The sequence below is a fragment of the Balaenoptera borealis genome (genome assembly GCF_965194805.1).
Source record: "Balaenoptera borealis genome assembly, chromosome: 5".
Classification (NCBI taxonomy): Eukaryota; Metazoa; Chordata; class Mammalia; order Artiodactyla; family Balaenopteridae; genus Balaenoptera; species Balaenoptera borealis.
The window spans coordinates 81,584,159-81,645,106 of NC_138862.1; the positions used below are offsets into that span (position 1 = coordinate 81,584,159).

The window sequence follows — 60,948 nt, forward strand, 5'->3', positions numbered from 1 at the left end:
AGGGTATCTCCCCAAAGATACTTACTAATTACAATGGAAAAAGTAGTAACTTTATACTGGAAAAACCTGTTAACACCACCAAGTGATGAACATTAATATCACTGATAATAGGACAAATGAACATCCTGTGCCTCTTGGTATGATGCACTGAAAAAACACAGCATCATTTTTGTGGTATTCCTCCCAAAGAAGTATAACCTTATTCAAATCATAAGGAAACGTCAGACAAACTTAAATTGAGGGATTTTCTACAAAAACAACCAGAACAAAAACAAACAAACAAACAAAAACCCCTGGCCACTACAGTTTTTAAACTGTCAGTGTCATGAAACACAAAGAAAAAACTGAGGAACTGTTTGATTTAAACAAACAAACAAAAAAAAAAAACAAAAAAACTTCTAAAGAAGCATGACAGATGAATGCAAAGCATGATCCAGAATTTTCCTTTGCTATAAAGGACATTATTGGGACAGTGGGTAAATCTGAATAAGGTCTGCAGATTAAATAATATGTTAATATTAATTTTCTTATTTTGATAATTGTACTTATGTTTATAGAAAATTAAGTATTTAGGGGTAAAGGAGCATCCTATGTGCAATAGTTCAAGAAAATATATATAAGAATAAATCCATGTGTTAGAAAACACATTGGAAAAAGAGTGGAAATAAGAAGAAATCAAAGACATAATGAAAGAAAGGGAAAAATAAAATATATATAAATATAAACATGTTTATGCGTTTATATTAAATTAGAGAGAGGAAGCAAATATAAAATGCAAACATTTGGGAAATCTGGGTGAAGAGTATGTGGGAATTCTTTGTACTATTTTTGTAATTCTTAAACAGCTTTGATTGTGATGAGGAAAGAGAGAGAAGTTGGTCAAAGGTTGGGGTTTTTTGGGGGGGGTTTTTTTTTTTTTTTTGGTTTTATGAACGACAGAAACTTGAGCATAGTTAAATACCAATGGGAAGATGTCGGTGGAGGGGACAGCATAAGAATAGGGGAGAGAGAACAAGAGGGTGAGAAAGAGCAAAAATGAAACAGAATAGAAAGAATGAGTAAATGACTATGACTGTGAAAATAATACACATTCCATACATGTAGAATACATGTAGAATGCAGAACGGTTTATATAAATACAAACACAAATCACTCATGCTGTTAAGACCTAACCACCAAGGCTCAGTGATGGAGGTATTTCAGGTGCAGGCAGGCTAAAGGGAGGCCGGGAGCACAGAGGCATGCAGGAGACTCCAGAGGGCCTCTAGGCCTACTCCCTCATTTCTTAGATGAGGAAACTAAGGCTTGGAGACTTAAAGTTCTTTAGATTACAGAGCTAGTTAATGGCAAACATCATTTTCTAACCCCCAATTCAGTGTTTTATAGGAGCTATCACTGAAGTTGTCGACCAGGGGAGGTACTGTCCCCTCAAAGCCATAGCAGATGTGTAGGAGCCTTTTTGTTTGTCTTAAGACAAGGGGATGCTACTGCCATTTAATGGATGGGGAACAGATGTTAAACTTGCTACAGTGGCCAGGAAGACCTGAACAATGAAAAGAGCACCGTCCAAAACACCAAATGCCCTTCTGTCAGGAAAACTTCCAGGAGCTGTGCCTAGAAATCTGACTCCTGGGATCAAGGTCCAGCCCACCATTATTGAGCTATGTGACTGGGCAAGTCACCAATCCTTCTCATTCATCTTGAAAATGAGCATTTTATACCAGATGGAAATTCACATCCTTCAGTCTTTGACTTGCCCAGATTCTGTCATCACATGTGCTTGGCCCCTCAGAGAAAGCCAACAGTGGCCATGAGCTGATTCTGCCAATGACACACAGGTATAGGCAGAGTAAATCCCCAAACTCTCCACTTTGTAAACTCCTTGGGCTGGGCTGGTTCACAGATTCACTAAGCTAGGCATCTAGCATCTTAGATGGTAACTGTGCTCTTGTTTGTAAAACTCTTTTTAGGTACAAAGCATTTTCACCTGCATGATTTCATTCAATCCTCCCATTAACCTTGTGACATCATTATTTCTACAACTCCACTTTTATAAATGAGAGAAACTAGATTCAGAGTACAAATGACTTGCCCGAGATAACTAGGTCAGTAGTTGAAAGATGGAGCTGGGACAAAGCCTTGTCTCCTGAGGCCAAATTCAGAGCTCTTTTCAGGTCCCCTCCCCACTGCCCCCCATTGCCTTGTGGACAAGTGCCAGTCTTGGACCCACTCCCTTTGGTCAGGCTGGGCAACAACCTCTCTTCCCCATCCTCCTTCTCTCAGACCAGATCAGAAATCAACTAAAGAACAAACAAGAGGACCACAGGCTTGCTCTCAGCTTCCTTACAAAACAGCTTTCTGACACCAGCGATGGGATGGACAACTGATTTGAAAGGTAGTCAGCTCTGTCACTAGGGGTGTTTAAGGAGACATTGGAGGACTCTCCAGCAAAGATGTGGTAGAGGAAATTCCTGATTTGCAAACTAAAAAGTCTCTGAGGTCCCTCCAAATTTGAAGCAGAGGCCTCTGTGCTTAGGAAGACAGCATGGTTTGGAAGCTGGCTGGGCAGAGACCCAGGCTGTGGAATAGAGACAAGTCTGGAGAAGGAGAGAAAGAAAAAAATCTGAGAGAGACTGTGAAGACGAAAGCAGACTCTTATCTTCCAAGAAAGAGACTGGAGCCCCAACAGGGATGGGGAGACAAACTGGGTTGATGCCTAAGGAGAAAGCTAGGGGAAATGTCAGTATTTCTCAAATAGTCTTGCCCAGAAAATGTGTCCACAAACACCCAGCCAGACTTCACTGCCTACAACTCAGGCAACACAGACCAGAAACAGAGGAGCAGTCTCTTGAGAGAAAAGCACTTGAATTGAGTTAAAAATATATTAAATTCACAATCAATCAAAAATGCTAACAGCTCAGGGAATATCTTTGGATTAGACTTCTTCCATTTCCCTGAGAATAAGTGGTAAGGGATTTTTTTTAAAGCATTACCTGAATCAACATGCAGCGGTGGAGGGTGGGGAGGACTGGCCTTCAGTGGGAAATCTGCATTTCATCTTTCAGCTGGAGCCATGTTTTGAATGTAATTCTAGGAGGAGTTCTGGGGACTACTACTTTTCTTACAGTGGAAACCAGGTCCAGAATGTATCTTGGCAGACTAAAGTAATAAACAGTGTCAGGTGAAAAAAGAATTCACATTTACAGTATACTACAGAATGCCCTTTTCCCAAAATCCTTTAGAAATCTCGTTCAAGTCCTCTTTTCAACCAAGGGTACAAAGACTTTAATAAGTTTAGAAGAAATGGTTTTAAAATAACTCCTTTTCTTACACATGTAAAACACTGAGAAAATACAGATGTACCAAGAGAAGGAAATAAACATTACATGTTTCTCCACCACCCAAAAATATGCATTTTGGTATGTTTACTAGATTTTTTAAATTTTAGGTTTTTGAATAGTTCAAAATCAAAGTGGTATTAAAAAGATATTCCTGGGCTTCCCTGGTGGCGCAGTGGTTGAGAGTCCGCCTGCTAATGCAGGGGACACGGGTTCGAGCCCTGGTCTGGGAAGGTCCCACATGCCGCGGAGCAACTGGGCCCATGAGCCACAACTACTGAGCCTGCGTGTCTGGAGCCTGTGCTCTGCAACAAGAGAGGCCACGATAGTGAGAGGCCCGCGCACTGCGATGAAGAGTGGCCCCCGCTTGCCACAACTAGAGAAAGCGCTCGCACAGAAACGAAGACCCAACACAGCCATAAATAAATAAATTAATTAATTAAAAGATATTCCTTAAGAAGTGTTGTCTCCACCCCTCCCCCCTCTATCATGTTTCTCTCCCACCCCCACCCTCGTAGGTGAACACTTTTGGTCGTTTGTGTATCCTTCTATTGTTCCTTAATGAAGATACAAATACAAACATAAATTCTTATTTTACACCTCTCTTACTGTAAAAGGCAGCATATTACATGTACTGCATCTAGCATTTTGCACTTGACAATATATCCTAGTTCAAGTTTTTTCATGTGTTTATGCAAACATTTTAGTTTTTTACTAAAATGGGATCATACTTCTGTAATTTGCTTTTTTCACTTAAGAATTTTTATGGAAATGTTTGCATGTCATCAAATATTCTACAGCATGATTTTTAAGGGCTATGACGTCAGGAAAAAGCCCTGGTTTACTAATATGGCTATTTTTTGCCTCTCCCAGGATAATCTCTAGAATAATAAAGAAAAATGCTCTGGCCCCTGGAGTCAAGAGGCTTATGGATGTGTTCCAGCTCAATCAGTTACCAGCTGTCTGCACACAGGTAAGACTGAGGCTGTGAGCATTGGTTACCAACACTTACTCCTTCTCACCCACAATAATGCCATCCTGGCCTCTAACCCAGGCATGTAGTGAAAATTAAATGAGACGATGCGTAGGAAAAGACCATTCAATGTGAGTCAACAAGGTGTTAAAATATTGATATAGCTACACCGTATACACATGCATACACCCGTACCTGCACAATTATCAGCATTTTAATAGGGAACTCTTTCAGTTACTATTTTATGTTTTTTCAATAAACATTTTTTGCCAAAATGTGAGTCTTCGAAAAACATTTTTCTTTTTATATATTTAATGTATATGCATTATAGAGAAATTAGGGGGGAAAAGGAGAAAATTGAAATAATCTGTAATTTATTTATAAAAATCCTTCCAAATTTTTCATATATAGACATTCATGAATGTGTGTGTACACACACACAGACACACACACACACATAATTTACAAAACTGGGCTCATATTGTTTATTTTGTTTTGTAATCTCCTCTTCCCACTCAATAATATACTATAACTACTGTTTCATATTACCAAATATAACTTTATTGTTATTATTAGCTACTTTGAATTCTATTGTATTAATAAATATACCACACTTTGTCTAACCAATCCACTTTGCCTGGAAATTTAGATTCTTTTGAGATTTTTATTATTACGTATGATGCTATACTGGACATCTTTATAGCCAAATATTCACATTCATTGAAGAAGTCAATTTAGAACAAGTGTTGCATGTTTTCTTTTATTCACTGAACAACTGTTCTTGAGCACCTACTATTCACTGTAAACTGTCAAGGTGCTAGAGTTATAAAGATGAATCTGGCACAGGAACTGTTAATCTAGGAAAAGATACTGAAGAATCACAATTACATTTTTGGCCTCGTTGAATCCCCTAGGTGTCCTGATGTCCGTGGCAGACCCTTTCACAACCCTGTCTTACTAATACAGCCACCCTACTCCCTTACCAGAAATGACCCTTTCTCTGCCTGGCATACTTCTACTCATATGTCAAGACCCAATCCAAATATCCCTTTCTCTATGAAGCCTTCTCTGACCCCTCAAGAAAGAATAAGTCTCCCCTGAAGAATTTTATGGCCCCAGAGCTCCTGTCGCATTCCATTGGTAATCATCTATATACCTCCCTATCTTATCACACTCTCTGCAGTGTAGGTTCCTTGGAGTTGAAGATTTTGTCTTACTTATTATTTCCAGCTATGCCCAGCAAGATGCCTAACACATAGGCAGTGTTGTCACTGAATGTTTATTGAATGAATCACTAGTACCATGTGCTTAGTAAAATAACAAATACAACAACTGAAGTTACATTATTGGCAAAGCAGGGATCTTATCTTAACAAAGGCCCATGGTCAGCAACCTGTTTAAGGGAAGGCTCAGCTGTCCTGGCCCATGGGATGGCCAGCTTTTCCCATGTCCATATTTCGTCATTCTTTTTCTTGACCCTGACTGTTGAAGACCTAGACTTAATTCCTAAGTGTCTTGGCTCACTTATGCAGCCAAGGGGCACCATGGGCTCACCAGGGTCTAAAACTTTTATAATTAGAGGAATGTTTAAAAAGAAAAATATGCAAAATTATGAATATTAAATTAGGTATAAAAATTATATTTATTTCAACCATGGAAAGAAATCACAAGTTAGGAATTTTAAAAGCTGACCAACATCACAAAATCTGTAACTGTCTGACACACCTCTGTAATACTTTTTTTTAATCTTTGAATTTTATTTTATTTATTTTTTATACAGCAGGTTCTTATTATTTATCTATTTTATACATATTAGTGTATATATGTCAATCCCAATCTCCCAATTCCTCCCACCACCACCCCCACCGCTTTCCCCCCTTGGTGTCCATACGTTTGTTCTCTACATCTGTGTCTCTATTTCTGTCCTGCAAACCAGTTCATATGTACCATTTTTCTAGGTTCCACATATATGCATTAATATACGATATTTGTTTTTCTCTTTCTGCCTTACTTCACTCTGTATGACAGTCTCTAGATCCATCCATATCTCAACAATGACCCAATTTCATTCCTTTTTATGGCTGAGCAATATTCCATTGTATATATATACCACATGTTCTTTATCCATTCTGTTGATGGGCATTTAGGTTGCTTCCATGACCTGGCTGTTGTAAATAGTGCTGCAATGAACATTGGGGTGCATGTGTCTTTTTGAATTATGGTTTTCTCTGGGTATATGCCCAGTAGTGGGATTGCTGGGTCATATGGTAATTTTATTTTCAGTTTTTTAAGGAACCTCCATACTGTTCTCCATAGTGACTGTATCAATTTACATTCCCACCAACAGTGCAAGAGGGTTCCCTTTTCTCCACATCCTCTCCAGCATTTGTTGTTTGTAGATTTTCTGATGATGCCCATTCTAACTGGTGTGAGGTGATACCTCATTGTAGTTTTGATTTGCATTTCTCTAATAATTAGTGATGTTGAGCAGCTTTTCATGTGCCTCTTGGCCATCTGTATGTCTTCTTTGGAGAGATGTCTATTTAGGTCTTCTGCCCATTTTTGGATTGGGTTGTTTGTTTTTTTGATATTGAGCTGCATGAGCTGTTTATATATTTTGGAGATTAATCCTTTGTCCATTGATTCGTTTGCAAATATTTTCTCCCATTCTGAGGGTTGTCTTTTCGGCTTGTTTGTAGTTTCCTTTGCTATGCAAAAGCTTTTAAGTTTCATTAGGTCCCATTTGTTTGTTTTTGTTTTTATTTCCATTACTCTAGGAGGTGGATCAAAAAAGATCTTGCTGTGATTTATGTCAAAGAGTGTTCTTCCTATGTTTTACTCTAAGAGTTTTACAGTGTCCGGTCTTACATTTAGGTCTTTAATCCATTTTGAGTTTATTTCTGTGTATGGTGTTAGGGAGTGTTCTAATTTCATTCTTTTACATGTAGCTGTCCAGTTTTCCTAGCACCACTTATTGAAGAGACTGCCTTTTCTCCATTGTATATCCTTGCCTCCTTTGTCATAGATTCGTTGACCATAGGTGCATGGATTTATCTCTGGGCTTTCTATCCTGTTCCATTGATCTATATTTCTGTTTTTGTGCCAGTACCATATTGTCTTGATTACTGTAGCTTTGTTGTATAGTCTGAAGTCAGGGAGGCTGATTCCTCCAGCTCCGTTTTTTTCCCTCAAGACTGTTTTGGCTATTTGGGGTCTTTTGTGTCTCCATACAAATTTTATGCTTTTTTGTTCTAGTTCTGTAAAAAATGCCACTGGTAATTTGATAGGGATTGCATTGAATCTGTAGATTGCTTTGGGTAATATAGTCATTTTCACAATATTGATTCTTCCAATCCAAGAACATGGTATATCTCTCCATCTGTTTGTGTCATCTTTGATTTCTTTCATCAGTGTCTTATAGTTTTCTGAGTACAGGTCTTTTACCTCCTTAGGTAGTTTTATTCCTAGGTATTTTATTCTTTCTGTTGCAATGGTAAATGGGATTGTTTCATTAATTTCTCTTTCTGATCTTTCATTGTTAGTGTATAAGAATGCAAGAGATTTCTGTGCATTAATTTTGTATCCTGCAACTTTACCAGATTCATTGATTAGCTCTAGTAGTTTTCTGGTGGCATCTTTAGGATTATCTATGTGTAGTATCATGTCATCTGCAAACAGTCACAGTTTTACTTCTTCTTTTCCTATTTGTATTCCTTTTATTTCTTTTTCTTCTCTGATTGCCGTGGCTAGGACTTCCAAAACTGTGTTGAATAATAGTGGTGAGACTGGACATCCTTATCTTGTTCCTGATCTTAGAGGAAATGCTTTCAGTTTTTCACCATTGAGAATGATGTTTGCTGTGGGTTTGTCATATATGGCCTTTATTATGTTGATGTAGGTTCACTATATGCCCACTTTCTGGAGAGTTTTTACCATAAATGGGCATTGAATTTTGTCAAAAGCTTTTTCTGCATCTATTAAGATGATCATATGGTTTTTATTCTTCAATTTGTTACTCTGGTGTATCACATTGATTGATTTGTGTATATTGAACAATCATTGCATCACTGGGATAAATCCCATTTGATCATGGTGTATGATCCTTTTAATGTGTTGCTGGATTCTGTTTGCTAGTATTGTGTTAGGGATTTTTGCATCTATATTCATCAATGATATTGGTCTGTAGTTTTCTTTTTTTGTAGTACTTTTGTCTGGTTTTGGTATCAGGGTGATGGTGGCCTCATAGAATGAGTTTGGGAGTGCTCCTTCCTCTGAGATTTTTTGGAAGAGTTTGAGAAGGATGGGTGTTAGCTCTTCTCTAAATGTTTGATAGAATTCACCTGTGAAGCCATCTGGTCCTGGACTTGTGTTAGTTGGAAGATTTTTAACCACAGTTTCAATTTCATTACTTGTGATTGGTCTGTTCATATTTTCTATTTCCTCCTGGTTCAGTCTTGGAAGGTTATACCTTTCTAAGAATTTGTCCATTTCTTCCAGGTTGTCCATTTTATTGGCATAGAGTTGCTTGTAGTAGTCTCTTAGGATGCTTTGTATTTCTGCGGTGTCCGCTGTAACTTCTCCTTTTTCATTTCTAATTTTATTGATTTGAGTCCTCTCCCTCTTTTTCTTGATGAGTCTGGCTAAAGGTTTATCAATTTTGTTTACCTTCTCAGAGAACCAGCTTTTAGTTTTATTTCTCTTTGCTATTGTTTTCTTTGTTTCTATTTCATTTATTTCTGCTCTGATTTTATGATTTCTTTCCTTCTACTAACTTGGGATTTTGTTTGTTCTTCTTTCTCTAGTTCCTTTAGGTGTAAGGATAGATTGTTTATTTGAGATTTTTCTTGTTTCTTGAGGTAGGATTGTACTGCTATAAACTTCCCTCTTAGAACTGCTTTTGCTGCCTCCCATAGATTTTGGGTCATCGTGTTTTCATTGTCATTTGTCTCTAGGTATTTTTTGATTTCCTCTTTGATTTCTTCAGTGATCTCTTGGTTATTTAGTAACGTATTGTTCAGCCTCCATATGTTTGTGTTTTTTACGTTTTTTTCCCTGTAATTCATTTCTAATCTCATAGCGTTGTGGTCAGAAAAGATGCTTGATATGATTTCAATTTTCTTAAATTTACTGAGGCTTGAATTGTGACCCAAGATGTGATCTATCCTGGAGAATGTTCCGTGAGCACTTGAGAAGAAAGTGTAATCTGCTGTTTTTGGATGGAATGTCCTATAAATATCAATTAAATCTATCTGGTCTATTGTGTCACTTAAAGTTTCTGTTGCCTTATTTATTTTCATTTTGGATGATCTGTCCATTGGTGTAAGTGAGGTGTTAAAGTCCCCCACCATTACTGTGTTACTGTCGAATTCCTCTTTTATAGCTGTTAGCAGTCACCTTATGTATTGAGGTGCTCCTATGTTGGGTGCATATATATTTATAATTGTTATATCTTCTTCTTGGATTGATCCCTTGATCATTATTTAGTGTCCTTCCTTGTCTCTTGTAACATTCTTTATTTTAAAGTCTATTTTATCTGATATGAGTATTGCTACTCCAGCTTTCTTTTGATTTCCATTTGCATGGAATATCTTTTTCCATCCCCTCACTTTCAATCTGTATGTGTCCCTAGGTCTGAAGTGGGTCTTGTAGACAGCATATATATGGGTCTTGTTTTTGTATCCATTCAGGGAGCCTGTGTCTTTTGGTTGGAGCATTTAATCCATTCATGTTTAAGGTAATTATCGATATGTCTGTTCCTATTACCATTTTCTTAATTTTTATGGTTTTGTTTTTGTAGGTCCTTTTCTTCTCTTGTGTCTCCCACTTAGAGAAGTTCCTTTAGCATTTGTTGTAGAGCTGGTTTGGTGGTGCTGAATTCTCTTAGCTTTTGCTTGTCTGTAAAGCTTTTGATTTCTCCATCGAATCTGAATGAGATCCTTGCTGGGTAGAGTCATCTTGGTTGTAGATTCTTCCCTTTCATCACTTTAAGTATATCATGGCACTCCCTTCTGGCTTGTAGAGTTTCTGCTGAGAAATCAGCTCTTAACCTTATGGGAGTTCCCTTGTATGTTATTTGTCGTTTTTCCCTTGCTGCTTTCAATAATTTTTCTTTGTCTTTACTTTTTGTCAATTTGATTACTATATGTCTTGGCATGTTTCTCCTTGGGTTCATCCTGCCTGGGACTCTCTGTGTTTCCTGGACTTGGGTGGCTATTTCCTTTCCCATGTTAGGGAAGTTTTCGGCTATAATCTCTTCAAATATTTTCTCGGGTCCTTTCTCTCTCTCTTTTCCTTCTGGGACCCCTATAATGCGAATGTTGTTGCGTTTAATGTTGTCCCAGAGGTCTCTTAGGCTGTCTTCATTTCTTTTCATTCTTTTTTCTTTAGTCTGTTCCACAGCAGTGAATTCCACCATTCTGTCTTCCAGGTCACTTATCCGTTCTTCTCCCTCAGTTATTCTGCTATTGATTCCTTCTAGTGTATTTTTCATTTCAGTTATTGTATTGTTCATCTCTGTTTGTTTGTTCTTTAATTCTTCTAGGTGTTTGTTCCTTAATTCTTATAGGCCTTTGTTAAATATTTCTTCCATCTTCTCCATCTTTGCCTCCATTCTTTTTCTGAGGTCCTGAATCATCTTCACTATTATTATTCTGAATTATTTTTCTGGAAGGTTGCCTATCTCCACTTCCTATATTTGTTTTTCTGGGGTTTTATCTTGTTCCTTCATCTGGTACAAAGTCCTCTGCCTTTTCATCTTGTCTATCTCTCTGTGAATGTGGTTTCTGTTCCACAGGCTGCAGAATTGTAGTTCTTCTTGCTTCTGCTGTCTGTCCTCTGGTGGATGAGGCTATCTAAGAGGCTTGTGCAAGCTTCCTGATGGGAGGGACTGGTGGTGGGTAGAGCTGGGTGTTGCTCTGGTGGGCAGAGCTCAGTAAAAGTTTAATCTGCTTGTCTTCTGAAGGATGGGGCTGGGTTCCCTCCCTGTTGGTTGTTTGGCCTGAGGCAACCCAGCACTGGAGCCTACCTGAGCTCTTTGGTGGGGCTAATGGCGGACTCTGGGAGGGTTCACGCCAAGGAGTACTTTTCAGAACTTCTGATGCCAGTGTCCTTGTCCCCATGGTGAGCCAAAGCCACCCCCCGCCTCTGCAGGAGATCCTCCAACACTAGCAGGTAGGTCTGGTTCAGTCTCCTATGGGGTCACTGCTCCTTCCGCCGGGTCCCGATGCACACACTACTTTGTGTGCGCCCTCCAAGAGTGGGGTCTCTGTTTCCCCCAGTCCTGTCAGAGTCCTGCAATCAAATCCCTCTAGCCTTCAAAGTCTGATTCTCTAAGAATTCTTCCTCCCACTGCCAGACCCCCAGGTTGGGAAGTCTGACATGGGGCTCAGAACCTTCATTCCAGTGGGTGGACTTCTGTGGTATAAGTTTTCTCCAGTTTGTGAGTCACCCACCCAGCAGTTATGAGATTTGATTTTATTGTGATTGTGCCCCTCCTACTGTCTCTTTGCAGCTTCTCCTTTGTCTTTGGATGTGGGGTATCTTTTTTGGTGAGTTCCAGTGTCTTCCTGTCAATGATTGTTCAGCACTTAGTCGTGATTCCAGTGCTCTTTCAAGAGGGAGTGAACACACATCCTTCTACTCCACCATCTCGAACCAATCTCCCTGTAATACTTTTTAAATTTTTAAATTATTCTGAGAAAAATATACATTAACCCGAAATTAAGGAGTACACAAGAACAATTCAAATACACTTTAAATGGCTACAATCTGGCAGGAAATATGCATGATGAGCCTGTAGCATGTTGTTATGCCAGAGAGTAAAGAAGTACTAAAAAAAAAGATGGTCATCTATCAGAGCCGACAGGAAAAGCTCCCAATGGCCAAAGCTGGAACAATTTGAGTAAAAAAAATAAATAAAGAAGTGTTGGATTATAAACTAAAGTATAAAATATATATCCAGAGTCCATATTGATATAAATAAATGATTGAATAAGTAGAAAGGAAGGAAGGGAGGGAGGGAGAGAGGGAGGAAGAAGGAAAGGGAGGAAGGGAGGAAGGAAAGAAAGAACAAAGAGAGAGAAATCTTCCAAGTAGAAGAATTCCAAATAATTTATGTGGATAATACTCCCTCAAGCAAGGTTACTTAACTACCCATCCCTTAAGGGTGGGCTGCACATAGCAATTCCTTTCCAAAGAATACAGTAGGAAAAGGGCAGGGATGGGAAGAGTAACCATACAGTGGAGGAACGTAACAAACACTACTTCAGCCAGATGATCACGGTCAACATCAACAGTGATAAGTCATGTTGATAGTACATACCCTTGATATGATGCGATGAGAATGGCACTTTACCTCTGTGGCTTTCCTCCCCCAAACTCATAACCCCAACCTAACTATAAGAAAAACAGACAAATTCCAATAGAGGGAATCCTATAAAAATCTGACCCGTACTTCTCAAAACTGGTCAAAGCCGTCAACAGAAGGAAAATTTGAGAAACTGTCACAACCATGAAGAGTGTTAAGGATACATGACAACTAATGTAATGTGTCCTGGATGGGATCCTGAAACAGAAAAAGGACATTAGGTAAAAACTAAGGAAATCTGAATAAAGTATGAACTTTAGTTAATGATAATGTATCAATACTGGTTCATTAATTATAATAAATATAGCTTACTCATGTAAAAAATTAATAGTAGGGGAAAACTGGGTACAGGGTATGTGGGAACTCTGTACTGTCTTAACAACTTTTCTGTAAATCTAAAACTGTTCTAAAAAATAAAGTCTAGTAGGAAAAATGGCTTTAGTGTTGTATTGAACTCCATAAATGTGTAATTAAATTATTCTTAAACTTAAATTATTCTTATTAATGAACATGTGTTGGGGTTTTATCATGAGAACGCTTGTTCTTAGGCCATCTTGCTGCATCAGGAGAAATTTTCTGGGTTTTTTTGTCTAAAACCACCAGACTTGATAGTAAATGACAAGTTTCCATATCCTACCTGGAAGTATATATTAAAAAATTAACAGATAAAAATGAGGGCGTGGAGCCCAGGAAATTGGCCTTCATCTCCCCAACCGGCCACGGCATCCAAGGGACTGCCCAGGGCTCTAAGGAGTAAGTTTGATCATTCGTTCAACAAATATTTGTGTTGCTAGGGGATACAGTGGTAAACAAGAGGGACAAGACATCTGCCTTCAGCAAGAGGTGGCCTGAAACCCTGGGCTGGTCCTTGATCCTGGCTGGACTTTAGAATCACCTGGGGAGTTTTTTTTTAGATACCAATGCCTTGGCCTCTCCCCAGCATCTCCGACGGTGGGACCCAGGAGTGTGTATGCTTTAAAAGCTCCACCAAGAGACTCCAAAGTATAACCAGGATTGAGAAACGTTGACTAAACGATCTAAGAACAACCTGCTCTAAAATGAGTGTTCTGTGATCTTAGTCATCATGGAAAAAGGAGGAGAAAAGGGCTGAAGTCCAGACCCTGGGAGTGTCCCCTCCCCCTGAGGGAGTCCAGGGGGAAAAGGAGCGGGGGTGGCAGAGGTTCCTCAGCTGAAAGCAAGACTGGCGCTGGCAGAAGTGGGGGCGGGGCGGTGCCGAGGAGCAGTGGTGCGTAGCAGCCCACGCACTTGCTCGTTTTAGAACAAATCAGCTCTTCTCAGACATATATACTGAAGAAGCCTCCTCCTGGAATTTTCCAGACAGAGCTGAGGACTACTCCCAGCATAAAAGCATCAAGCCTGGATTTGGCTTATCTTGGTAGGTACAAAGAATCTCAAGACTGGAAGGTCCTTAAGGGGGCGCCATTCTCCCTCTCCCACCCCTGCCCCCGACCCGACATGCACACATCTCAATACTGTTAGTGCCACAAGCTGTATGTCTCACAAAAGTTTTCCTGGTGCATCCTAACATACCATGTAGATATTTGATCTGCCTTTTGGCATTTTTGCCACCGCAACCAAGTACTCTGCTTAAGGAAAAGCCTAGAAAACATGTCGGATAAAGAACGGGAAGAACCAAGACCCGGTGGCCTAGAGTTAAACAACTTCGCATGCCCTTAATAAACTTATAGGGAAGGTATGACTCTCCCCACTTTACAGAGGAGGAAACTGTGCCTTAAAGAGTCAGATGTCTTCTCTGGGGTCGTTTAGCACCGGATAAGCTAGGATTTACTTCATCTGCACAACAACTCTATGAGGGAGGTATTATCATCCCTGTTTTCAGATGAGGAAACAGAGGTAGGAAGATGGTGGGCAGCTGCGTTAGACATTCACGTTGGTCTGCTACTCCAAGGTCAGTGCTCGGGGGTGTCAAGCTGCCTTTTGATCTGGGAGGCACTGTGCTCTCCCACCCACCGGGTCCACACCAGGAGGGGCTCTGGAGAGCTCGCTGTACTATCTTTGCAATTTTTCTGAAAATGTAAACATATTCCAAAACAAGTTAATTTTAAAGCAGCAAATATTCAGTCTTATTGCTCTCAAACTTTTTGCATGCAGGAAACAAGATAAAATTGTTTTCAAATATTAGTTTTTTTCATTTTTACCCGTTTTCAATATCTATTTCTATATATGCTTTATAATGTGCATAATATACCAATACAGTAGCACATATCCAAGTTGTATTCGTTTATTGGAGCTGCTATAACAAAGTACCACAAATTGCATAGCTTAAAACAACAGAAATTTATTGTCTCACAGTTCTGAATGCTGGAAGTGTGAAGTCAAGGCATGGGCAGGGCCATGCTGTCTTTAAAGGCTGGAGGGAAGAACCCGTTCCATGCCTCTTCTTTTTGCTTCTGGTGTCTCGTCTTTGGTGGTCTTTGGCTTCTAGACGCATACCTCCAATCTCTGCCTCCTTTGTCACATGGCCTTTTCCCTGTGTGTCTCTCTCTGTGTATCTTCTCTTCTTATAAGGACACCAGTCATATTGGATTATGGGCCCACCCTACTCCTACATGAGCTTAGCTTAACTTACATCTTTTTTTTTTTTTAATAAATGTATTTATTTATTTATTTGGCTGGGTTGGGTCTTTCGTTGCTGCACGCAGGCTTTCTCTAGTTGCAGCGAGCGGGGGCTACTCTTTGTTGTGGAGTGCGGGCTTCTCATTGCAGTGGCTTCTCTTTGTTGTGGAGTACGGACTCTAGGCTTCAGTAGTTGTGGCATGCAGGCTCTAGAGTGCAGGCTCAGTAGTTGTGGCGCACGGGCTTAGTTGCTCCACAGCATGTAGAATCTTCCTGGACCAGGGTTCAAACCTGTGTCCCCTGCATTGGCAGGAGGATTCTTAACCACTGCGCCACCAGGGAAGTCCCTTAACTTATATCTTAACTACATCTGCAACAACCCTATTTCCAAATAAGGTCAAATTCTGAGGTTCCAGGAAGGACATGCATTTCGGCGGACACTAGCCAATCCAATATAGTCTGCCCTCTGGCCTCCCCAAATTCACATCTGTCCCATGTACAAAATATATTCACCTGATCCCAACATCCCCAAAAGTTTTAAGTCATTCCAGCATCTAAGTCCAATATCTCATCTAAATATCATCAATTCAAAAAGTCAAAAATTTCATCATCTAAATCACTTATGGGTGAGACTTGGGATATGGTACCTCCTGGAGCAAAATTCCTCTCTATCTGTGGACCTGTGAAACCAGAAAACAAGTTATGTCCTTCCAAAATACAATGGTGGGTCAGGCATGGGATGGATATTCCCAGTCCAAAAGGAGAAAGAGGAAGGGAAAAAGGGGCTCACGGGTCCCAAGCAAGCCTGAAACCCAGTGCACAAGTCTAGGTGATGGCCTAGGTATACTAATCTAGTCTTGCTATTTTTATATTTGTTTAAAATTTTCCAAAATTAAAAAAGAAAAATAAAGGGAAAAGTAGCTCCTTTTTTCCTGCTATTAAAAAGTACAGGCTTATTGCAGCAAAAAAAAATACAAGCAAGCAAACAATAAATAAATCACTCCTAATTCCATGACCCAGAAGTAACCCACTGTTCACATTTGGTACGTTTCCACATATACATCGAATTTATTTTTCATATTTTATTACTTTTCTACATTGTATCTGTACTACACTTGTGAGAAAAGGAAAATGATATTTGTTACATATAGGATCTAACTACTTTGGCCAAGCAGTCTGTGACCCACGCCACGTATTTCCTAGCCATTGTTACAAATAGCCTTGTTGGAAGAGGTGGCTGCAATTTCAGGTGATATCCAGACACCAGACACCAGACACCGATCACCGCTAATGAGATCTGTTGGGATGGGGAAGATTTCTTGTAATGAAAAGTTACCTTTTTCAGATCAAAGTCCTGGGTTTTTTAAGCTTTCAGGACAGTGACTTGCATTCTTTCTTTTCTTCTCTGGCTATGATGGAGGCTCTAAAGAAATTAAACTCTGAAATATATCATCACAAAATATGGTGGAGGGAGAGGATCACAGAAATAATTCTTTGAGCTAAGGTATCCACAGCTGTCAGAATCTGTAGAGTTGTTTATTTTTGTTTTCAAGTATTGACTAAACTTTAGGACTGTGCATCAATTCTGGGAGGGATATTACTCTGACAAATCAATGTGAATTAAAAAGAAACATCCCAACCCTGACTAGACACAAACTAGGATTGGATTGAACTGGTTGATAATACAATGTGGAAAATTATTCAAGATACCTCATAAAATTCCATCTGCATATTCGTATCTCCAAACACTCAATAAATTCCCTGTTTTCAGTTAGGGTTTGGTAATAACGTTGAAGTTCAACTATTTAATAAAATGTTTTATTTTTCTTTAAAAATAAATAAAATCACAGTTAAATGTAACAATCCCAGCAACCTAGCATCAATCACCTCCCCTTCCGTCAGACCATGCACCCTTCACCCACAACTGTTTTCATTAACTGGGATACCGTCCACCTCTGGGTAACTTTATGAAACATGTTTTGGCTTGGAGCACAGAAAATCCATTTAGACATTAATAGTGTAGCTGCAAGTTATGTGATTCATTCACAAGAGTAACAACAGTGCACTGTGATTTTTTTTTTTCCAGCATTTTTCCCTTAATTTTATTGGCTAATAAAATCCAAACACTGGAACCTTTTGCCCAGAAAGTGGCGCCAAAGGAAATCATCTCCCCAACCAGACCCCCAGGGACTGTCCACATAGGACCTGAGTCTTGGGTGAGGCCCCAGGGGAGAGAGGGAGACCCGCGCTCCCACAGATAGGCCTCCCCAAGGGTCAGCCAGAGGTTTGCCTTCTGCCTTCCTGACTGAAGGAGGAAAACTCGGGACTCCCTCTGGTTCTAGAAATTCAAAAGGGCTATGGCGCATTCCCTCAATTCTTTCACTCAAACATTCTTTTTCTTCCAAACCTCAACAAGCAATTTTGAGCAAATATTATGTAACAGATTCTATCTAAGGTGTTGGGCATATAGAAAGGAGCTCGCGGTTTAACAGGAGAGAGAGACATTAAACCAATAATTGCAGCACAACCTGTTAGGTAGCAGAATGAGATAGAAAGAAAGTACACAGAAGCTCAGGGTGAATTTGGCACACACTCAGTTAAACTAAGATTTAAAAAGGAAAACACCTGGTCAGTATAACTGTTTGTAAAAGTGATTATCAAAGGGCTATTTTTTATACTATATAAAAGTGTGTAAAATATATATAAGAACATCACCTCAACCGCATTAGACAAATGGGAACAGACAAAAACAGGCAACTAACACAACAATAACAAAAGTAATGAACAAGCAGTTTGAAAAGATCCTCTATTTTATTAGTCTTCAGAGACAAAAACTAAAACAAAAATGTATAAAATCCAATTCTCAGAAGTCTACAGAAACATTGAAACTTCACTTAATCCAGTAGCAATGCAAATGTATACAAACCTCTTGGAAGACAGTTGGGCAATATGACACAAGTCAAAATAATAACTATATTTTTAAAACCAAGGCTCTCAATTCCACAGAATTTATCCTAAGGAAATAATTGTAATGAAGGAAAAAACTATATAAAGATGTTTGTCACTGTTACTTGTATTGTTATTACATATTATTGTCACTGTTATTTACCTTAGGGATAAACTGGTTATAACATACATACCTAATGTAAGGGGACTGTTTTAGTAGAGTACACAAAATAATTATAAAGGCTCTGTAGTAGCATGAGAAATGGTTTACTTCTTGATATAAAATTTAATAAAAGGAAAACACAACCCTGTATATAATAATAAATATAACTCCAGCCTCCAGATCCAGCTAGACTCCAGCATCAAAAACCCTCAGCTAAAACAGGTTTCAAAATGGTTTAGGAAACTTTCAGATAGATTACCCCATAGTCAGAGTTAATGACCCCTTCTCTTTTATGCTTCTCTATTCCTTAGCCACCTCCCACTCTTGTCATCCCCTGCTTGCTTTATTCCATTTTAAGATTCTTTTTTACCTCTCTGTCTCCCTCCCTTTGAGGGTAAAAACTATATCCTAGTCGTTTTTGAAACCACCTACCCCTTCACCAGCCACCAACAAATTCAATAAAGTCATGATTGTCTAATTTACTTAACAATGTACAAACGTGTATGAGAGAGAAGGCAGAGAAACGACAATCATTTTGTTAGGCTGGTGGAACTGAGCATTTAAAATTTTTTTCTTTTATGTTTTGTTTTACGAGTTTTTTTTTTAATGATACAACCCCAATTTCCTGGGTGGGGTTTCACTGTGCTATCTGAAATCAGGCTCTAGACATTTATGTCCCATATGAGCAAGCAAGCTTGTCTGGAAAAATAAGTTGATAAACAAGCCAAGACATTTCTGAAAAAAAGTAAGGAAGGGGCCTATTTCTGTAGAGATGATAACTTCTTTAAAGCTACAGTGATCATGTGACTGAGAAAGACGTCAGCGATCTGGGCACCTATCTGAGTGTGACTGTGGTTGTATCATCACTGGAATAGGCCTGACTTTAAGACACACACAGAGCACGTACATCTAAGTGTGCAGTAGTGCTGGAGGCTAACACACTTCACTGTGAGCCTTGATGAGGCTGAAGGGCCACGCTTGGCAGAGTACTGTAGGACAGACCTTGGACATGACTCAAGTTCATAGAGAGACATCATTTATTTCCTTTTTCCTCTTGTCAGTAATACTCCAAAATGCTCCAGTTTTATGATATGGCTTTTAAAGGAATTAAACTTGAATAGCACAAAATTGTATAATTATGTTAGAATTCAATTGCAATTACTAACAGATCCAAGTCTGCCACATCATTATTAGGTAATAATGATGATGTTGATAATAATGATAGCTAACATCTGTAGTCTGGTTACCATGTGCCAAATACAGTGCCAAACAATTGGGAAGATGATTAGGCCTACCAGACTGATAGTTCATGTGTGCCACTCTTTAGCGTAAAAAAAATTGTAGGAAATTCAGGTGGGCCACAGTTTGGAGGCAGATGAGTCACATTTGGGTCCCAGAGTACATATTGGATGCACAGGCCCTAGAGAGGTGCCCACATCCCCACAGGCAACAATGGGAAGGAGCTGAATTTCTGAGATTCCCTTCAGACAAGGCATGCACTTTCTAGTTCACCATAGTCCCCACAGCTCCCTATTGGGCTGACACCCAGCCTCCTTCTTTCATTTACATAACTTACCTGTCTCCTGTGCATTTCATTTTTCAATCACTCCATTTAGACATTATGACTGCAAGTCAGGCATCGGCCACAAAATGGTACAGTGCTTTTAGGTAGACATAAAGCTAAAAGGGACACTAACAATCGTATAGCCTGATTGTTTTTCCAAACTTTTTATAGCAGTGAAGTATTTCTTCTAACAAAGTCTTACACAAAGACCTGATCTCTAAAACAGGAGCTGTTCTGGCTGAGGGTGGGGAAAACCCCAAGAAGGAGCCAACCTGCTTGGCTACTTCTATTCCCTACCCTTCTCCCCTGTACCCTTGGGGGACCCCTTGACATTTTAGGGGTGCTGGCAACAGTCCAGTCTCCTCGTTACAAAGCAGAGGGCACAAATAAGTGAAGCCACCTGTCCTCAGTCACACAGCTAGTTAGTGGTAGAGAACCCAGGTCTCTGTTAAATGATTCATGGTTCGGCAGTTTCTTCCATTAAAAAGTTGTTGAATTTGTACAAAGTACAATGATGATTGAATAATGATTACCCATCTGCTTCTTTTTTCAAGCCTTCTTGTTACTCCATGTCACATACCAGCAGTTACCTTTATTAGCAAAGTTTTAAACTAAGTAGTCAAGCATAGAATTGTGAAAGCACATGGTCTTAGAGCTGAAAGAAATATTGGAAGTTTTTTTTCATCCCACCCCCTCATCTTACAGACCAGGAAAATGAGGAATTGCTTGAAACCAATTCCCCCTCTTGTGTTCCAAGTTACCATCCTGTTCAATATATCCAGAACTATTATATCTTGACTTGATGGTAGAAGCCAGACTTTCTATTTTAACCAGTTTCTCTATGAAAATAATGAAGTTAAGATATAAAGTTGTGATTTCTTTCTCTTTGTAATTTTCTTCAATCTTTGAAACACACTCTTCCCAGCTGGGCATTCAAATATCTCTTTACTTCAGAAAATGCATTTACAAACTCATGGGAAGATTGTTTCAGACTGAACTTTTCCAGGAGAATTCAAGTCACACTATCTGTGGTCAAAGGGCTTTTATTTTTAAATTTCCAATTCATCACATTGTAGACCAGTAATTTTAAAATACCATAAAATTCAATTAATAGACAAGAGAAATTTTTGACTCACAAAATACAAACTTTTTTATTATTAGATGCTAAACATAAAATTAGTCTATCAAACTTCTATAACAGTTTCTAAATGCCTACTTTCTATTCCTGAACTCACCCCATCATGAACCGGTAACAAATATTTCATGGACACGTCTTGGAGCTACTTTGAGGAGCTCCAGGGTAAATCACCATCCAAGTGTTGCCGGATACAGGGCATGTCAGTAAGGCTGCTCATGTGAATCAGGTATTGCTTCCCATCTTTTAATCCCAGACCCAGTCAGCCACTTTGAGAATGTGGTTATGGTCCTCAAAGGTCTGAGTCATGGTCTCTGTACACCTCAGGGGGAAAGACAGGTACACAACCTTCTGATTGCCCCACCTGGGAAAGAGTAGGGCAGGGTTCAGATCATGGCAGGCTTCCAAAATGGACTAAGGAATCTGGGGATTTCATCCCAAAAGTAATGGGAAGCTAACACACTTGAGTCATATTTGGGTATAAGAAAGATAGTTTTGCCTGCAATGTGGAGCATGGTTTAGAGGGAATTGAAACCAATTAGAAGTCTTCTGCAATTGTTTCGGGAAGAGATGATATGGCCTGAACTTAGGTAATAGCCGTAGGGTTTCAAGAGCAATTTAAGGGACTTGGTTACTGATTGAATGTAGGTGATGAAGGGCAGGTGTAACTGAGCAGGACCCTATAGGGCCTTCCCAGGGCAGACCCCTCCCCCATATCATCTTCTTTAGCTCTTCTCTGAAGTACCTAAATAATAGTATCTGATACACATTTCCTGAGTTGTTTTACAGCTACGAAAACTCCCACCAAAAGGAAGACGTAAACTACTTGATGACCATGAACACTTAGCTCCCAGGCCTATGGGAACCTGAGGATTGATAATGTTAACCCCTGTGACACCGCCCTGTTACCAATCAGAGAATTGTGCACAAGCTGATCACATACCCTGGGGCTCCCCTCCCTCATCTTGCCTTTAAAAATGCTTTGCTAAAACCCATCAGAGAGTTTGAGCGTTTTGAGCACTAGATGCCCTGGACTCCTTGCTTGGTGCCCTGCAATAAACGCTGCACTTTCCTTTACCACAACCCAGGGTCAGTAGATCGGCTTTACTGCACACAGGCGAGCAGACCCAAGTTTGGTTCCGTAACACAGAGAGAAGTCAAAAATGACACTCAGGCTTTGGCTTGAATGACCTGATGGCTGGTGGTGCTATTCACTAAGATGGGAAGCCCAGAAGGAGGAGGGTGTTGAAAACAATGAGTTCAGCTCCTGACAGCCTGTGTGGGAGATTTCCTGACCCTCTGCAATGGCTCCTGGTGGTCACTAAACTGAAATGCCCTACACTTATATTCAGTAATCAAATCTCAACCATAAAAAGGCTTTGTGACCATAAAAGAGCTTATTAAGAATGTTGAAGCAACATGGGAAACATTTATTAAGTAATGTTAGGTAAAGTTTTAAAAAAAGCAAATTAAAACAACATAAAGTTCTTCCCCTATTAAACAGGCAAAAAAAATTTTTTTAATTAAAATGCCCAAAGCTGCCAAGGATGTGGGAAAACTGGCACTCTTACACATCACTGGTGGCAGTATAAATTGGTACAAACCTTTTAAAAGAAATTTGGCGAAATGCATCAAGAACCATAAAAGAGTTTGTATCCTGTGATCCTGTAATTCCACTTCTGGAAATCTATTCCAAGGAAATAACTCAAAATGTGGGAGAAAGCGCTTCATACACAGAGATGTTTATCACAGCAGAAACTGGAAAGAACCAAAATGTCTAATAACAGGAGACTGGTTAAATAAGTTATGATAAATTTCTTTGTTGACCCCTTGTACATAATGAAACTGTTCAGTAATGAAGATGAATGCTTGTGCTATAATGTAAAGTATATATGTATAAAATATATCTGCTATTATCCCAATTATGTAAATAATTTCCATAGGAAAAAATACTAGAAGGAAATGATCATAATGATTGGGTTAGGGTGGTGAATCCATGGATAACTTCTAAAGTTTTTTTAAATGCATTTCCTCAAAGCTATTGTAAATGGTCAAATGTTTATATAATAGAAACCATAGTGTACTAGGAATAAAACTGTTAAGTGAGAGAAGCAAAATAGAAATTTTTTGTATTAGTACAAAAAGAAGAATATGTATGCTTTCTCATGAACCAAGAATGAAAAAGACCATAGGTAAAAGCAAACAGTTGATTTGTTTGGGATTTTTTTAATTCTTTATTGTAATTACAGTATTATTCGTGAACTTATATTCATTTCAACCAATCTAACCAATCTTCAAGATTCATCTCAAAGACCTCCTCTTTTCTTAAGGCTTTCCTCATCTTCTGATCAAACATCATTGTTTCTTCTTTGAACCACCGTGGCGTTTGGTTTTAGTCGTTGTGTGATTGTGACCCAGTAGTTCTCAAACTTGTATGTGCATCAGAACACCTGGTGGTCATTGCTGGGCCTCACCCCCAGAGTTTCTGATTCAGCAGATCTGTGTGAAGTCTAAGACTTTGCATTTCTGACAATTTCCCTGGGATGCGCATACTGCTAGTCTGGGGACCACACTCTGAGAAACCTTGTAGGAGTAGATGCAGATGTAATAGCATCCCCACCCCCAGGAGCAATGCCTATTCTATTCCTACCTCAACCCCTACCCCAGGCTGATTAATCCAAGACTAGAGACAATTCACACAAGCTGTGCCCTTCAGACTATATCATGCCCCTGGGAACAGAATTGGTCCAAAGGGCAGACCAGCTGCTCATGCCAGACTAATCAGAACCCTCCACCATGATTTTTCAAACATAGAACCATTAAGATGTATGTGTGGAGCCTTCCTACAATGGAGTATAGCCAGCATTGGAAAGAAACCTAGATGAAATACAGAGTCCCAAAGGTGTTTGTCTGAGCCTATACTAATTTGGACACTTTTAGCTGAAAGCAGTAGACATTGAACTCAAACCATGAACAAAATAAAAATCAAAATTAAAAAAATTAATTGTCTCATATAACCTAATATAAGGTGGGCTCTAGGACTGGTTGATCCAGCCACGGAACAATTTCACCAAAACCTGGGTTTTTTCCATCACTCTGCTCTTACTACTTGGATATTATGATTGGCATAGACTAATCATGGGGGTAGAAGGTTAACGAATGTAATGTAAAGAGTTAGACAGGCAAAAGCAGTGAGTCTAGCCAGCACAGCCTCAAGCTATGTCATGGAGTCATTCACAAAGATCTCCACAGAACCCAGGAGCTCTCCTTCTAGAAAATTTATTGTTCAACTCTTCCTTTGATCCTGTGACCCCTACCCCAGTACACTTCCACTTATTATTAGGTTTGTTTTTGGTTTTGTTTTTTGCTTTATTTGCCTTGGGTTGCTATTCATTCCAATCAGATCACTAACTATTATCTAAGTCTACCTTGGAGTATCTCATTTTTTGTCACCAGTTTCCATTCACCCTCTAGGTAACCATAACCCTATTACCCTCTCCAACTTGCAAGCCTATGGCTTCAGCTGGGGTCCTACCTTTGGCTCAAAGATGGAGCATGTAACCTAGACAGAAGCTCATCAGCATGCCATCTGTTCTCCCTGACCTTCAATGGGTAGAGAAATGGGCATGTTTCCTGTTTATAGCCAGTGATGCATTATGAGGCTTTTGCTAGGAATCCTGGTAAGGAAATTTTCCTCTATTTCCCATTAGACATGAGCCATATAGGTAGCCCCAGTAGCTGCTAGGAACCATCTTGCAACCATAAGGGTAAAAAGCCTGTCTGAGAAGGGAGTCAACCCAGAAAGAGAAAAACTGGACCCTGAGCCCCTCGCCCCTGTTGTGCCTACTCTTTCTCTTTGCTTAAGTCAGATGGAAGCAGCATTTTCATCACTTACAAACAAAAGTGTCCTAACTGATAAATCCTCTTCCCCACTCCTCCTGCTGCAATTAGATGGTGTGAGAGCAGAGACTGGATCTTATCTGCATTTGTGTTCCTGGCAGCCGTATTAGTGCGAGGCACACAGCAGGTACTGAAGGAGAGTTTCTTGGATGGGCTTGAGGCTGCCTTCACAAGACATTTCTAATAGAATCCCAGGGCTCAGAGTAACTAGAAGAGCCTTTTTCCCTTCCCTGGGAAGGTACTAATGCAAGGCTAGGACCCTTCCTGAGTCATCAGCAGAGATGCTCAGGTTTTAGTCACAAGGGAAGCTACAGTGTGGGTTATGACTGCATGGTCAACTTGGAGGCTCCAGTTGGAACAATAGAGGCCAGTTTCACCCATCTCATTGCTCCACTCCCACCCAAAGTAGACCCTGAAATGCAGAGCTTTATACAAGAGCTGTTTATTTTGCAGCTAAGCAAGAGGTGCTGCTTATGTATTTTGCATAAGGGCCGAATGTTAAACCTGAGCTCAAGGACCCCAGGACTGCCATGCACCTAAAAAAAAGGTAGTTTCTTCCATTTAAGCCAGACTCCTGTTGTTTCCCAGAACCTGTCAGGATTCCCACTTTCCAACAGACCTGCATTCTGGCAGAGCCTGGAGCTAAGAGCAGAGAGAATTATTGGAACAAGCTTGATCTCTCTTGGATGCCAATGAACAATCTCACAGCCCTCTCCTTTGGGCTCTGACCTAAGACTCTCCCAGCCTGTTTGCAAGAGGCTAAGGGCCTCTCAATTTCCAACATGTCCCTGACCCATCTGAAATGCGCAACACCTGGAGAACTTAACTTTCTAAAAACACACTAGCCTGGAAGGAAGAGCTCAGCCTCTTCTTTCGAGGAGGTGACTATTATTGAGAGAGCAGAACAGCAAGCTTTGTCCTCAGCATCTTAGCACTGTGGGGCCTTGGGTTGCTTTAATTCCTGCCTTTGCTGCTAGGAGATGGGTCAGCTTGATCATACCAATATGGTAATTGAGAAGATGAGAACAGAAGTGATGAAACTGCTGCAGTTTTGCTGGTTGGTATAAGAGCTGGTTGAACCCCAGGCCCCCTGTGTCCCACTTCTGCAGATCCCACTGTTAGCAGGAGATGATCAGAATATACAAGTCTCGCCATTTAGACCCTCTGTGACCTGGACCCTTTTCTCTCTTCAGCCCCATCTCTCCCTATGACCCCATGGTCCATACTCTAGTGATAATTTTCTTTTTTTCATTAAAGTATAATTGATTTACAGTATTGTGTTAGTTTCAGGTACACAGCAAAGTGATTTGTTTATACACATATATTCTTTTTTTCAATTCTTTTCTTATAATTAGTTTATTGTAAGATATTGAATATAGTTCCCTGTGCTGTAACAGTAAATCCTTGTTGTTTATTTTATATATGGTAGTGTGCATCTGTTAATCTCATTCTCCTAATTTATCCCTCCCCCTGCTTTGGTAACCATAAATTTGTTCTCTATGTCTGTGAGTCTGTTTCTGTTTTGTAAATCAGTTCATTTGTACTATTTTTTAGATTCCACATATAAGTGATATCATGTAATATTTGTCTTTCTCTGTCTGACTTACTTCACTTAGTATGATAATCTCTAGGTCCATCCATGTTGGCATTATTTCATTCCTTTTATGGCTGAGTAATATTCCATTGTATATATATATGTATGTATATATATATATATATATATATGTATGTATATATATATATATATACCACATCTTCTTTATCCACTCATCTGTCAATGGACACTTAGGTTGCTTCCATGTTTTGGCTATTGTAAATAGTGCTGCTATGAACATTGGGGTGCATGTATCTTTTCAAATTAGAGCTTTCATCTTTTCCAGTGATAACCTTCTTGGAGTTGACCACTTAAAGCAAGTTACATCACTGTTCCATGCCTTTCCTCATGCTGTTCCTCTGCCCAGATTGTCCTCCAACCTCTATCCTATTCAGATCTCTATGCATCCAAAACTCTCATCTTTCAAAGTCCAGCTCAAATGCCTTCATCTTCTCTGTCAATATCTCTCTCTTTCTTCATCTGACCCCTTTCCCCACCCTACCAGTAATCTGCAGTGCTGAATGCTCATGGTAGCTTGAGACTGTGTTATTTAGACTCACTGTCTTTGCCTAACTCCTATACATTCTTTAATGTTCAGTCCAGGTATCACCTCCTTTAAGAAGCCTACCCTGATGCTCCAAGGCTTGACTGAGCTCCCCATCAAGCTTCTGCCTGGTCTTGAAATTATGTGTGTGTCTCTCCCCCACTATCCGCGAGGAGCCCCATGGCAGGGACAGAGTCACAGTCATGTGCGTGTGCCCAGAATCCAACACAGGGTTTGCAACATAATGGGGATCACTTCCAGGAGCTTAACTGGGCTGGAGTACCTGCCAGCTGGGGCACTGTCTTGGAGACAGACACATTCTCAGTGAGCAGTAACCCAGGGTAAACGAGAAGGCATTGACCCAGTAAACGGCACTGCTCTGGAGATTAGGGCAGGCAGAATCCGTGAGCCTGACACGGCCCAAAACTCCGCCTACTGCTCTGGCTCCTCCCTGGCATCATGGGAGTTCGTCCCATCAGCTTTCAAAAATTCAAATAAAGTAGCACATGCTGAACAAGGCACTAGGTAGGGGTGCGGGAGACATAAACAAGGCTTAGTCCAGTCCCAAGGTCACCTAGTGGCACACACGAACAAGTGCAGTACGCAGGTCCACGGAGCAGAGGTGAGGTGGCGTCAGCTCTGCCTGGAGGAGCTGAGAAAGGCTTCGCAGGAGGAGGCGTCTTTGAACTGGGTCCTGGAGGCTGAGGGGGAATCCAGGCAAAAGTGGGAACTCGGGTAGAGCCATCCAGGCAGAGGGGCCAGCCCAGGCGAAGGCTGGAAGGCCGGAAGGCTGGAAAGCTGGAAGGGACGGTACTGGCAAGTCGGTGGGATAGCACATATCTACCTGGCTGGTGTCGGTAGAGGCTCCGTGGAAGACGAGGGATGAGATGAGGACAGGGGGTAGTTTGGGCCCTGCTTGGGGGAAGGAGGTGGGGGGCCTTGAGCACTCACCTAAAGGTGAGGCTTTTGTTTGATAAGCACTGGGAGGGGTTGACTGTTTTTAAACAGAGGAATAGAAACTGGCAGCCGTGTTTAGAGTGAACAAGAGGGACAAGGAGGCGTATTAGAAAGTATCGCTGTTGTTGGTAAGGATGATGAGGACGAGGACAGGGGCTGTGCTAGAGAAGGAGAGGAAGGGATGGTTTAAGAGATGTCATGGGGGTGGAATCACAAGGAGCCAAGCCCGTTCAGCATCCTGAATCCTTCCAAATCCTTTCTACGCACCTACCCCCTCAGCCCCCCACTCCAAGCTCTCCAGCATCCTTCTTCCCTCCTTGGCTGTTAGATTCTAAGGCAAGGAGATTCCAAATGCTGACTACCTCTTCCTTGGCCCATCTCAGCTTTTGGCAAATAAACTGGTGTCGTTCCCCAGAAAGCTTTTCTCGAACTTCGTAAAGTTAGCAAAGAGGAGAAGTGTTAACAGTATGATCTGTTGAGTCTCAAATTCTAAACCCAGCCCTAACACTAACCCAGCTTTTTCACTCCCTGAAGTTCTGCCAAAATCAAAAGAGAAGGTCTGTGCCAGGCACAAGTAATTTCAGCTGAACAAGCACTCGGAGGGTCACAGAGCGCTGCTGTGCTTGCAAAACGCTCTGCTGCTTCAGAACGGGCTTTGGGCAGCTGGTGGCGGTGCATGTGGGCGACATGGTCAAAAGGAGCATGAAAAGTATTTTTCTTTGGTAAATAAATATTCCACTGTTGATGCTGATTAAATCCGAAGCTCCAAGAAGACAGCTGCCTTTCATTTATTAAAAAGTAGAGGGAGAGAGAAGGCACGATTTTGGACGGCCTTCTTCTAGTGAGAGACAAAAACCATTTAGCCCCAGCAGCTGGAGAAAAGTCAAGGTTTGGGAGACAGGCAATGCACATTCTTGTGTGTCTAATCCTTTTAAAGCACTATTGCATTTAATCCCCACAGTCGTCCAATAAGGCTGATGGTATTATGCCCATTCACAGATGAGAGAGCTGAGGTTTAGAAAGATGAAGTCATGTGCCCAAGGGAATATAAAAGCAAATGTTGTTATAATGAAGTACAGGCTGTATAGAAATAGTCTTGCTTTGGGAAACACGAGGAAAAAATGATGTCAGTTCCCTTACATTTGCATAGGATACTAGAGTTTGCAAAGCACACTCACATACAGTATTCTCACATCATATTCAGAAAGGCCCTGGGAGGACAGTAATATTCCCATTGTAGAGACGAGGGAACCAAGTGTCAGGGAGAAGAAGGGGGTTCACAGCTGGGAGCTGGGACTTGAACATAGAACTGAGTAGAGACTCAGCTCTTTTTCCATAGAGGGAGGCTCTGTAAAAGATAAGGGGTTTGATAAGAAAGAGAAGGGCATTCCCAGGAGAGAGAGAACCAGGGGAAAAGCCCCAAGGGAGAATTTAGGGCGTGCACAGAGTTACACTGACACACAGTGGTGTTGTGGTCATGTGTCAGGCCTGGAGCCACACCACTGGGATTTGAACCCAGATTCTGCCATTTAGGCCACCCATGCCTCCGTTTCCTTATCTGGAAGTGGTGATAGTAATAGTGCCTCCCTCATGGAGAACGCTGTGAAAGTGGACATGGGAGAAGCACTCAGAAGAGGGCCTGAGGCATATATAATCATAATGAAGTTTTGCTATTGTGCTGTTGTTGTGATTGCTGCTACTACTACTTCTGCCATCAGAGAGTCCTGGGGATAAGGCTGGGCTGAAGAGGGAGGGCTTAGGATCTCAAGGTGCAGAGTTTGAACCTTGTTTTTTCAGGCTGCTACAACAAAGTACCATAGGCTGGATGGCTTATAAACAACAGAAATTTATTTCTCACAGTTCCGGAGGCTAGAAGTCTAAGATCAGGGTGCCAGCAGAGTCAGGCTTTGCTGAGAGCCCTCTTCTGGGTTGCAGACTGCTGTCTTCTCGTTGTGTCCTCACATAACAGAAATAGGGCAAGAGAGCTTTCTGGGGTCTCTTTTACAAAGGCAATAATCCCATTCCTGAGGGCTCCACCCTCATGACCTAATCACCTCCCGAAGGCCCCACCTCCTAATAATATCACATTGAGGGTTAGGGTTTCCACATATGAACTTTGGGGGGACATATTCAGCCCAATGCAAAATGCTCCTGAAGGAGCAAAAGTAATAGGAGGCCAATTGTAGTTAAAACAGGGTAAAAACTGTTGTTTTAGGAGGATGAGTCTGGCAGGAGTGCGCAGGCCTCCCTGACACCTTTCCCCATCTGGACTAGGAGCCCCTCTGAGGACTTCTCTAGCAGCCTGTGCCTCGTCCATCACCACACTCACCCCAAGGCACTGTAATTGCCTGACAATTACTTGCCTCCCCAAAGGGACCACATCTGTCTTACTCACTGGTACATCTTGTGTCCAATACATTGTCTGGCACTTGGTGGGTGCTCAATAAATACTCTTCTGATGAGTGACTAATAAATGAATGTGGGATGATAGTTTGAAGAGGAAAGAGTCTAGGGGAGACCAGCCAATGGCAGATGCCAATAGTCAGATGCAAGATGCTGTCTTAGGATGGAGGCAGAGGGAGTAAGAAATGCAAGAGGCAAGTGGGAAAAAGGACAGATAGGACTTTGTGAATGACAGACTATGGGAGTTTATGGGAAAGGAAGGGTCAATGTTGACCCCAATCCTGGACTCCTGGACACTGGCAATGGCCCTTTAGAAATGGGAAGAAAGAAAGGAGAAATTGGCTTGTAAGAGAAGATTTGGCAGTGACTTTGCCCTTGCTGAGCTTCATAAAAGTTGCTGGTGAGGACTTCCCTGGTGCTGCAGTGGTTAAGAATCCGCCTGCCAATGCAGGAGACGCCGGTTCGAGCCCTGGTCCGGGAAGATCCCACATGCCGCGGAGCAACTAAGCCCCTGCACCACAACTACTGAGCCTGCGCTCTAGAGCCCTCGAGCCACAACTACTGAGCCCGTGCGCCACAACTACTGAAGCCCACGTGCCTAGAGCCTGTGCTCTGCAACAAGGGAAGCCACCACAATGAGAAGCCCGTGCACCGCAATGAAGAGTAGCCCCCGCTCACCGCAACTAGAGAAAGCCCGCGAGCAGCAGCGAAGACCCAACACAGCCAAAAAAAAAAAAAAAAAGTTGCTGGTGAGGAAAATGGAGTAATACAGTACTATTGTGAGAGGTACTGGCTGGAGATGGGAATTTGGGAAGAACCCATTTGGTAACCCTCAATGAGTGCCTCTTACCTGGGAAAGGAGCGAGCACCAGGAGGCAGGCGGGACAGATAGTCAGAGGAGGCTTAGAGCAGAGAGGAAACAGGTATCTGGCAATAAGGCGCTTGGATGTAACATTCCCAGCCTGTCAGTTTTGCCTCAGGCAGCCCCATCCACCTGGTGGAACTGGCTTTCCAGCCAACCTTTGGCCCTGCTCAACATCGACCTCCACCCTACCTCCTCACACTGCCCATCCTTGCTCTTCCCTTCCCTTGGCTGGTGGGATTGCTGGATCATATGGTAACTCTTTTTTTATTTTTTTAAGGAACCTCCACACTGTTCTCCACAGTGGCTGCACCAATTTACATTCCCACCAGTAATGTAGGAGGGTTCCCTTTCCTCCACATTTATTATTTGTACAATTTTTATTATTTGTACAAATAATAAAAAGTGTACAAATTTATTATTTGCACACTTTTTATTGTGGTTTTAATTTACATTTCTCTAATAATTAGCGATGTTGAGCAGCTTTTCATGTGCCTGTTGGCCACCTGTATGTTTTCTTTGGAGAAATGTCTATTTAAATCTTCTGCCAATTTTTTGATTGGGTTGTTTGTTTTTGTTTTTTTTCTTTTATATTGAGGTGTATGAGCTATTTGTATATTTTGGATATTAACCCCTTGTTGGTTGCATCATTTGCAAATATTTTCTCCCATTCTGTACGTTGTCTTTTCGTTTTGTTAATGATTTCCTTTGCCATGCAAAAGCTTTTAAGTTTGAGTAGGTCCCATTTGTTTATTTTTACTTTTATTTCTTTTGCCTTGGGAGACCCATCTAAGAATATATTGCTAAGATTTATGTCAGAGAATGTTTTACCTATATTGTCTCCTAGGAGTTTTATGGTGTCGTCTTGTGTTTTGGTCTTTAAACCATCTTGAGTTTATTTTTGTATATCGTATGAGGGTGTGTTCTAATTTCATTGACTTACACATAGCTGTCCAGCTTTCCCAACACTACTTGCTGAAGAGACTGTCTTTTCAGTCATTGTATGTTCTTGCCTCCTTCGTTGTAGATTAATTGACCAAAGGTGAGTGAGTCTGGAGTCAAATAATCTTACATGTGCTCTGCACCTACTGGCTGACTCATTACCTCACAGAGCTAGTCCCCTCATTGATCAAACACAGCTGACAATGACTCTAACCTCCCAAGATGATATGATGAGGAGGTAACATAGTCAAGTACTTTGCTCCATGTAGGTGCTCCCTGAAGACCTACTCCTGGTGGTCCTCGATGTTTCTCACAGGAACCTCCCAGCCTCTGCTATCTGCAGGCCTCTAGGGGATCCACAGAGGAGGGATGAACTAGGGGCACACTCCCAAGGGAGCTTTTCTTTTTTTGAGTAAAGACCTGGAGAAGCTCTGGCAATAAAATCCCCGCTTTCCTTGTTACTGCTCCTCATTCTTGAGGGGCGCTGAAGGGCAAAGGTCTGACTTTTTTTTCCTATTTATTTATTTATTTATTTATTTATTTATTTATTTATGGCTGTGTTGGGTCTTTGTTGCTGCGCATGGGCTTTCTCTAGTTGCGGTGAGCAGGGGCTCCTCTTCGTTGTGGTGTGCAGGCTTCTCATTGCGGTGGCTCTCTTGTTACAGAGCACAGGCTCTAGGAGCGCAGGCTTCAGTAGTTGTGGCTCGCGGGCTCAGTAGTTGTGGCTCATGGGCTCTAGAGCACAGGCTCAGTAGTTGTGGTGCACGGGCTTAGTTGCTCCGTGGCATGTGGGATCTTCCTGGACCAGGGCTCAAACCCGTGTCCCCTGCATTGGCAGGCGGATTCTTAACCACTGCGCCACCAGGGAAGTCCCCAAGGGAGCTTTTCACCTAGTGATTTCCAAGAATTTTCACTTTATTACACATTTTTTCAGGCTTCAGTCTGACTTGACTAAAATGTAAAGAAACCTCACATATTTGGGTGGCCAGAGCAGCATGCCTTCCTTCCTAGGCTTATCACATTCTGTCAGCCCAAGTTGAACACCATCTCCAAACAAATGTCTATTTCTGGCCAAACGAAGGCCCCAGAAAAGACTGAACTGTCTACCTCATCAATGGTGCACTTGCTTGGAAAATATCCAAGCATGTTGGAGTCCTAGCCAACCAAAAGCACCCAAGCCACTTTGGGAGAGAGCTGGCGGAAGTGAGGGCTCTGATTTTCATGTTAAATCCCCATTTGGCCTTGGAAATGTTAAAAATAAACTTTCACCTGCATCTGATTTTCCTCTTTGTCACTGCAACCATTGTCTGTTTGAACAAAGAGGTAGCAAGAGCCTCTTTGAGCAGTTCACAGAGTTCAAGCCAGAGCCCGAATTGGAGGGACACAGATGTTAATGAACAAGGGGACCAAGCAAGAGTGCTACTGGGAATGGAAAAACTTCCCCAGGATTGTCAGGCCCCACGCTGCTCTGCCAGCAGCCCCACCTGGCTCTCAGGAGAAAGACCTGGGAGCTGCCTGTGCCTTTCCCCCGCCTGCAACTTGATGTTAGAACAAGATCTTGGTGAGTCATTCATTACTCTCTTTCATCCCACTTGCTTTCATTTTGGAGGCACCCATCAGATTTGGGGGTGGGCGGGCTAGTTAAAATAAGATATGAAATCACAAATTAGGACTACACCATTTATTTGTTCCCTTGGAAGCAATATGTTGTTGTAAAAAGAGCCTGGGCTTGGGAACTGGATAAACCTGGGTTCAATTACTTTCATTTTCAGTTGTGTGACCTTGGGCAAATTACTTCTCTGAGCTTAGGTTTGCTTCTCTATAAAACGGGCATTAAAAATGCCATATTGGTTAAAGCAATGCTAGCAGCTGTGATAAACACACACACACAGAGTTAATTGGCTCTAACATTATGGAAGTTTATTTCTGATGCGCATAAAGTCTAGAACAGATGTTCCTGATCTGTGGGCTGCTCTCCTGCAAGAGGGGAGATAGGTGACTGGGTCCTTTCTTTGTCCGACTTCACCATTTTCTAAACATGGCTTTCAAGGTCACCAGGCTTGTAGATGTCAATCCAAAGGTAGGAGGGAGATGATGTAGGACAGTGGCAAGTGGAAGAGCTTTCTGCTGGGTCTAGAAATGTCCCACATCACTTCCACTCACGGGCTAGTGTCTATATCACAGTCTATATCACATGGCTGCAATGAATTACAAAGAACACTTAGAAATGAGGTCCAGCTATGTACCCAGGAAGATGAGGAGACAGGTTTGATAAACATCTAGCAAGTCTTTCCCACGTACACCAACTTTTCAGGGAGATAATAAGGCTTAAATGAGATGATGATTATGAAACAGTGTGGCTCTCAACAAACGTTGATTCCTTTCTTCTTTCTCTTCCCCCATGGCCAAACTTTTGCTGGAAGCAATAAGGGAATGATTCATTTGTAATGACACAGATAGGACCAGCTGCTGCCAAGAAGCTCCCTGACCCCCGCAGCCCTCGCCTGACATTTTCCCCGTTGCCAAAGCAGGGGACCCCGGAGTCTTGTTCTTGCTCCTTCCTCTCATGATCAAGCCCTCTACCCGCTGTCCTTACAGCCTCACCAGGTACCTCTCCTTCCACAAAATGGGAAGATTCAACTGTTAAACCCTAAAGTCAGAAAACCATCATGTTAGGAACAGCTGAGGCAACTGATGTTCGGTGGCACTGTGTTTCTGCTAAATTCTATTCTTAATGCCTGAACTTGAGTCATGCAGGCTCTCACTGCCATGGTTTCCACCATCCTGTACTGTGGTACATCCGGCTGCTTCATAAATTTACCTGCCTGGCTCTTGGAAACATTTGAATTTGATGCCCACAAGACCTCCTGGGGGCTCCCTAGGTTTCCATGCTGGGCTTCCATACTCAAGCCCACCAGACCTATCCTGGATGCCTTCACACAGTCAGCCATTCAGACCTCATGGCTTTTGCCTGTACCCCAGGTCACACCTTGACTCTGCTTTCTCTTTCGGCACACGTACACTTTTTTTTTTTTTGGCCACGCCGTGTGCCGTGCAGGATCATATAGTTCCCTGACCGGGGATCAAATCTGTGCCCCTGTAGTGGAAGCACAGAGTCCTAACCACTGGACTGCCAGGGAACCCCCTGCACACATACACTTTTGAGATACCCTTTTCATGACTTCCCCAAGTACTGCCTTGTCCTCACTCCGATATTAGTTTCGACATTCTCTTGGGTGTACATCTGGGAGAAAGGGTTAGCAAGAAACACCTTATTGAAAGTTGTGGTTTCACAGCATATGAGTAGATGTAGTTTCACCAGTGTTGGAGGGTTGATCTTTACACAATGTTGCAGGTTAGCATTTCTACAGTGTTTCTAAGAGAAAAATATGTCCCAAATTCCAAACAACTGAACTCTGAATGAACTTGATGACCCAGTCCTTTCATAAGTTGCGAATTGCATTGATCAAAGTTCTGATATGGTGGAAAGCTCACAGACTTTGCAGACACACAGACTTGAATTTAAATCCTGGCTCTGCCACCTAGTAATAGTGTGACTTTGGGCAAATTACCTAAACCCTCTGAAGTATGTTCCTTTATCTGTCAAATAAGAAGATAATCTTGTTTAGAGTGTTGGTACAAAGATTTAGTGAAAGTATGTACATACAGCTCCTATCATAGTGGCTGGCACATAGTAAATAACAATTATTATAGTTGCCAAAACATGAGGAAGAGTTAAGATCATCTATGGCATTTGTTAAACTTTAAAAGTAACTTCTTTACATAAAATTTCAATATCTAATTAACATATTTTTATTATGGAAACCTGGAGGAAAGGGGAAACATAAAAGGAGAAAGTAGAAACCGACCAAAATCTCACCATTCAATAAAAACCACTTTTAACGTCTTGGTGGTTTTCCTCTCAATATTTTCCTATGTGCTTGTGTACTTTACACAATTTTAATTAACCTAGATACAACGTTATTTTACGTCCAACATTTTTCACTTGAAACATAATAAGCTTTGTTCAGTAAAATTACTTACAAATTCTAGTTTTAAAGAATTTAAAATTTAAGGGAACTTTAAAACGATTCAGTAATTTAGTTATCCATTCCTTTAATGCTGAACATTTAGGTTATTTCCATTTTTTTACTCTCATGAGCAGCAACACTTCTATATAAAATCCTGGAAATTTTATTTTTATCAATATTTGTGTTTATTTACTTAAAATAGCTTCCTAGAAGTACTGCCAAGTTAAAGGGTGTGCACGTTTTTAGTCCTCTTGCAACAGTTAGCTGAGTGGCCCTTCCGAAATACTCTGGGGTGTTTTAAAGTTTATGCTCTTGCCTGCCTGTTCACTTCTGCGAGGAATCCAGGAGTTGGCTCGGTTGCCGGGGAACAGCTACTTTGGAGAGTGCACAGTGTTTGGCCCAGCAGGCCCCGAATTCCTTTTGGGGAATTGTCTCTGCTCTTTGTGCAGTTTGGTGGGACATCAGGGTTGGAAGGGTCCCCTGGGCGGGAGAAAGGATGCGGGTGGAGAAGCCGGCGGCAGGAGCGCCGTCCCCAGGCTCCGCCCCCTCGCTACCAGGCCGAAGCGGAGCTCTGTGCTCCGGGGCTGGGGGCCAGGGGCCCCCTTTCCATAGAGGACTCACCCTCGGCCTGAGGGGACCCTTTGTGGTCCCAGCGCTGGAGTGTGGTCCCAGTATTGGATAATACTTTGGCTCTTCCTTTCCTTTTGTTAATCCCACATCAGGCACGGAGAAGGCCCTTAATCTCACAATGCCAGGCTCAGGAAAGGTGCCCAGCACTTGTTTGTTGAAATGACCGTGGAGGGTGACTGAGAGAGCCTGAGAAAGGCTGAAGGGCTGTAATATGCACCGTATAAATGTCTCCTGGAGACTTGTTCCCAAAGAAGGCCCCTGGAAAGATGGTTTTTTGGAGACTTTAGTCTGCCATCTTCTCGGTCTGCCGGCTTTCTGAATAAAGTTGTTATTCCTTGCCTCAAGAAAAAAAAAGAAGGCCTCTGGAGAAATCCCGGTGGATGAGGTTGCAGCGACCCTTTCTCGTGCTAGATGCTAGGCTCGTCCTGCCATCTAGTGGTGGGCAAAGGGAGATGGCAGGGACCAGACCCCCGGCAGAGGGCGAGATGAACCTGCCGTCCAGGAAGTCACGGGTGGGTGGCAGGTAAGGGGGAGACCCAGAGCATCTTGTGAGCACCTCAGAACTCAGGGTGCTATACGAAGGAGGCGAAAGCAGGAGTTATTCTCAATAATAATTATAGCTACTGTTTATTGAGCACTTTCTATCTGCTAAAGACTGTCCAAAGTGCTTTTTACACTTTTACTCTTGTAGCCCTCCCAGCATACCTTGTGAGAATGGGGAAACTGAAATCCAGAGAAGTCAAGACACTTGCCCAAATTCACACAACTAGTCAGTGGCACAGACAGGAATCAAATTCAGCATCCTCTGACTTCATAGCTAACGTTTCTAGGAACATTTCTAGAATCAGAGAGAGATACCTCCTTCTGCATCCCTTCTGTTCCATCACCTCCACCCTCACCCCCACCCAACCCATTCCCTGGACCACAGAGGGTGATTGCATTCCATGTGGCGAACAGCCCATTTCCACCTGCTGTGCTTCTTGTGGGTCCCCAAGTCTCTACTCTGAGCAACTCGGAAGGGAAGCTTTTCTCTCCCTAGGCCTGGAGATTGTAGGGGGAGAAAAGAGAGGGCAGTGGTGGAGTCCCTCATCTTTTCTTTAAAAATGTTAAAATGTTTTAGACCAACTTTAACAGCTCTTTCCCCTTATTGGTTGTGTGAGATGGAGATGCATCTCCATAAAATGCACTCTCGTTTCAGATCGACTGCTGTAAAGTTTGCTTCTAAACCCAAGAAGGGTTTCTTGTGCTTTCCAGGAACAATAGTGGGACTGTCCCAGGGCTACCCCAGCCTTGTCCCAAAGGCTGAAAGAACCAACCTGCCACCCCAGTGAACATACAAGGGGGCCAGGGGATGCACTGGCCTACAGACAGTCCCATTTAGGGGATGCTGAGGTTTATTTAGGAAACAGCAGCCATTCCTCCTGCCTGGCCCACCCAGAAGAGTAATAAACCACTTATTTTTAGTTTAGAGTTTTGTTTTTCTTTTCCCGTTTTAGAAATTTATCCAGACCCGTTTCCCAGGGTTGAGAGCTTGAGCCAGATAGAGTTGATTAGTCGGGGGATAAGGAGAGTGCCTTTTGGAAAGGAGTGTGGTCCTCAAATTGACTGTAATTTCCCCTCAAGAACCAAATTTGTCTGCAATAACCTCAACATCATTCATTCAACAAATACCACTTGATGCCTTAAGAGACAAAAAGGCTGATGTTTGGCATTGCTGGGCCTCCCCTCTGAGCCGGGTCCCAGGCCACTGTGTCCTCTCACACAGGCTCCGCCACCCTGTTCTTGCTCAGCCACGGCCAGCCCCATCCACTGCCTGCCCCAGAGTCGTAGGGACTCACCTCCTCTCCCGGAAGTGGACAGCCTCTTGCCCTTTCAGTATCAGTTGCTGGTTCTCACCACTCTCCAACCCATGCACCTGTTTATTTCCCTTTTCTTGAAACGGTATGATCAATAACTTTATTCACTCATTTAGTCAATCAGCATTTATTGATCGCCTATCATGTGCCAGGCACTGGGATAAAGAGGGGGGCAAGTCTCTCACAGCCAAGAGGAAGATAAGTAAACAAGGCAATTACAATATAGGGTAGAAAATGCTAAGCCAGAGATATACAAAGATACTATGGGAGCCCTTCCATCACCTTCTCTTTCCACTTCCCTACCTTTCCCCAGATGTTGCCTCAAGCTCCTGGCCTTTACCCACTGCAGAGCCTCTGGGCTTCACTTGTAGCTAAGTAGCACAATAGCCCCTCTTGCCCTGGAGTGACACAAAGCCGACCACAAACTGAAAAGGGGCCATGGCAGCCTTTGGAGAGTGGACCACTCCAATAAGAAAACACACAGAAGCAGAGGTGCTAAAAAGAAAGTTTGTGGAATGGATAAATGAGGGGTAGGTGAATAAAAAGATGAGTAACTGAATGATGATTCAATAGATGATTTAATGAATGAATCAGAAATGAGCTTCTAACCTTGAAGCAAAACTGAATTTCAGTTTCCAACACTCGTGCAGTTCATTGAGCACCATGTTCCCCAGAAAACTCTCTACAAAGATTTTTATTTTAAGAAATTAAAATCACTTAAAACTTCACTGAGAATGTGACAATGCATTTGAAAAAGTCCTAGGAGTTGCCTAGGGGAGTTCCAGAGACAGGCCTCAGGATCACTTATGCAGGAGAAAGCTGAGTGCCCCCCATCCCCACTGTTAGGGAAGAAGCTCCAAGTTCCTCAGGCCAGAGCCCTCTGAGGCAATGGGCTGTTGGGCAGAGAGCTACAAAAGGTGACAGGCTGTGTGCTTCTTATTTAACCTAACAGGTGTACCATGCTTATCAGTAGCTGGAAAGTTATATGTGGGTCAAATTACTGTGTCAGATCAGCTCTGCAGTGTTCCCCGCCAGGGAAGCCTTTGAGGGTGTAAACCATTGTATTCTAACCTATCTGTTCTGTAAACATAGATGTTGTGCTATAAAGAGGACCAGGATCTGGGAGGAAGGACATTGTTTGCTCAGGGGCCTGTGTGAACAGCTTAAATGCCCTTCAGGCTGACTGGTTCTTTGAGATGAACTGGCTGAAGCTTTTGACTTTGGGGTTCAGTCGGTGGGTGAGCTTGATATCACGATCTGGCTTCATTTGATAGAAATGACACATGTTGGCCATTTCCTTCGCTGCAGGAAATTCTAGCTTCTCGTAAGCTTCCAGGGTGATCTTTTAAGAACAAGTGAAAAAAAAGAAGAAAAGAAAAAACAGGAAATGTCATTGCCCTCATTTAAAACAGTTTGAGAAGAAATTATTCACTTTCATGATGATACAGGTCCACAATTCTTTAGCCTAACTCCAAGACCCAAGAAACACGGAAGTATTTTCATAAGCAATTTGGCAACATACTGACTTTTCTGAACTGATTTGGTGGCAAAACCTGATCTGAACTTATGGGAAGTTATTTATGGTCTTTAATTATCCCATTTAGTGGAAATAGTCATGTCTTTTTGTCTGCAGAGATAGTGATGTGTTTGATTATAGGGTCCTGCCCCAGACCCTGATGTTGATGTTACATAATATACATAGATATAACCTATCTAAAAGCTGAAAGATTCTGAAAGTGGAATTGTTTCTGACCCCAAGTGCTTGGGATAAGGTATTATGCATCTGTAGCCCCTTCATCTGACCAGCTTTCATATACATTTTCTCCTGGGATTCCCTCAGCAGCCCTCTGAGATCTTCTACCCATCCGGCCCTGCATGCAGCATCAAAGCACCGGGCTCTCCATCCTTCCCTCTTGACCCATGTCCCTTCCATCACCACTCCCTGCCTTGACTGGAAATGAGCATCTCGACTTCAGCCATCCCAGCCTTGGCCAGGGCCGGACACAACAAATGCTGCCCATCACACACCCACCTTCTATCACCCTCCACAAAACCCACCCCTTGAGTCCCTTCTGACACTAAATAGATCAATAGATCAATAGTTCCACTGCCTGAATCAATCAGCTAAGACCATTTCTTTTTTTTTTATTTTTGGCTGCACCACGTGGCATGCAGGATCTTAGTTCCCCAAAGGGATCGAACCCATGCCCCCTGCAGTGGAAGTGCAGAGCCCTAACCACTGGACAGCCAGGGAATTCCTGCTAAGACCATTTCTAACTATTGGATCCAGTATAATCTGTCTTTAGCCCCCAGAGATAAACTCTAATCTCGCTATTCCACCTGGCCTTAGAAAAATGTGACAGACACAAACTCATATAAAACAATGTTCGTCATATGCCATTTATAATAATGAAAAACCAAGAACAACCTGCATGTCCAAAAACAGAGGAATGGTAAAATAACTTATGGTACATCTACTCTAAAAATATTATGCAGTTACTAAAATTAATATTTTTGAAGAAGTTTAACAAAATAGAAAAATGCTCATAATATAATGTCAAGTGAAAAAGCTGGTTACAAAATTGTACATATCATGTTGTTTTAATTTTATTACATATATACTGGAAAAAGTCTAGAAGAAAATGTGTAAATCTTAACAGTTACTATCTCTGATAGATTAAACAATATGATTTTTATATTCTTTTTTATAATTCTGTGTATTTTCTTCAATAAGCATTTGTAATTTTTGAAATCAGAAAAAAATTTTAAGTTTTAGTGAGTTTGGAAATAGAAGGCTATAAGAAAAGCATGGAAGATGACTTCTAAAATGTCTGTCTCCTTGAGTTACTCTCTCATCCTGTAACTTTGGTAATTAATATCCCTCAGTAAAATAAGGGATTCTTTTCTGCAGATTTTTGAAGGAAACAGATGTTTCTGTTGTGTCTCGCTTTCTGAGAGAACCATGTTCCTTTTGGGTCTAGACAGGCAGTTTCAGCCAGATCAGAGTTTCTGGTGGGAGTTTGTTCTGGGGGAGAGAGGAGTAGTCACTGAAATAATTAAGCAAACAGCCGTCTGATCAGACTGGGGAAAAGCCAGACTGCCAAGGCTGGGGCGCCACCTTGTGGCCACATGCATCCTCCGCCAGAGTAGCATAGCCTGTAAGCATTTTCCCACTCCAGACCAGTGGGCAGCGGCTTCAAGTCAAACTAGTTACTAAGAACAGTATTAACCATTTTGTAGAACTTCCAGCCTCTAATCCCCTGAAACTTTGGGTGCCAGAGAAGTTTCTGCTGCATTGTGAAATAGCTTGATGTACCAAAATCAATCAGAAACCAGGTATGTGACTGAGAGATGCTTGGACAGTCCTGAGCCTTCCCAAACAAGGTCTACCCCGTCCTCTGAGAATGAACGCATACACGCCATATGCCCACACTCTTCACCTTCCTCCCCTTCTTCTTTACAGAGTTCAGACCCCACAGACAAAAATGAATAGGAGACCCGAATTCAAAGGCACTGGGAGAAGGGTCAATCACTGAAAAGTAAATTTGCACCCGAGTGTAAGAGCCTTTGCAGATCTTCTCATCAAGTCCATCTTTTGAGTGGGTGGTGCCTTCTTAGGAGCTCCCCAGATGTGGTTTTATGGCTGGATTAACACCTACCACAGTTTTCCCCCCAAAAGATCTCTCAGCCTCCTCACAGCTCCAGTCCCTGAGGAGAACTGAGAATATAGATACCCCTCAAGACTCAGGGCCCAAGAGTTGCAGAAGAAAACAAAAACCAACCTTCTATCCCTAACCCTAGGAAACATTCTAGAGCAAGGGTCAACAACCCTTTTCTTGAAGAGCTAGATATAAATATTTTAGGCTTTCCGGCCATATGGTCTCTGTCACAACTACTCAGCTCTACCACTGTATCCTGAAACCAGCCAGAGACATACATAAACAAAGGTATGGCTGTGTTCCAATAAATCTTAATTTACAAAAGCAGGCTGGAACCCTGTAAGGAAAAAGGGACTCTCTCTACTCTGGAGAGACGTTAGTGCTGGGTAGAGCCTTAGTAGTCATCCACACCACCCTCCCCCTTCACAGACGGGAGAACAGCAGCCGAGAGGGGCAAAGAGCCATGTTAGTTCATGCCTGCTAGCTTGAGGGAAGGTATGCGTCTTCCTTTCAGCTGCCACGGTGTCTCTGCCTGGCAGACACAAACACATACTCCCTTCTCAGAAACCCTGTTCTCTCTCCTTCCTCTTATCAACACCTGCTTGGAGAACTGGCTGGGAGTGCTCAGGATCATCCGTTCCCCTCACTTCCCTATAAAAGGTCTGTCGTAGCCATTCCAGCCTGATCAGTTATTGCAGGCTTACTAAGTGCCAGACCCAGTGCCAGGTCCCTCCCATGTGGGTCTCATTGCATCCTCACAACAAGGCTATGGCAGGTGTAATAGCCTTTTATTTTTTATTTTTTTTAATTTTTGGCCGCACCGCGTGGCTTGTGGGCTCTTAGGTTCCCGACCAGGGATCGAACCCGTGCCCCCTGCAGTGGAAGCGAGGACCCCTAACCACTGGACTGCCAGGGAAGTCCCATAATAACCTTTTTAACATCTGAATAAAGGGAGGCTGGAGAGGTTAAGTAAATGCCAAGATTCCCCAGATAGATAAGGGCAGAGCTAGGATTTGCTTATTTCTCCAGACTGCCTCTGGTTCATTCCTGTTGTTTCTAGAATTTAGCCAGGCCATCTCTATCGCTCCCTCCACCCACACACAGTCTTACCCACCCTCAAGGACCATCTCAAGGCTACTTCTTCCATGAGGTCTTCTCCTACCCTCTCTGACCACCTATAGCGCAGAGTGTGTGGGCAACACAATTAAGCACCCACAGAGTTCTGCTTTGGACTGATCACTGTGACTTCACGTGCATTACCATTTTCACCCCAACTCTGTTGTAAACGCTTTAAAGATAGCACCAGGTACATAATAGATCCTTGAGGTTTACTTACTACGTGCCAAACACTAAGCTAACCCCCTTAAATATATCCTCTCTAATTTTCAGAAAACGTCCCAAGGTAGATGCTTTCATCCCACTTTATGAATGAGGAAGCGGCAGCTCAGAGAGGCTAAGTGCCATGCCCCATGCAGACCAACTCTGGCAGACTGGCCTGATCAGTGATGAGCTCCTGGGAAGAGAGGGTTGGTACAGCATATACGGAAACATTGTACCTTGGTCTTCAGAGTCTAAGTTCTTTACACCCAAAAGGAATTTTACTTTAATAAACTGATTAACCTGAAGCCAAAGCGATAAAGTCATAAGGGTGGAATTCAGATACACCAACAGATGAAGACAGATTCGTGGAACAGGAATCCTCTTCAATTTTTTCCCACAACCTAAGCTCAACCCTGCCCAAATCTGTCAAAAGTCTCCCAGAATTTGTAAGTTAGTGGGATGTGACCATTTGCGATCACGTTTATGTCTCTTAAGAACTCACCTCTGCATCTCGGACTTCTTTCCCCAAACCCTTGGACAAAACATCAGCATATTGCTGTTCTGTTAGTGCTTCTGCACTGAGACCCACGGCCTTGCCTACAAACTTCTCTGGCAAATTAAAAATGCAGCAGATGACCTCTCCAACATCAGCAACAGAGATACCATCCATTGGTACATCCCCCATGGGCAGTGCTAGTTTTAAAAAGGAAAAAAAAAAGACAAAAATAGCTAATTACTTCACATTCTTGGTAGGTCCCACCACTTAAACAAGAGGCATGGGAACACCGAGTAACCACTATCTATGCACAGTTATAAGGTTTGCTGGAGAAAAATACCATAATGCCTGGGTGTTCATTTAAAGAAAAAAAGAGAGTGACCATTTACTAAGCATATCCTGTGTGCAAAGTATGATTGTTATCTCTAACCCAGACATCTCTGCTCAACTCCAGACTCATATGTCCAACTTCTTACTCAACATCCTTACTTGACTGTTTAATAGACATTTGAAACTCTAGGTGCTCCAAAATGAGTTCCTGCACAACCCACTCCCCCTACGGACTTCCCCATCTCAGTTAATGGCAACCCTATCATTCCAGTTTCTCAAGTCAAAAATCTTGAAGTCAACCTTGAGGTGTCTCTCCCACCCCATATTCTTTCTTTTTTTTTGAAGTCCTATTTGTAATATGTCCAGAATCTGACCACTTCTCGCCATCATCACTGCTATCACCCTGGTCTAAGCCACCATCATCTCTGACTTGGATTATTACAAATTTGGGCTCCTCGTTTCCACTCTTGCCCTTCCACAGTCTCTTTTCAACACAAAAGTCAGAGTGATTATGTTAAAAACTAAAGTCGGCTCATGTCATGTCTGCCCAGAACCGTCCAATGGCTCTCTGTGTCTCTCAGAAGAAAAACCAATGGCTTACAGGACCAGACCTTCTATTACCTCTGGCCTCACCTCCTACTACCCTCTCCCCAACCCCCCAACTTGCTCTGTTCCAGCCACACTGGCTGTTCTCTCTGCCTGAAAAGCTCTTCCCCTGAATATTCACAAAGCCCATTACTTACCTTCATCAGACGTTGCTCAGATGTCACCTTCTCAAAGAAGCCCACCAATCACCTTATCTAAATTTCACACACAACTCCCTTACTGCTAGCACTCCACAAATACCTTACTCTGCCTTATGTTTTTACTGCACTTATCACCTTCTAACATATAATATATTTTACTTATCTATTATGTTTATTAGCTAACTCCTCCACCAGAATATGAGCTTAATGAGGGCTCAGCTTTGTCCGTTTTGAGCTGTTTATTACTGATTCCCCAGTAAGTGACTGGCACATACTAGGCCCTCAAATATTTACTGAATGAATGAATGAGCAAACATATTGGCTTGTTTAATCCTCAAAACAACCTTGAAATATAGGAATATCAGGTACTTGCCTGAGGTTACTCAGCCAGTAAGCAGCAGAAGGGGGTTCAAACCCTCACCTGTCACTCCAAAGCCTGTGCCCTTCCTGCAGTGTGATATAGCCTCTCATAGATTCCCAGACTCCTGAGGTTGGAACCCAATGTAGACGTGATCTAGCCCCAGCACTCTCATTTTTTTAACTGAAGAATCTAAGTCTATTGACTCACCCAGTGCCTCCCAGTTAGAAAACAACAACCTAGGACAAGAATCAAGGTCTCTGAATTTCAGTCCAGTATAAAAGTGACTTCAGGCTTAGCAGCCAGGGACTAAATATCATAGCTTGTCTCTTGCAGCAAAATTAACTTCCTGCCTGAATTTCTTGGTAGGCAAAATGTCTGTTCATTCCTCTGCTTAAATTATAATTGTAATTTATATTTATAAAAAAGCAGTCTGAGTTTTTTGAGTCACTCAGAGTCAAGTCTATTCTGACTTTGAGGTTTATTTTTATGTGAAGGTTGAGATTCTTGGGCTGAGTTTAAAAGCAGCTAAGGGGGGGCTTCCCTGGTGGCACAGTGGTTGAGAGTCTGCCTGCCAATGCAGGGGACTCGGGTTAGACCCCTGCTCTGGGAGGATCCCACATGCCGCGGAGCAACTGGGCCCGTGTGCCACAATTACTGAACCTGTGCTTTAGGGCCTGTGCTTTAGAGCTTGTGCGCCGCAACTACTGAAGCCCGTGAGCCCCAACTGCTGAGCCCACGAGCCACAACTACTGAAGCCTGCGCACCTGGAGGCCGTGCTCCGGAACAAGAGAGGCCACCGCAGTGAGAGGCCCGCGCACTGCAACAAAGAGTGATCCCCTCTCGCCGCAACCAGAGAAAGCCTGTGCGCAGCAACGAAGACCCAACGCAGCCAAAAATAAATAAATAAATAAATTTATAAAATAAAATAAAATAAAATAAAAGCAGCTAAGGGACAGCGGTAAAGAATGTGGTTCTGGAATTCCCTGGCAGTTCAGTAGTTAGGACTCTGTGCTTCCACTGCAGGGGGTCACAGATTCCATCCCTGGTCGGGGAACTAAAATCCTGCATGCTTTGCAGCGCAGCCAAAAAAATTAAAATAAAAAGAATATGGTTCTGGAGCCACACTGCCTGAGTTCAAGACCTGTTTCTGCCTTATTAGTGATCTTGGCAAAGTTAATCTATCTGTGCCTCAGTTTCCCCATCTGTAAAACAGACACCAAACACCCAGTAAGTGCTTAGTAAATGTTAGCTATTCCTCTGGGGGGGTGGAGGGGATGAGGCTCCGGGATACCTGAGGCTGGGTTTTACAGATGTGAAGACCCCAAATGGGACTGGGTACCACCAGAAGTTTAAGGCATCACCTCTTCACCTAGGGCCAATCTAATCCATAGATTACAATGTCCTAGTTCAGGACCTGGGAAACGTCAGGTGAGCTGGCTTCTGAAACCTGGTAAGGGCATAGGAAGAAGGGCGGGTTAAGAGATACGTCACCCTTATACATTTTTTTTTCAAATTTTATTTATTCATTTATCTATTTATCCATGGCTGTGTTGGGTCCTCGTTTCTGCGCGAGGGCCCTCTCCAGTTGCGGCAAGTGGGGGCCACTCTTCATCGCGGTGTGCGGGCCCCTCACCATCGCGGCCTCTCCTGTTGCACAGCACAGGCTCCAGACGTGCAGGCTCAGCAACTGTGGCCCACGGGCCCAGCCGCTCCGCGGCATGCGGGATCCTCCCAGACCAGGGCCCGAACCCGTGTCCCCTGCACCGGCAGGCAGACTCCCAACCACTGCGCCACCAGGGAAGCCCACCTTTATACATTTATCTCGTCACTTGTTGAACTGTTACCCAAGTCATCTGTGATGTGTGGCATGTGCTCCTTGTTCTAGCTCAGGTCTACTTTGCCACTAGTTATGCCCCTGACAAGTCTTAATTATGTGCCAAGGAAGAAAGACTGACTTGCTGGCACTGATTCTCCCATATTCCTTCCACTCCACAGAGCCACCCTTGGACTATGGGCAAAGAAAATGTCCCCAAAGGGCAGGGGAGTGCCGGCCAGTGGACTGGCAACGTTGGAATTACCAGGAGTCCTTGTTAAAACTACAGTCTTCCAGGCCCCAGCCCAGACTTACGGAATCAGACTCTGCAGGCAGGGCTGGAAACCCATCCCCAGGAGTCAGGGTCCCTCTAGGGATTTCTGACCCTGGGACCCAGGTCAAGAGGAGAATGTCTTCCCTGTTGCCACAGAAGGGCAGAGAGATGAGCTAGTAGGAGAAATCATCTTGTCCAGCTTCCCCATTAGACATGAGGAGACTGAGGCTTGAGGCCACATGGCTCACTGCTTATATGAGGGGTGTCAGCACGATAAGACTGGGAGTGTAATCCTTAGTGTTTCCAGCCCAAGATTCAGCTCTCTGGTAAGTCTAGGACAATGTGGGATCCCTCTTAGCACTTCACACAGAGCTGAGCACATGGTAGGCACTCAGATGGCATGCGTCCACTGAAGAGAGGAATGCGGGGAGGACAGCAGGTGTCTGGTTAACTTTCACGGCAACCTTCCACTTACCCAGGGTGTAGTACTCTCCATCAGAGGCTTCCACTGGCTTCCATGGGCCAAGAAAGTTTTCAAAGTAAGCTGCCACAGGGACACTGGTCATGGGAACGCCAAACGAACCTAAACTGGCTCAATCCTGCTCTTAACTTTTTTAGTTGTACCATTTCTGAGAGAGTCTGATCCCATCCATTACATTTTTAAAATCTAATCTTCGTATTTTTCCAGTTTATACATATGTATAATTTTCAAATAGTACTGTCTTGGGGGAGAAAGTAGATCTCATAATGACAAAGAAGTTCCCTGCACCTTCATGCTGATAACTACTCTCCAGAAATAACCATTTTCATCTCTTTTAGCTGCTTCTTTATTTCTAAATAGTATGTTAATACTGCTAATTCTTGATTTTTCTCAGTTTAAGAGATCGTCTACCAAATTTCTACTATGACAGATGAGTCCTCATCTTCGGCTCTCTCTCTGTTTCTCTCTCTCTCTCTCTCTCTCACACACACACACACACACACACACACACAGATACACAGCCCACCACGACCATCACACACATACACAAACATGATTCCCTTTTTTTCATCCTCAGAATATCACAATTTGGGACTACATCATTCTTCAGTGCTTACACAGCTGAAGCTGAGCCATGTGATATTCTATGGTTACATTTACTTTTCCGACAAATTTTCATTTTCCCTGGAGTTAATCACTGCGGGCTTATTTGCTTGTTTGCTTACTTCTTTTCCTATGTATCCATTACTAATTCATCCCCAATTCTCTGCCAGAAGTCTGAACATATTCATTACACTTTTGTTCTTCCCATCTCACTCTCAGAGTAACCTTAATTTGTGGGGTGTCCTTGCTGCCACCCCTCACATGCCATCTACAAACAAATGGTGAGAATCAGAGGCTCCAATGGGTGGCTCCACTACCCGGTCACTCTCAGATCCCCAAGGTCACATTTGGACAGATGTCACATAACACTGACTTTACAATCACCTAACAATCCACCTCTAACAAGTACCTGAAGTACATATATTTCATAAATGCCAGAGAGATGTTCTGGGATGAGGCTTACATTTTTGCCCAGGCTGAAGGCCTACCGCCTTCCAGGGAGGGCAGAGTAGCCAGGGAGGAGAAAAAGAAAGGGCTCAAAGGTGGTTCCCACCTGACACACTTCTTTCTCTTTGCTGAAATGGTCCCAGAAGTTGGTCACCATGAAGGCTCCTTTCAAGGAGGCCTCCACTGATGCTTTGTCATTCAGGTCGCCTTTTACCACCTCGGCCCCAAGGTCCTGGAGCACCTGTGCATTTGGTTGAGTCACATCCCTGGCCAGTGCTCTCACCTCATACTTTTTGCTCTCCAAAATGGCCCTGGCCACAGAGCCACCCTGCAGGACTGGGGAAGAAGAAATACAGGAAGGATCAGGAAGAAGGTTCACTAAAAGAAGTTGGTCAGGGAGTCCCGTTACTCAGAGTAAAGCTGCTGTTGTAACTACTTTGGGAGGCATCCGCATGGCCTTGCAAGAGTGGTTTTCAAGCTAGGTTCCTCACAGCCTCCTCAGTGGTAGCTTAGCAGAAGCCATGGGGTGGGGGGCGGTGGAGAATGGGGGAGGCTGGAGGCAACAGGGAGGCCAGGTACTGTACAGGGTTACTGACATTTGGGATCCTCCATCAAATTGGTTGGATACATGTCCTGAATTTTGTGTGTGTGTGTGCCTCAAAATCCACCTTCACCATCTCTATCCTGCCTAGTGCCCTGGGAGGCCAACCTGTATGGACTCCATCAGTGGGCCCTCTTGCCCTCAGTTTGGGTCTGGCCAGAGGAAGGCATCAGAAGGGGACCCAAGGGTTGAAGGAGAGGTGACCCCTCCACGTGTCTCCCTCTGTGTCAAAATTCCTTCTTCTTATGAGGACACCAGTCAAATTAGATTATGGCCCACTCTCACGGCCTTGCTTTAACTTAATCAACTCTTTTTTTTTAAAAATAAATTTATTTATTTATTTTTGGCTGCATTGGGTCTTCATTGCTGCACGCAGACTTTCTCTAGTTGCAGTGAGCTGGAGCTACTCTTTGTTGCGGTGCACGGGCTTCTCATTGTGGTGGCTTCTCCTGTTGCAGAGCACGGGCTGTAGGCACGTGGGCTTCAGTAGTTGTGGCACGCGGACTCCGTAGTTGTGGCTCGCAAGCTCAGTAGTTGTGGCGCACGGGCTTAGCTGCTCCGCGGCATGTGGGATCTTCCCGGACCAGGACTTAAACCCGTGTGCCCTGCATTGGCAGGTGGATTCTTAACCACTGCGCCACCAGGGAAGTCCCTAATTGACTCTTTAAAGGCCCTGTCTGTAAATACCGTCAATTCAGAGGTACTGGGGCTTAGGGCTTCAACATATGAATTTGGGAGGGGACACAATTCAACCCACAACATTGACTGTTGTAATTATTTCCTCATAACTGTACTGTAACCTAAATAACATTCTCCTTGAAGAGAGAAACTCTTTATCCCTGTTTGCCAACCGTGTTCTGAGACTAGTGCCTGGCACATTGCAAGTTTCCAATATCTATTGAATGAATGAATGAAGTAGAAAAAATGAAATCTCTGTGCTCTCCATTCTCAGCTTTGGGGGTGGATAGTCCTGCCTGGACCCGCCAGGAGATGGAGATGGAGAAGCAAATGATATGGACCAGTATGAAAAAATAAGAGGAGTTGGACCAAAACCAGGACTGGCTCTCCTAACCACTCCCACATTAATATTTCATTAAGACCCAAACCAGGAGAGGAATTCATCCATCTTGGTTGGCCCTGTTCCTTGAAACTAGCAGGACACACCGATAAACCTATCAGCTTGAGAAAGCAACCCCCAAAGCATCCATTTTTGTTGTACTTAACTGTCCTAGACCCTCCTTGCTTTTTCTGGATTGTGCCCTCTTGGACCCAGTTCCCCTACAGGTGAGTCCATGTTGAGAGTAGCATTTGAATGGCAGGCACTGGAGATACTGCTCAAGAGTTTGACATGCAAACACACATACAGGTAAGGGTTAACACGTCCCTTGTCAAATTTAATTAGGCATCTAGTATTTTTTGTTTTAAATTTTATTTTATTTATTTTTTATACAGCAGGTTCTTATTAGTTATCCATTTTATACATATTAGTGTAATACCATATTTAGAAAGTAGTAGCACTTCCTTTTATATCTCATCTTCTTTTCTTTTTTTTTTGAATTTTTGAATTTTATTTTATTTATTTTTTTATACAGCAGGTTCTTATTAGTCATCAGTTTCATACACATCAGTGTATACATGTCAATCCCAATCGCCCAGTTCATCACACCACCACCACCCCTGCCCCCACCGCTTTCCCCCCTTGGTGTCCATACGTTTGTTCTCTACATCTGAGTCTCAATTTCTGCCCTGCAAACTGGTTCATCTGTACCATTTTTCTAGGTTCCACATATATGTGTTAATATACGATATTTGTTTTTCTCTTTCTGACTTACTTCACTCTATATGACAGTCTCTAGATCCATCCACATCTCAACAAATGACCCAATTTCGTTCCGTTTTATGGCTGAGTAATATTCCATTGTATATGTGTACCACTTCTTCTTATCCATTTGTCTGTCGATGGGCATTTAGGTTGCTTCCATGACCTGGCTATTGTAAATAGCGCTGCAATGAACATTGGGGTGCATGTGTCTTTTTGAATTATGGTTTTCTCTGGGTATATGCCCAGTAGTGGGATTGCTGGGTCATATGGTAATTCTATTTTTAGTTTTTTATGGAACCTCCATACTGTTCTTCATAGTGGCTGTATCAATTTACATTCCCACCAACAGTGCAAGAGGGTTCCCTTTTCTCCACACCCTTTCAAGCATTTGCTGTTTGTACATTTTCTGACGATGCCCATTCTAACTGGTGTGAGGTGATACCTCATTGTAGTTTTGATTTGCATTTCTCTAATAATAAGTGATGTTGAGCAGCTTTTCATGTGCTTCTTGGCCATCTGTATGTCTTCTTTGGAGAAATGTCTATTTAGGTCTTCTGCCCGTTTTTGGACTGGGTTGTTTGTTTTTTTAATATTGAGCTGCATGAGCTGTTTATATATTTTGGAGATTAATCCTTTGTCCATTGATTCGTTTGCAAATATTTTCTCCCGTTCTGAGCATTGTCTTTTCGTCTTGTTTGTAGTTTCCTTTGCTTTGCAAAAGTTTGAAGTTTCATTAGGTCCCATGTGTTTATTTTTGGTTTTATTTCCATTACTCTAGGAGGTGGATCAAAAAAGATCTTGCTGTGATTTATGTCAAAGTGTGCTCTTCCTATGTTTTTCTCTAAGAGTTTTATAGTGTCCAGTCTTACATTTAGGTCTCTAATCCATTTTGAGTTTATTTTTGTGTATGGTGTTAGGGATTGTTCTAATTTCATTCTTTTCCATGTAGCTGTCCAGTTTTCCCAGCACCACTTATTGAAGAGACTGCCTTTTCTCCATTATATGTCCTTGCCTCCTTTGTCATAGATTAGTTGACCATAGGTGCGTGGGTTTATCTCTGGGCTTTCTATCCTGTTCCATTGATCTATATCTCTTGTGCCAGTAACATATTGTCTTGATTACTGTAGCTTTGTATTATAGTCTGAAGTCAGGGAGTCTGATTCCTCCAGCTCCGTTTTTTTCCCTCAAGACTGTTTTGGCTATTCGGGGTCTTTTGTGTCTCCATACAAATTTTATGCTTTTTTGTTCTAGTTCTGTAAAAAATGCCACTGGTAATTTGATAGGGATTGCATTGAATCTGTAGATTGCTTTGGGTAATATAGTCATTTTCACAATATTGATTCTTCCAATCCAAGAACATGGTATATCTCTCCATCTGTTTGTATCATCTTTAATTTCTTTCATCAGTGTCTTATAGTTTTCTGCATACAGGTCTTTTGTCTCCCTAGGTAGGTTTATTCCTAGGTATTTTATTCTTTTCGTTGCAGTGGTAAATGGGAGTGTTTCCTTAATTTCTCTTTCAGATTTTTCATCATTAGTGTATAGGAATGCAAGAGATTTCTGTGCACTAATTTTGTATCCTGCAGCTTTACCAAATTCATTGATTAGCTCTAGTAGTTTTCTGGTGGCATCTTTAGGATTCTCTACATATAGTATCATGTCGTCTGCAAACAGTGACAGCTTTACTTCTTCTTTTCCAATTTGTATTCCTTTTATTTCTTTTTCTTCTCTGATTGCCATGGTTAGGACTTCCAAAACTATGTTGAATAATACTGGTGAGAGTGGACAACCTTGTCTTGTTCCTGATCTTAGAGGAAATGCTTTCAGTTTTTCACCATTGAGAATGATGTTTGCTGCGGGTTTGTCGTATATGGCCTTCATTATGTTGAGGTAGGTTCCCTCTATGCCCACTTTCTGGAGAGTTTTTATTATACATGGGTGTTGAATTTTGTCAAAAGCTTTTTCTGCACCTATTGAGATTATCATATGGTTTTTATCCTTCAATTTGTTAATATGGTGTATCACATTGATTGATTTGCATATATTGAAGAATCCTTGCATCCCTGGGATAAATCCCACCTGGTCATGGTGTATGATCCTTTTAATGTGTTGTTGGATTCTGTTTGCTAGTATTTTGTTGAGGATTTTTGCATCTATATTCATGAGTGATATTGGTCTGTAATTTTCTTTTTTTGTAGTATCTTTGTCTGGTTTTGGTATCAGGGTGACGGTGGCCTCATAGAATGAGTTTGGGAGTGTTCCTTCCTCTGCAATTTTTTGGAAGAGTTTGAGAAGGATGGGTGTTAGCTCTTCTCTAAATGTTTGATAGAATTCACCTGTGAAGCCATCTGGTCCTGGACTTTTGTTTGTTGGAAGATTTTTTTTTTTTTTTAATTTTTTTTTTTTAAATGGGAATTATTTATTTATTTATTTATTTATTTATTTATTTATTTATTTTTGGCTGTGTTGGGTCTTCATTTCTGTGCGAGGGCTTTCTCTAGTTGCGGCAAGCGGGGGCCACTCTTCATCGCGGTGCGCGGGCCTCTCACTATCGCGGCCTCTCCTGTTGCGGAGCACAGGCTCCAGACGCGCAGGCTCAGTAATTGTGGCTCACGGGCCTAGTTGCTCCGCGGCATGTGGGATCTTCCCAGACCAGGGCTCGAACCCATGTCCCCTGCATTAGCAGGCGGATTCTCAACCACTGCGCCACCAGGGAAGCCCTGTTGGAAGATTTTTAATCACAGTTTCAATTTCATTACTTGTGATTGGTCTGTTCATATTTTCTGTTTCTTCCTGGTTCAGTCTTGGAAGGTTATACCTTTCTAAGAATTTGTCCATTTCTTCCAGGTTGTCCATTTTATTGGCATAGAGTTGCTTGTAGTAGTCTCTTAGGATGCTTTGTATTTCTGCGATGTCTGTTGTAACTTCTCCTTTTTCATTTCTAATTTTATTCATTTGAGTCCTCTCCCTCTTTTTCTTGATGAGTCTGGCTAATGGTTTATCAATCTTCTCAAAGAACCAGCTTTTAGTTTTATTGATCTTTACTATTGTTTTCTTTGTTTCTATTTCATTTATTTCTGTTCTGATTTTTATGATTTCTTTTCTTCTGCTAACTTTGGGTTTTGTTTGTTCTTCTTTCTCTAGTTCCTTTAGGTGTAAGGTTAGATTGTTTATTTGAAATTTTTCTTGTTTCTTGAGGTAGGCTTGTATTGCTATAAACTTCCCTCTTAGAACTGCTTTTGCTGCCTCCCATAGGTTTTGGGTCGTCGTGTTTTCATTGTCATTTGTCTCTAGGTATTTTTTGATTTCCTCTTTGATTTCCTCAGTGATCTCTTGGTTATTTAGTAACGTATTGTTTAGCCTCCATGTGTTTATGTTTTTTACGTTTTTTCCCCTGTAATTCATTTCTAATCTCATAGCGCTGTGGTTGGAAAAGATGCTTGATATGATTTCAATTTTCTTAAATTTACTGAGGCTTGAATTGTGACCCAAGATGTGATCTATCCTGGAGAATGTTCCGTGCGCACTTGAGAAGAAAGTGTAATCTGCTGTTTTTGGATGGAATGTCCTATAAATATCAATTAAATCTATCAGGTCTATTGTGTCATTTAAAGTTTCTGTTTCCTCATTTATTTTCATTTTGTCTGTCCATTGGTGTGAGGTGTTAAAGTCCCCCACTATTATTGTGTTACTGTTGATTTCCTCTTTTAAAGCTGTTAGCAGTCGCCTTATGTATTGAGGTGCTCCTATGTTGGGTGCATATATATTTATAATTGTTATATCTTCTTCTTGGATTGATCCCTTGATTATTATTTAGTGTCCTTCCTTGTCTCTTGTAACATTCTTTATTTTAAAGTCTATTTTATCTGATATGAGTATTGCTACTCCAGCTTTCTTTTGATTTCCATTTGCATGGAATATCTTTTTCCATCCCCTCACTTTCAGTCTGTATGTGTCCCTAGGTCTGAAGTGGGTCTCTTGTAGACAGCATATATATGGGTCTTGTTTGTGTATCCATTCAGCAAGCCTGTGTCTTTTGGTTGGAGCATTTAATCCATTCATGTTAAGGTAATTATCAATATGTATGTTCCTATGACCATTTTCTTAATTGTTTTGGGTTTGTTTTTGTAGGTCCTTTTCTTCTCTTGTGTCTCCCACTTAGAGAAGTTCCTTTAGCATTTGTTGTAGAGCTGGTTTGGTGGTTCTGAATTCTCTTAGCTTTTGCTTGTCTGTAAAGCTTTCGATTTCTCCATCGAATCTGAATGAGATCCTTGCTGGGTAGAGTCATCTTGGTTGTAGATTCTTCCCTTTCATCACTTTAAGTATATCATGGCACTCCCTTCTGGCTTGTAGAGTTTCTGCTGAGAAATCAGCTCTTAACCTTATGGGAGTTCCCTTGTATGTTATTTGTCATTTTTCCCTTGCTGCTTTCGATAATTTTTCTTTGTCTTTACTTTTTGTCAATTTGATTACTATATGTCTTGGCGTGTTTCTCCTTTGGTTTATCCTGACTGGGACTCTCTGCGCTTCCTGGACTTGGGTGGCTATTTCCTTTCCCATGTTAGGGAAGTTTTCGACTATAATCTCTTCAAATATTTTCTTGGGTCTTTTCTCTCTCTCGTCTCCTTCTGGGACCCCTATAATGCAAATGTTGTTGCGTTTAATGTTGTCCCAGAGGTCTCTTAGTCTGTCTTCATTTCTTTTCATTCTTTTTTCTTTATTCCATTCCATGGCCGTGAATTCCACCATTCTGTCTTCCAGGTCACTTATCTGTTCTTCTGCCTCAGTTATTCTGCTATTGATTCCTTCTAGTGTAGTTTTCATTTCAGTTATTGTATTGTTCATCTCTGTTTGTTTGTTCTTTAATTCTTCTAGGTCTTTGTTAAACATTTCTTGCATCTTCTTGATCTTTGCCTCCATTCTTTTTCTGAGGTCCTGGATCATCTTCACTACCATTATTCTGAATTCTTTTTCTGGACGGTTGCCTATCTCCTCTTCATTTAGTTGTTTTTCTGGGGTTTAATTTTGTTCCTTCATCTGGTACATAGCCCTCTGCCTTTTCATCTTGTCTATGTCTCTGTGAATGTGGTTTTTGTTCCACAGGTTGCAGGATTGTAGATCTTCTTGCTTCTGCTGTCTGTCCTCTGGTGGATGAGGCTATCTAAGAGGCTTGAGCAAGTTTCCTGATGGGAGGGACTGGTGGTGGGTAGAGCTGGGTGTTGCTCTGGTGGTCAGAGCTCAGTAAAACTTTAATCCACTTGACTGTTGATGGGTGGGGCTGGGTTCCCTCCCTGTTGGTTGTTTGGCCTGAGGCAACCCAACACTGGAGCCTACCTGGGATCTTTGGTGGGGCTAATGGCAGACTCTGGGAGGGCTCATGCCAAGGAGTACTTCCCAGAATCTCTGCCACCAGTGTCCTTGTCCTCATGGTGAGACACAGCGACCCCCCACCTCTGCAGGAGACCCTCCAACACTAGCAGGTAGGTCTGGTTCAGTCTCCTATGGGGTCACTGCTCCTTCCCCTTGGTCCCGATGCACACACTACTTTGTGTGTGCCCTCCAAGAGTGGGGTCTCTGTTTCCCCCAGTCCTGTCAGAGTCCTGCAATCAAATCCCGCTAGCCTTCAAAGTCTGATTCTCTAGGAATTCCTCCTCCCGTTGCCAGACCCCCAGGTTGGGAAGCCTGCCGTGAGGCTCAGTATCTTCACTCCAGTGGGTGGACTTCTGTGGTATAAGTGTTCTCCAGTTTGTGAGTCACCCACCCAGCAGTTATGGGATTTGATTTTATTGTGATTGCGCCCCTCCTACCATCTCATTGTGGCTTCTCCTTTGTCTTTGGATGTGGGGTATCTTTTTTGGTGAATTCCAGTGTCTTCCTGTCGATGATTGTTCAGCAGTTAGTTGTGATTCCGGTGTTCTCACAAGAGCGAGTGAGAGCACGTCCTTCTACTCCGCCATCTTGGTTCCTCAATTAGGCATCTTGTATTTTTATCTGCTAAATCTGGCAACCCTTCCTCAAATGCCCAAACACACCCTGAGCTCCAAGGTTACTGAACTAAGGACAAGAACTGGGAGGTAAAGCAATCAGTGCACTTCCTTAGCTAACTATGACTCAACTTTCTTCAACTCTGACACATCTGACCTGATTCCTTTAGCAGCCTCCCCCCTGCTCTTATCCAGCCTCCTACTCTGGATGCTTAGCAGCAAGTCAGGATTAAGGAGACTAAAACAGAGCTCCTGACCTGCCTTGAGTTGCTTCCCCCATGGTCTTCCCCATTTCAGTGAATCACAACTTTATTCTTCTAGTTGCTCAAGCCAAAATGCTTAGGAGTCATTCTCTTCTCCCCTCTGCTAACCTCTGATATCTGGCCTATCAGGGAACCTGTCAACTCTCTTTAAAACATATTAGGAAGAAATGAAATGGAGGTATTTGTAATGAGGTGGATGGAGTTAGAGTCTGTCATACAGAGTGAAGTAAGTCAGAAAGAGAAAAACAAATACAGTATGCTAACACATATCTATGGAATCTAAGGAAAAAAAAAAAAAGTCATGAAGAACCTAGTGGCAAGACGGGAATAAAGACACAGACCTACTAGAGAACGGACTTGAGGATATGGGGAGGGGGAGGGGTGAGATGTGACAGGGTAAGAGAGTGTCATGGACATACATACACTACCAAATGTAAAATAGATAGCTAGTGGGAAGCAGCCGCATAGCACAGGGAGATCAGCTGGGTGCTTTGTGACCACCTAGAGGGGTGGGATTGGGAGGGTGGGAGGGAGGGAGACGCAAGAGGGAAGAGATATGGGAACATATGTATATGTATAACTGATTCACTTTGTTATAAAGCAGAAACTAACACACCATTGTAAAGCAATTATACTTCAATAAAGATGTTTCAAAAAAAAAAAAAACATATTAGGAATCTGACCACTCCCTGGTCTAAGCCACTATCATCTTGCCTGGTTTAGGGCAACGGCCTCGGCCTCATAAGAGGTCTCCCTGCTTTAGCCCTTGCCCCCTACAGTCTCTTCACAAAACAGAAGCTAAAATGAACCTTTTAACACCAGGTCTTATCATGTCACAACTCTGCTCGAAACCTTTCAATGGCTTCTCATCTCTTTCAGGAAAAACCAACAACTTCACTATCACCCTAATGCTGTATACAATCAACCCTCCTCGCATTACGTTTTTTTTTTTCCTTTTAAAGTTAATGTCATACCTGGCTGTTGGTTTTTGAGATTTTACTTCTCTCTTCTCCCTGCTTTAGCCTCCCTTCAGACAAAATCCCTGTCCTCACAGAGCTTCTATCCTAGTGTGGAGAGACAGATGGTAACAGAAGAAATCAAGCAGGGAGGAGAATCAGACAGCGGCAGGGTGGAGCAGAGTTGCAATTTTTAAAATAAATTTATTTATTTATTTTTGGCTGCGTTGGGTCTTTGTTGCTGTGCGCAGGCTTTCTCTAGTTGCAGCGAGCAGGGGCTACGCTTTGTTGCGGTGCGTGGGCTTCTCATTGCAGTGGCTTCTCTTGTAGTGGAGCACAAGTTCTAGGCGCGTGGGTTTCAGTACCTGTGGCACTCAGGCTCAGTAGTTGTGGCTTGTGGGCTCTAGAGCACAGGCTCAGTAGTTGTGGCTCATGGGCTTAGTTGCTCCGTGGCATGTGGAATCTTCCCAGACCAGGGCTCAAACTCATGTCCTCTGCATTGGCAGGCAGATTCTTAACCACTGCGCCACCAGGGAAGTCCCCGGAGTTGCAATTTTAAATAAATGTGTCTGGAAAGCACTCATGGAGAGGGCGACATCTGGCTTGGAAGACACGAGGGAGAAAGCAGCATGGGTAACTAGAGGAAGATTACTCTAGGTTGAGGGAGTAGCCAATGCAAAGGCCTTAAAGTGGGAGTGTGTTTGAGGAACACGCAGAGTGAGCGAGGGAGAATGGTAGAAGACAAGGTCCTAGAAGGGTCCTGCAGGTCATTAACTGGGCTTTGCATTTCACTTGGAGTGAGATGGGGGGGAGGATTTTGAGCAGAAGCATGCCATGATCTGACAGTTTCAAACAGATCGTCGAGAGGCAGAAATGAGAATAGATTGAAGGAGAGTGACCTGATTGGAACAACATTTTGCAAAGATAGGTCTGGCTGTTGGAGAACAGATTGTGAGGGAGGCAGAAGGGAAGTAGAGATGCCAGTTGAAAGGCTGGGGCAGCTCTCTGGTGAGAGAAGTCCCGCCACACGTTCTCCTAATCCCCACCCACTCCACCCTTTCAGAGTCGCTGGAGTACTGGTCAGGCATGTGGATATCTCCTACGTACCCACCGGCCTCTCACCCTTGCTCCCGTGCTTGTCAGGAAGCGAGTGGAGAAAAGTTTCTAGCATATTACTTATGCTGAAATGAAACTTACACGAACAGATCAGCACATGATCAAGAACAAGAGAATGTGTCAGTTGTCCTTGTCCCGCTGAGATCATTTCTGACAAATCAAGTCAAATCACCCTGCCCCTTTACCACATCAGAAATTCAAGCAAATGATACTTTTCTCAGTTTCCTCCAAAGGGCCCTTTGTTCAGTCCATGCTTGCAGGCTCTGAAGTTAAAAACAGGAAGACAAGAAAGTAAGCAAAGTCAGCACGCACTTTAAAAGTAAGGAGTTTTTTACCTGTTGCTCCAAACACTGCAATTATTTTCTTACTGGTCATGTTACTGAACAAAGGAAGAGTCAGTGCAGTAGCAGGACTTTTCTCCCAGCAGCGACAGCAGCTGAAATGCTATTTCTGTTCGAGTGTGAGAATTATAAACCACGTCTGATTACCACACCCACCCCTAATTTTGCCTCTCCCTTATAAAACTTTTGTTCTCACCAGCTAGCTTACTCACTCTAACACTGCAATTTTCTACGGGAGGATTCATTTATTCACTTACTCATGTGTTCAGCAAACGTGTATTGAGTGCCTTTGGTATACTAGGCATTGAATTAGTGAGTAAATAAGTAAAAGTACAGCAGAGAGAAATGCAGAGGGAGCATAGGTCCTGGAGTAAAGACACAAAACCCAGACTGGGGGTGTTAAGGAAGGCTTTTTAGAGGAGATGATGCTGGAGCTGGCCTGAAGACCACATGAGTTGTTCAGTCAGGGAGAGGAGGAAGAGAGACCATCCCAGGCAAGAGGAACCACACGTAGTCAAGTTCAGAGGCAGGGCA

At 42.4% G+C, this 60,948-nt stretch overlaps 1 pseudogene across 1 annotated transcript; it reads right to left on the bottom strand.

The window, feature by feature from the left end:
- Positions 1 to 32,981: 32,981 nt before the first annotated feature.
- On the bottom strand, positions 32,982 to 60,448 carry LOC309628986 (nmrA-like family domain-containing protein 1; annotated as a pseudogene). The gene is made up of 6 exons: positions 60,409 to 60,448; positions 49,373 to 49,739; positions 49,076 to 49,152; positions 48,276 to 48,392; positions 44,283 to 44,473; positions 32,982 to 40,143 (listed from the first exon to the last, which is right to left on the bottom strand). The product of its transcript is annotated as a nmrA-like family domain-containing protein 1 (transcript).
- Positions 60,449 to 60,948: the final 500 nt, after the last annotated feature.